Genomic DNA, 72,089 nt, shown 5'->3' with positions numbered 1-72,089 from the left:
TTTACAAAATATTCATAAGACGTACGTTAACATAATCTTTTGGTCTTTGTATTGGAAACTATTGTGATGCTAACCTCAGCATGCTAACGTCCTCACAGCGACAATGCAAACACCAGGCTGAAACCTCCGGATCTGAAATGTAAAGCCAACTAGGAAGTGCCTTAAACCTGCATTCTGTCTAATGACCAGCAGGGGGCGACTCCTCTTGTTGCAAAAAGAAGTCAGATTGTATAGAAGTCTATGAGAAAATGACTCTACTTCTCTCTTGATTTATTACCTCAGTAAACATTGTAAACATGAGTTTATGATCTCAATCTCTAGTTTTCAGTCTTCTTCAATACAGCATGATGTTCATTTAGTAAATTATGATCCATTTCGAGTCAAATAAATGATAAAGCAGGGTATGTTTTAGGGCGTGGCTACCTTGTGATTGACAGGTCACTAACTTAACCCTTTCACAGTGTGTTTTCAGTCCATGAAAATAATTTGTAACATTTTGGTAGCCTAAAAATGTCTTATTTAGTGTTTGGTTGTTCTCAACGGTAATGTTTACAACAGCAAAGTCACAATATAAAATGAATATCTCACTGGACACATATCTAAAATGTCAACAACAACAAAAAATGTCCCAGATCACAATGCTGAGTGAATTTATAAAGAATGAAGACCACAGACATCGTTCAGTATCATTCATTCGTCCTGTCCTCTTGTTATCCCCCCTCTGCCTATTTGAGTCAGTGCTCATTCCAGACTAAATAACACTGGATTGTTGTGCAGTGTAAAACATGAATGCACCTTTTAAAAATGTACACTATGCGATTGCTTTATATTTTCATTCCTCTTAATAGATGATTGGATAACATGCATTCAGTCACTCAGTACATTAACAGCAAATAGCAATAAGCAAACAAACCAGTGATTACCAAAAATGATGAAGGTGAATTACTATAATATTGATTCCTGAGCTTTATTTATTGCATGTTACTGTGATGATGCGATGTTAGCGATGCATTTCAACTTAATGAGCTGAGACAATGGTAAATTAGCAGCTAGGAAATTCATACATTGCTGCTGTTTTCACTGATTCTCCCTATGGGAGGCTGCTGCAGACGGGCCACACAGAGAGTTTACGACCTTTCTTTCTGCCCCTTAGGCTGTTGTGTTACAAATGGAGCCGTTATTTTTCTAATGTGGACTTGCTTGTGTTGCATTATAATATTACGATTTATATAATATTAAGAACCTTGTAATGAAGCAATGTCACCCACCGTCACTGGTTCCAGAAGTGAATGGATTACGACCAGGTCAACCAACGAGGGATTTTTTTGTTTTTGTTTTGGTAAAACTTGATTTCGTACAAATTGCAGGTGAAATCAAAATTCTATTTTAGATTGTGTCAAATTTAAAAGCAGTTGATTTCTAGAGAAATGTCTGGAAGAATTTTTGCACTTCATTCATTTCAAAATAACTCATAATTGGAAACATTACTCTCCATATTAAGTGTATGCTTGCCTACAGACATTTTGACAGTTTTGGGATGTTCAGCTAGGTTATGTTAGCATTTCATTGGAATTAAGTAAATTGTTACCTACAAAATTGAAGCCAAGTTATGTTATTATTTCCATAAAACTTCCTTGGAAGTCATTAAAGTATTAGGAGCGTCCAGACCTGTAAAATATATATTTTCAGAGGCCTGATGTGGTAAGATTAACAACAAATTCACGAGAGTTAAAGTGAAACATCTAATAAGTAAATAAATTGTGTGTAGCGAAGCATGTTTTTGTTCTCCTCTCCTATCCCTATAATTACCTTGCCACCCTTCTGATTTACTTTGCAACCCTCTAAAGGGGTCGGGACCCCCATGTTGAGAAGTGCATACTATACTTTATGTCTAATTATCAATGTGTCAGTGAGCAGTCATTGACATTCTAAAAAATATAAGTCTATAAGTCTGATAATATGAATGCAACTCGAACTGAAATTCGGAACAAAGCATCTAATTGTTGGAATCATTTTTAAATGGAAGGTGTAGTTCAACATGGGATACATTTATGAATTAGTCAGAGCAGCTGTCACTCAAGTCCTCTTCATCTGTGGCGAATACCCTAGCCCTCAGTCATCTTAAGGTGTTCATTCTACCGTGTGACAGCCCCTGTGGGTGAGTGGGCCCCACTCTAAAAGCTCATCCAGACACAGATGCGTAGCACTAGTGACCTTTAATTTCATTCAGGCTGTGTACAAATGACTTCAGCATAGCCCACTTAGGGGAAAAAAGCCTGTAAAAGAAAGTCTTTGCAAGATTGTAGCTTCTCTGGGTTTCGGCACACTGGCATTATCTACTCCCTAGCTTTAATGACTTCCCGCCGAGAGGAGCCACGGTGAGAGCCTTGGCAGTCAGACTAAGAATAGCATTAGACACAAGGTTATCTGGGCATTACACTCACTGTAACATGCAATTAACTCTACTCCTCCATTTTCATTACACAATTATTCATTAATGTCAATTTAATTTTATGCATTGTTCTACATGACCAAAGCCTGATTACGGGGCCCTTGCACTCCAATATCCCAAGTTAACTGGTGCCAGCCTCACTTGCAGGCCGACTAATTGCAATTTAGCCCTAGACAGCACCTCCCTCTTTAGGCTGTCCTTAATGGAGCAACTGATTCACAGACAGGTAACGATTGGAAAGACAAAGTGCTTCTCTCTCTGAATGGAAAACAAATGCACTGCTGCTAAGCTGTTTTCTTTGTGATAGCACTATGGTCTGCCCTTTGTATTCAGAGAGGGACAAGAGGTAATATGTTTCCTTAAATCCTATTTGTCTTCAAATTCCATCTCCATATAGAAATAAGGAGAACCTATTAAATCACACAGGAATGTCTTTACGTGGGAGAAATGGAATTCAGTTTAGAGACAGATAGCAATTTGCATTTGCCATGTCAAGATTAAGGTACCTATGCAAGTTCTTCATTATAAACTAGCCAAAAGTATTCTCAAATGGTCTAAAGAAATGGGGAAGAACAAACTTTAATACATTTATTCTCATTTTGGCTGTTACTGTCTCATGTATTTAGTTCAGAGAGGTTTTTTTTGGAGTCAGACAGAAAATCCTCCCCTATAGCTGGAGCATCTCCTACTTCTTATAAAGGTTCAGGCTTCTCCAGCTTGATGTACCAATGGTGATGTATTGTAAAATATGTCAGAAAAATGGTAAGAAAAAACTGTGACATGGAATCGACTTTCATTCATCGCGTCTCTGTTACTCAGGACGAGTCATAGTAATGCTTATGTTTCCAAGAATACAAAGAGAGCTAATGTTATGTCTGTTTCTATGCTGGAAGCTGCTTTTGTTTGTGGCTCTGTGAGTAGCTATACCGTTTATACAGAGTAGCAGCAGTGGCTTTTTTCTCCAAATCCAAACGGAGGCAACAAGTACAAAGTAACCATGACCTTTATTCAGAACGGCCGCAATTATGAGAAACTGACCTAAATGAAAAATACCTTTAACTCTACTTCCTGATCTCGGCCTGGTGTTGATATTCAGCATGTGCAGATCAAGCTAAGCGTTAACTGGCCACCAGAGTATCCCCGGAGAGCACCATTCTCTGTGAGACGTTCTCTTAGACCTAGTTCAACCAGTCTTAAAGGTCTTTACTGATGGAGCGATGTATAGACCCGACCAGTGTCAAGTAGTTGCACTGCTACTCTAGCCATGGATTGCCCATAACAATAACCATACTTCCCATAACAATAACCATACTTCAACACGAAGGGGGGCAACTGTACACGGTACCAGTAAAACAAGTTTGGTTTGTTGATTACGCTGGGCAACAGGAACGGCTGCTGATGACGCATGGTACCCAAAAGCCTCACTGGTCTTTGCTTGAGTTTCAGTACAGAACGATCTTTTTCATTTGGTGGGCAAAATGGTGTTTGGAGCTGGAATGGACGGTATCAAGAATGAGGCAAAAGGAGGTTTTCCAGGCCTGGTTAGACCAAGCCCCAAGGCAAAGCACCAGGCTTTGAAGCAAATTCATCATCGTGGTCATGTGATGCCAATGGGGCCCAAAGATACTTTTTTCCCGTAGACATACATTGGAAAAAATTGTAAATCTGTAAATCAGTGGATACTTTTTATTTGTAAGGTAAATCAACTTCCCAGTAAGAACACTTTCATTTCCTTGTTTTAACCATTAGATCCAAAACGTTGTAAAATGTATTAATAGCCAAATCCAGAGGTATTTACCTTCCTCCGTTCATGTGAATGAGCGCGAGAATGAGGCTGGAGGACCAAGAGCTGGGAGCAACTTTCATCGGACTGAATGGGGCCCCACCTCCGTCCGTGTCCAGTTCTCTTTATACATCCACTGGGTGACTGACTCAGCAGTGAGCTACCTTGAGGCCAGAAAAGGCTTTGTCAGGCTATAAGGTCAATATTTAGCCTCAGCTGCACTTTGTGAACTTTAGCTGTACTTTCTTCCAAGTGTCAATATTTCTGCAGTTGCTGATGTTTAGCATAAAATGTCACACCTCACTTTCATCTTCTTTTATTGATGTCTACCTGCAAGACAGCACCTTGCTGGTCTAACCTCACCAGGTCTAGCATGTAATGTCTACCTGAAGCACGTTAAGCTGCTTACAGTTACTACCGTATGCTTACATGCTAATATTTACTATGTTAAAATGTTTCCATTGCAATTCAACGCATGGCCTCCGGCGAAAATTGGCAGCATGATTGAGTGGTGGTGCCTTATCCAGCTTTCTTAATACATCCATAGACACTAAGTTATGAAAGCATTAAACTCGAAATACATTCGTGTATGATGGGATATTGTTCATTACTTTTTGCGGTGCCTTCTCAAATACATTGTTGTAGAAGTGTAAATCACAACCTGCTGGTAGCGCGAGACGGGAGATAGAAATCCATCCACTCCACTCACGTGTGTGAGATATTTCACTCTTGGCCAATATATTGGACCGAGGGACGGATTAACATCGAAATCCCTGGAGCCACATTGGAAGCATGGCTAAAAAAGGCTATGACTGACCTTTCAGTTCCCTCCATCTGATGGTAATTAGGTGCTGCAATCCCAGTGTTTATGAAGGTATTAACACAACAACTGTTTGGGCTTTTCCTTCCATCCTGTCTCTGTCCTCTGCAATATCATACGCAGCAAGCAATACTGTTTTGTGCAATAAATAAAAGGGTGGCAAATTGTTTCACACACTTATGTCAGGAAAATTGCCTTATAATGGTAAAAAAAAATTATAAACCACGAGGGACCTTTTTTTTTTTAATACACCTGACATGGAACACATGATTAAAGAGTGCAAATTTGAGGGTCACCCCAGGCCAATTGGACCTGTGTTTCATGCACTGATTCACATCAAAGACTCTCAGGCAAGACTCCTCAAGGCATACAGTGTGTGATCAAAGCACTCTCCTCTTTGTGAATTCTATTTTATCCTTGTTGCTCATATTATGTTTCAGGGTAACCATACAAATCGCAAGCATAATTGGGAGGGTAAAATACACCTTAATTCTTCCAGAACCATGTTTCATGCACAAAACAAGAAATTGTAATGTGAGATAATGATTAATGTACTTCTTTGTTGATTGACCATTGAAAGGACTGCTCTTTTATTCTTCTGTTCAGCAGACTCTGTAAGCAGTGGGACAGCAATTATTATTCATTTTCAGACTGGGAATAATCAAGGCCTTCAAAAGAAAATTAGATAATAAGCATATAAAATATGAAAGGAAAGGAACAGCCAACAGGAGTCTTCACTCCGAATAAAAGAAGATGTGATTAGCATGGCCAAAGGTTTACAACATTTTGTTTGAATATAATAGATATAATTACGTTCCTGTTGAATTGAATTCACTTCGTAACAATATATCAGAATGAGGTGAAATATGTCTGGATTAAAAGTGTGATATTTCCATTTACCATCATGAGGGTCATGAGGGTGGATCATGTTGCAGTCTGTTGTTATTGTTATTATTTTTACAACCATGGAAAAGTCTTTTAAAAAGCGTGATAATTAGATAAAACGTTTTTTTTGCTGCTCTTACTGACTTAGATGTTGGATCCTTGACATATTCCACACGGAGGAATGATGAGAGGAGATGATCCGACAGGTTCCCTGGGACACACAGCTGAATTTGGGTCAAAGTCCGACCGTACACGAAGTAAAAGTCGAGGTAGGCTGAAAAAGTTACGTTCTAACTTCTCCCTGCTTTCTACTAGCCGGTGTCAGACGCCATACTGAATTCTGTGTCTCATCATAAATGGACGTAGCGGGGTTGGACTTCCCCGATCGCAGGCAAAGCAGAGCCATAACACTGGTCGACAAGACTGGTGGTTGTGTAATATAATATTTCTTGCTATTTACAACGAGAATGTTTTGGGGCGATCGCCACACAACATACATAGTTAAATTGTTAGAGGAAAAAAGACTTGGCTCCTGCTAAATTATTCAACATATGATGTGTATGACGGCTTTCACTGACCTCACAAGAGCTTCTCAGCTAATCAACAGGAGTGCTCTTCAAGGCTGGACAAATTTGCTGCAAATTTTCATATTTCTCATTATGCTGAATTCCTCTCATACTGACACGTTTTATTTAAAGGTGTAATAAAAAGGAATTCAGACTTCAGACTGGTGATGCAGAGCAGAAGAGCTACAAGAAAGGAAGAAACGCTGCTAGCTGCTGGGCTGATTTATTCAGTGTTAGATGCCATAGGCTTAAGCTATTAGTGACATTGCAGCACATTCAACATAAGAAATTTTTTTTTTTGATATCTGCGCAAATCAGAGCATATGCACCGATGCTAATACATCTGCAATAAGATAATATCACGGGTAGATCTTTATTCACTGTTACAATCATTAAAAAGCAAAGGCAGCATGTGTATACATTCAGTATGCCTTCAGTAGCTAGCGTAGCATAGAAGTGCTAATGCTAGTTAAGGATGTGCTAATATACTCTGCTGAGCACCACAGGTTTTTATGTAGAAATGTAACGTTTTAGAAAATGACATCTCCTTCCAACTTCTTGGATATCACTATTGCACAAGGTTTAATCGACTAGCTCCAAATCCACAAGACCAGTCAGAAAATGAGGAACATCTGAAACGATTGCCTGAGAGTCTCTGGAGCACAGACGGTTAGCAGTCGGACCCTGGTCGAAGCTGGCCGATGCTACGCTATGATTGGCCAGTCTGTGTTGGAGGGGCGTGGCTTAGCGAAGGGTCAATCAACCTTTCACAATAGATGTTTCTCCCAACATTCTGGTTGGTCACAGCAGAAAAAGGCAGAGGTGTAACGAAAACAACAATAACGATGGCTCTGTTCTATTGAAGTGCCTCAGTAAGACATGACACGCAAGGAAAAGACACAAGTGAGGGAAACATGGACGCGATTTAAGAGAATTGGAACGCTCCAAGTGTGACTGTGAGCCAGCATGCACTGGACCCGGGACCTTAATACCAAAGCAGCTAAATAGAATTGAGCCACCATTACTCTTATTATTCACACGTACTCTGTATACTCGGACATGTAAAACAAAGCCTATATGTAATAAACTGTGACCACCAAGATATTGAAAACCATGTGATGAATTGAGTAAATAACAAATATAGACACAAGTAATGAAATCACAGACACATTTAAACAGTTGCCAGATGTTAATAAACATTACATTCCATATTTATCATTTGTTTTCTTGCATTCATATAAGTTACAAAGAGAACAAATATGTGGTACTATATCTGGTGCATGGGGGTTAAGTTTGTGTGGGATAACCTACAAAATAGGGAGAATTTAGCAGACATTAAAGCTTTCATCATTACTGCAAATGTTTATTTAGATCTGTGAGAGAGAAAAAACCACACACACATACAGTATCAATCTGTCTGCTCTCTATTCACTCCATTCTGTTGACGGTCGTTGTGCCATCAACATCCTGGCTGATTGGTGGGGATTGATTAACAGCTCTGTGCATCCCCCGATTTCTAATTTCTTTGTGTCTTTTAATTAAAACCCAGTGCACTTCACCTCTGGCTGTATTGTGCAGCAGTAGAACGAAAATGAATGAGGTGCGAGCCCAGGGGGTAAGAGCTCTCCTCATAGGATTATAATTGTCAAGATGAAACTCTTCTAAACAAGCTTCAGCTAAACACATTCTCAAACATGAATTAGATTAGACTTTACAGTGAGTGCATGCGCCCAATATTTTGTTATTCTTATGTTATTAATCCACACCACTAAATAATAAATGCCGCTGTAAGTATTTTGGAGAGTGAGACATTTGTTCTTTTCCCCTCCTTCTTTCATAATTTCAAAGTGTTTGGACGAGGCAAAAACAAACCACAAAAAAAGAATCTTGCCCAACCAAAAATCTGCGAAGATTTGTTGATTTTTTAAGTATATAACATTTCAGAGATGCAACGTTCTCGCGCTGCACAGCACAGTGATTTTCTGAGTAATCAAGACGACGCGATAATTACATCGAGATTACAACATGCAGCGTTTCACATGCAATGCGAGACGGCTCATATGCTGCATATCAGTGTGTCTGTACAATTAAAGGACATATGGGAAAACATCGGCATGAGCGCAGGAGGCCCTGGATGCTAATGGGAGACTGAACTCTTTGTGCTCAGTCCTCCAGTTGGAGTGTTGAGATTGGCTCCTCTGATTGTCCACCGAGAGTTGTTTACATTTCTTCAAAAGCTCCATTTAGTTTCCCCTGACAAGGTGGAATAAGTGACTTGGCCATGATGGATGGAGGCACCTGTCCTAATGGTGGCTCAAACTGTGCCCACTAGTGCACGGTACATTGATAAATTGACAACAGTTGGGACATGCTCTGCTAGCAGGGAGAATGAGGCTACTAGGACATCCGACTGCTCCCCATGTTTCCCTGTCAGCGTTGTGGAACCTCACAATGTGGAAGTCCCCAAACAGCTGCAGTAGCTGGAATGAGCGCTCAGAGGGGTATTTGACGATTAATGTTTGATCTTCGTCACTGACAAAGAATGGAGCAGAGGCATGCGACTGTAAAAGTTTAGGTGGAAAAATCTGCCGTGTAGGTTAAAAATGTTTTCGTGTTCTTGAACCATTTATGTGTAGAAGAAAACCCGATTTAAATGTAATATAACAAAATTAGAGTTGAGAAAATGAGACCAGCTATTTCAATACCGTATTTAACTTTTTCAAATGTGTCATTGTGGTAACTTTAAAATGTCTTACGGTATAACAACAATATTAGAGTGTTCGATCAAATTTAGGCTTTAAAGCTGCACCAGTCTATATTTGTACATTAACAATGGATCAAATAACTAGCAGATAACTTTCAGCTCATTGTGTTAGTTTCACGGACCACACCTTTACTTTTTACTGAGCAGGAAGTTGATTTTTTTAAAGGAAAAAGCTTTGTAGGCTTTGTGCCTAGCCCCAAGACGGCTTAATTTAAGCTTACACAAATGTTTGGTTGAGGTTTTGAGGACAGATTGTGGTCATGGTAGGAGACGGCATGTGAACCATGGTATGTATCATATGACTTTGTGTAATGTTAAAGGGTTTGCTTGTAGAGTCCACAGTGAAGGATTATCCATTCCACGCATGCTCTCCAGAGCATTTTGGTGTCTTTCAGCTCATTGCTTGGGTTTTCCTTTCCTCAACGGTTTGTCTCACTCTCACACCTCTAATAAAACTTATTACCCGCTGCAGCAAGTTGCTGTTCACTGTGAAACAGCTCTGATAAACCCACAGTACACTGACTGCCCAGCACCAAACTACAGACAAAGTTAGCAGCCAGTTGGTGAAAGGCAGATAAATCCCAGAGGAGGTGGTGGAGACCAAAACAGAGCTACAAGGAGAGGGAATATTACATGTGTTGGGGTGCCTTGCAACAAGACAAAAAAATCCACCATTGACGTTGCTCCATTTCAACTGAATGTGTATATGCAACTACTAATATGTTAACACTGCTGCTTTTAAGCATTTGAACAAATAAACAATGGTGTGAGTTTTTGGGTGAGGACAGTCTCTTGGCTCTGGATTCAGGCCTCCACATGGCTTGAGACTCCATCATGCATAAAATAAAAGTGTTTCCATACAGAAATGTAATTCAACTAATAATGACTCTACAAACTGCGGTCGGTTGTTTTAAAGGCTCCAGATAATTATGTAATCTGTATTGCTAACTATCTCTCACACAACTCATACAGTTTATAATGAGTTCAGTTTACTTCAAATGAGACTCATAAAGCTTCCCTTGGCATCCTCCCTGCTGTCTGTTTTGCCTTAGTGTGATATGGGGTCCATAACAATCAGCACCGCCCTAATTATTTTTGGCACTCACAACTTGCTCTGAAGGAGAAAAGACCAATTTGAGGCCTTTACAATGCCTTAACCTTCTTTTAAAGAGCCAATTAGTCAGCATATCTACCCATGAAGCCCAGCGTTACACCATTTCTGTCAGTTCTTTGGGGAGAAACCTATTTTACACAATTAATGAGGATGCTTTGCAGCCTGCATTTCAAAGTCCAAACTCTATTGTCAATGAACATTTGTCTTTCAAAATACCCTGCGTGTGTGTCAGCGCATATTCTCCACCTTACAACACAGACCTAGTTTCAAAGTGTGTTGAATTAAATCTAAACATAAACGTGGAACTTTAAACGTGCATTCGTGCCATTTGATGAGTTTCTCATAACATCTCTCCACACAGGTTGTGGCTGATCACGTTGCACTGAGGAGAGGTAGGGAAATGAGATCACCAATCACCCATCACCCTTCATATCGACAGAGTATTTTCTTCTAATTCAAATGAAGTTATTTGGAGAGCCAGTCCATGTCATTTTCTCACATCTGCAATAGTTTACTCTGCTGATTAGTGAGACTCCTCAGGCCTTATGAGATCAAATCCAGATGTTGCTGTTTGTTCACAGCTTTGAGAGCTTAATAGCAAAAAAAAAAACACCTATGTGTAACAAACTCTAAAAAAGATGAATAAGTCTACATAACAAATTGCCTCCTGAAATTGATCTGTGTAGTGGTAACTGATCTTCTATATGTAATATCAGACATAGGCTATAATGTTTATACTGTATCACAGTAACATCGCACTTAGAGGGTAAAGGCCACCTACACGACAAGTGACTCATGCTTGTTAGATATTTGTCTCATGGACATAAATGTTATACATGTTCACCTTCCATTTGAAGCTGTTGTGTATTGGTTCTGTGCAGGCATGCATTCAGGTTTGTCACACTGCAACCTGCTGCGTCTTGGAATACCACAGCTGAGACATGACCAGCTTTTTGAGCTAGCTAGCTTGCTAACGGTCAGCTGACAGGAAACACACTTCTCAGACATCCGGAGAGAACTCACAGAAAAGCCACTGCTCCTGTGAGACGAGTGGGGCCAGCCAAGGGAATTCGAGCTTCTGATAAGGATGCCTCCTGGACGCCTCCCCTTCGAGGTTTTCAGGGCACGTCTAACTGGTAAGAGGCATCTTACCTTACCTTAGACCAAGTGGATGGATAGATATTTGTATCACTGTATTGAGTTGAGTTTGACTTTCCTCAATTTCCATTTCTCACTCGTTTAAAAAAAAATGTATGTTAATACAAGTCGTTTTCTCGTTTCTGCCACTTTAGATTTAATCCAATAGTCAAACTACCAACACAAAGATGGCTAACGTAAACTTTAGGCTCAAAGCCACATGTAAAGGTTATAAGAAAGGTGTTATTTTGATTGGCTCTCAGACATTCAGGAGTTTGGTTGAATTTGGGGTATTCTTGCTCTGCTGTTAGTTAGTAGTTTTATCTGGAAGTGATGACTGGGAATTTAGATTGTATGAGTGTGTGAGCAGTGGAGGTCAAATGTATCCCCCTATTGGTTTTGGAGCATGCGTTCAGATCTTACACATTGCACCTTCAAACTATTTTTCTTTTCTTTGACTCGTAGTGTTATTTGGGCAAAGATTTTCATCGTTAACTAATGGCTCAGATCAGGGGCGTCGTTAGGCTGTTAGCCTATTTTAGGGGGGCTTTGTCGTAACAAAGTCAATTTTTAAAAGCTTTCACACAGCGAATAAAGGCATCAATCAATCACATTGTGTGGAAGGTACGTATTCAAAACATACACTATAGAACATGGAGGCTCTGTAGTCCGAACCAAGACAGCAACATTTATTACACCTGTCAACCTTGACAAAAGCGCAGACCAGGTCCACTCCTTCTATTCTTACCTTTCACAATAAAAGCCCTAGACATATTCACTGCGTAACGGCTTACCAGAGGCAAATTCACTTAGAGCTAAAAACTAAAATTGCTTACGGTAGCTTAGACAATATGGCAATTTTCCTCAGTCAGACTGCCTGATGCTGATCTGGGTAAACAGGAATCTGGTAATTGGTCCCCTGCGTCCAAAATATCTATTCTAACCTTTCATTGAAAAAGTGTTGCAACTTGTCCCAAATTCGCACTGCTGCCGGTATGAATAGTTTTAACGTGAAATATTAAACAGGTGAGTATTTCGCAATCCCATGTCATTTATTCGTCACGCCCCCCGGTGTTTAAAAACCCTTCAAGCTTAAAATAACTGAGAATTGTCATCCAATGGAAAGTTGTGTTTATTTCAGGTGTGAAATCAAGACAAAGAGGACTGCCAGAGAGAGTGTGTGTTGGTGCATTTTGAGGGGGAGGTGTGTGTTCAATGTGAATGTCACACATTTCAGGATTCACCCCCTGTGAGCCTAAAATCATTTATAGGCCTGTGAGCAGTTTGCTTTGCTTCCACTTGACTTTTGTGATTTTTGTGATGCTGTCATCAGCTTAGCCTAAATTTTTGGGAATTATTGGAAATGTTGAAAACATGTGGCAAGCTTTAAAGTAGCACTAATTCATCCTCTGAGCTTATCACACCTTTCACTTTTGAGAAACCACATAACCTACACGATTATTCAGTGTGTCAAACTCTTTAAGCTTTTGCAATCAAACAGCAAATGCGGAAAGTATCTGACTTTAAAACTAAAAAAATAAAAAAGCAGAAATGACAAACAGCCTATGCATGAGCGAGGTGTCCCCCGCTTGGTAAACCTGCATTGAATCAATCAAACCAAGAGTAGAGGTGATTGTCTATCTCGCTGATAGCTGCAGGCCAAAAGTTGCCTAGCACAGGGCCAGACAAAAACAACACCTAAAGGCTGATCTATTTTCTTGTTTGGAAGTAATATGAGTTCCTACATACATTCCTGTGATTTAAATCAAGGTCATTAACTGTGATGTGTTGGAGGATGCAGAAACTGGGACATTAATCCTGAGGAAATAGTTATCTGCCTGAAGAGGTGTGATCAGAATGCAATGGGACTTGGATAGAGGTGGATGAAAAATGTGACAACAAGTCTATGTCACCAGACATTATCTTCCACAACTTTTGCACATAACTCCTGAACTATTCAACATGTCACTGAGGGAGGAAAATCTAGGGCTGTACCTCTTGTTCCCATGAGACTCATTTTCTCAGCTATTTATTGCGCATTGCCGAAATCCTCCCTCGGTCCTGGGCCTACTTCTCAAGAGGGAAGACAAATTAATAACGGGTTTTACTTGCGTTTTAGATAAGATTAATGGTGGAACCACAGAAGTATGAAAGCCCTGAAACAGGCTTATATAAGAGAGGCCATTATTTCAAATTTGCTTAGTATTATTATATCATATATCTGTACGAAACCTGCTCCTGTTTTAATTTGTTGATGTTGTTTTCTGTTAATGCAGACTTCCTCTATGTTTATCGACTGAATAACTTCCAAATGTCCATTTCCACAGCACTAATTCCATCCATACAACAACATTCATGTCATACTTGTGTTGTTTCTCTTCAATACAACAACAACAATAGTATGACTCTAGGGAAGGCAATGTCAGTATGTCAGTCGATGGGTCCACCACTTTAGTACAGACTTAAATATCTCAACAACTACAGAGTGGATTGACATGTTTTACAGACATTCATGGCCCCTAGAGGATACATTCTAACGACTAAGGCAATCCTTATTTTCCTCTGCCACCAGGAGGTCAAAGTTTAAAGACATAGAGAGAAATATCTCAACACCAAATTTTGAACAAATATTCATGGTTCCCAGATGATGAATCTTACTTTGGTGATCTACTGACATTTCCTCTAGCTCCACCATGTGGTTGACTTTAGGTTTTTATTGTAATATTTCAACAACTATGGAGTGGATGGTCTTGGAATTTGATACAGACATTCAGCTTCACAGAGGACAAATTGTAATCTTCCATCTAAAATTTCAGTTTCTCCAATAATTTGAACGATGACAAAATATCTGCATAAATAACGACGTCCTCATCAGCCTCATCGGTCCTTTGTGTTTAGTACTAATTAGCACATGTCTACCTGTAACATGCTAAAATATGATGGTGAACAATAAACATGCTAAACCCGCTAGCATTGCCATTGTGAACATGTTAGCATGCTGATGGGAGCACTTGGCTCAAAGCAGCGCTGTGCTTAGCTGCAGTCTAACTAAGGCGCTAGCATAGCTACAGACACGTAGTCTTGTTTTTCACTAGTTAATTTCAGTCACTTTCATTTTTGCTGCTTTTTCCTTTAAACACATTTTTCCATGTGTTGACCAACATACAGCATTTTTATTCCGTTATAAGGAGCCTTAGATATTCTGTGCATGTATTAATTAGGCCGGTGCAGCATATGGCATGTGTAAAATCCCTTTCTTGGGAATTGGCAGGTGTATAAAATGTCTGGGAGCTCCTTGTAGTTTAAGTAGCTGTCCATGTCCTAACATATTACTTTACATATTTAACGGACTATCCATTGCCATTTTTATTCTACTAGCAAATTATGTGTAGCAGGTTAGAAAACCAGATTAAATCTGTGTGTAAAAAATGGGATTTCTTTCTACATCAAACCTAAATTGTGACCAAAGGAGATTAGTTAAGCTCAACCCAATCGAATTTCAGCTTTGCTCTTTAATTTGCATATTCTGTAGCTATAAGATAGGATGATTCACCTTTTACAATTTCACAGATGGGATCATCAAGGATCAACTGATGCATCAATGTATTTTGATTTTCCTTTTTTTCCGGCATTAAGTAGCTTTTGATAAAGTCTTAATTTCCTTACTACATCATTATTAGCTTTTGATACCGACGTGCCATCTGGCAAATGTTAAAGCACAAGCAGATAAGAATGCATAATGAATATGGTTGACTCTGTGACAGATTGTAATAAAAGAGAGGGGCTGTGACAATTATCGCAGAGACAGAGCGTGAGGGCATTTGACAATGTGGCAGGCCTGCACTTGCTAATTGCAAAGCTGCTCGTACATTTCCACTATCTCATCGACCATCGCTATTCCTTTATGTGCAATCACATCTTTTTCTCTTTTTTTCCACAAAAATCGCACTCTGCCGCATAAGTCTGTGTGTCTAAATGGATTTTATTTAGCAGTTAAATTGAGTTCAGTGATATATAACAGAAGACCTATAACACTTTCCCACCTACACATGGTGAGAATGAATCCAAATTGTTCCATTTCGCAGCCGCGTCAACTCCTCCCCAGCACCACCTGTCATCAGGATATTTTGCAGCAATATCAGAGGAAACACTTTGTGCGAGCTGTGTGCTTTCATCAATGTCCCTTAATTAAATCTACCTTTCCCCAGGCTCTTCCATGATCTCTGCAAATAAAATACAGAGTAAACACACCTAATTAAAGAAGTTAAAACACAACCCAACCAGGTTCTGCCTCGATGTCAGCGGCTGGCGTATATCTGCGGAGGCTCTGCAGTGCACTGTAATTCCTCCCCGGCTCGCAGTCAGTGCAGGCAAAAATCATGTGTCATTAGTAAATTACACAGGTGCCAGAATGAGTTATCATCTTGAGTATGAAAAGCTTCATAATAACCTAAGGAGGTGCTTCTAAAACGGTCCTATCTTTTAAGCTAAATGAACACGCCACACTGATATGAGATTATCCAGCTTTAGAGCAGACACTGTTGCCCCGAGGCCTGCAGCCAGTTTATGATGCACTATTTTCCCCTAATCTTTTTCAACCTCAACAAGCCCAAGTGCGGGGCAAAAGGGAAGAAGAGAAGAAAGATAAATGTGTTGTATAGGTACAAAAAATGTGGAGGGTTTTTCTTTCTTTTTAAATGCTTTTATAACAGTGTTATTTCCAGAAAACTCCTGGGACGCTGGCTGACAGTGGCAGGAGGGTTTACCTCTTTTATGAAATTACAGTGCAGCTAAAACAGCTGCGTAGTGCCTCTCACTTGGACGCCTAATGGATGAGTGGATGTGTAGTGTTCCATTATAGCAATTAAAGAATTTGTAACATTCTTAATTTACAACAGCTAATTTTGGGATACATATTTCAAAATCTCTCATATGAAATATCCAAAACAGTTCGAACTTTGTGAAAGTAGCATCTTCATATTCATCACTCAGCGAAAAGCTGATTGGAAATACAATTAGGTCCAATAAACATGAACGGTTAAAGTCACTTAACAGTCCATATATATATATATATATATATATATATATAACAGAGTTCTTTAATGCAGCAGAAACAAGGAACAAGTCTTTGTACTTTTAAATGAATTAATGTATATATGAGAGTCAGCCGTGGGGTGAATAAATGGATGAGTAGATTAACAAAGTGACTGCCTCTATCTGAGACTATGTCTTGTGAAAACACGTTGGCTTAGCGGCCTATAATTTACTCTACAGCTCTTTAGGCCTGGGTGCATATTTTACCGAGCGACGATGGTCCAGCAGCTCAAACATTGTCAAACAAAGAGATCGCCATATTTAATCAAGATTAAAGGAGAAAGTGTGTAACAGGTGACTGTGAGAGTACCCAGGACATTCACAGGTCTGATGTAGAATTCACAACTAATGATACTGCGGCAGAGTGACGGTTTTAGAGACAGATATGTATTTCCAAAAAAGTTGCTGCAAATTTTTTTAATACAACTGTAGTCTTTTCAGTTCGTGTCTATGTGCAGAGTACAAGTAGACCATACAATGTGTCAGCAACATACACCAAACTTCATAAAGGCTGTCGTTCATGTGAAAATTCCCGCAAATGTGTGTCTCTTGCACAATCTGCCCTGTGATATGGAAAACATGAGCGATTAAGCTGTGAGACTGTTTGCATTCCGCATGTTTCCACCCCCGTTTTATGACACATTTTTCGATTCAAAATGCTAAATTTGAAAACAAGGCTGAACGAAAGCCCTTATGCTCAACTGAGGTGTAAAGTTTGTGTATTAATATCTAAAAAAGAAAAGAAAAAAGAAAAAGGATTTTTGGGAATCCAACTTAATGTCACAGTACTTGCTTCTATTATATTTGTGCGGACATTTTAGAAATTCAGGTATTGTACTAAAGTACAACTTTGAGGTACTCCACTACAATTCAGAGGAATCTTTGTACTACGCTACATTTATCTGACTCCATATTTACTTCAAAGATTAAGATTGTACATATAAAACATGATCAGTTTATAAAATATGACCCAACAGTATAAAGCAGTTGGAGTCCTATCCACTTGATGTTCAACTATAGTGCCTCAATAATAACTTAATAGATTTATTATAATAAAGCACTTTGGAAAAGGCCATTTTGGACAAGTACTTTTAAGTATATATTTAGGTGATACTTTGCTTCTTTACACTGCTGTATTGCTGCTTTTACTTCCTTAATTAAAGGAGTGTGAAAAATTCAAAACACATCACTAATTCACAATCAACAACTGCATATTATATAAGGTAAAGAAACACTACAATAATGTGTAAAAAGTTGTTTCTAACTTAAAAACAAAAAACATAATTTGACTGTGTACTTCTACCTGTAACCTGTTTGTCAGTCCATTGCACTTCCAGGTGTAAGGCCTCCAGTGTGTGGCTGCCTGACGCTCATCTCTCCAGGAGTTATAGGAGTTAATGAGAGCAGCTTGACAATGGGACACTACCCGGAGCCCGAGGGGCTGTCGGGGAGTGAGTAAACCATTAGCCCTAGCCCCGGGGCTAACGGCTCCTGAAAAGTGAGGAGTTCCACAACACCATTTTATGACTTAGTCTTCACGCAGAGCCTGGCTCTGTGCTGGTGTACACTGGAGACAGAGGCGAGGCGCTTTGTCCCGTTACTGCCATTGCAGATATCGAATGCCGTGTACTGTCAGAAACCTGAGGCCCTGAGCTGGTCAAAACAAGCCAGAGATATAACACTGACATACAGTAAATCCCTGCAGCCGACACACATGCACTGGCAGTGAGAGTTGATTCAGACCAGAGTAATGGGTCTCTCACCTGTAACATGATTCTGTCTTCAGAGGGCGGGGGGGGGGGGGGGGGCCTGAGGATGACTGGGTGCGCCCACCCTCAGTCCTCCCAGTTGGACACCACCATTCTGCAGCTCATTGTCTTTGTGTGATGGGTAAAGCAGATAAATCCTCCGAGCTCTCCGCTTTTGCAAACAGCCACAGGAAAATGATAGCCCTGGGAGCATATTTTTGGCATCATATAAATAAGAAATGGACAAAAAAGAACAAGAAATTATACCCCTAAAAGAATTTTCTGGTTTGCAAGCCTTGTAGGGATCCACAATCACAGGCATGTGACATACGTTTAGATGTCAAACCATAAGACCTTGTTGCAATGCCCCTATTTAGCATTTATAAGCAGTGTATAAGCAATTAATAAATGGTAACACACTACAACACTCTTAGTTGTGAACAATAAAGCAAAACTATCTATGATTTATGAACCTTAATAATGTTTAAAAATATAAGCATTGGGACATTTAAATCAAACAAAGAAGCTGGTAAATGTATGACAACATACATATAACAACGATGGACTCTGCCATCGTATTCTTCAACCATGGATTAGCCTGAAAATGGGTCCAAAAGTAAACTGAAGCTGTCTATATAATGTTGGGATCTGACTATATGGCTTCGACATGTGCTGTGGAACAAAGAGAGTCAGGCCTTCCCTTTTGCAAGCAAAGGTTTCATCCTGATTGTAGTTTGAGCACCAAACCCCCAGCTCTGAAGAAATTCACATTTGGGTGTGAGTTTCCTCCCCCCAAATGCAACACTGCTCTCATTGGACGAGAGCAGGGATGCTGAGGCGGGACGACCCTGCTCCCCCAAAAAACTATGCTTCCCTGAAGTCACCTGAAAGCAGCGCTGCAATCTAATTGGCCAAGGGCCAAGACACCCCAGGACCCATGTGGTTCAGCCACTGTTCTACAAAACTACCTGCAACCCCCACCTCAATGCTTTTTCCATCGATCCCTCTGGGGTAGCAGGAGGCACACATGCAACGTTGTTCTTCTTTTTAATCAAATCCTAGGTCTAACAGTTTATATTCGCTGGCCGAATTCACCAAACTGTCTATTTTATCTTTGTTCGTATTCACGAAGCGAACCCCTTTTTAGTCCTGCAGAAGTGAAGAAGCAAGACTTCTTCAGGGAGAGAGAGAGAGAACTTCCACTCTCCACCAAGCGCCTCGTTTTCTCTGGCCATAAGAACGCGAAAAGCCCTTATCCAGACGACAGCGATTCTCTCCTACCGAGAGAACACCTCCCGCGGCCCGCAGCCGCCTGCCCGAGCCCACGGAAGCTCAGAAGAATCCCCCCCTCAACCAACACGATTGCATCGTACCGTAAGGCGAAATAGATTCTGGGCAGAGTTAGAGAGAGTTAATTTGTGTTTATTTTATCTTGTTTGTGTGCTTAAAGTACTGTTCATTTTTATAACGTGGTGTATGCTTTATGATCACCGACACTGGCGATCCCTGAAATTGCTAGTGTTGTGTAGAAGTTACCGTGTATTCCATGCTACCGTGATTCGTGTTGAGACAGCCGCAGTGAGGTCGAAGTTGCTTCTCATCAGTTCAGGAGGTCAGAACCACCGGCTGAGACAAAGAGTCGCGGTTCTTGCTCCCCTGGCTGAGAGAGCAATCTTCCGTACTCCAGCGCGGCGCGAAGGATCTTAATCTTTTGTTTTATTTCATTTTGTTTTGTTCCTTTCCCTTCTCTTTTACTAATACACACACACACACACACACACACACACACACACACACACACACACATATAGCTTTGAGCTAATGTAGCTACGTGCTAAACGGCTACCGGCACGTATAGACGCCAGGTCTCCTGTTGGCTATCCGCCATTTTTGAGTCTCACGCATGAGAGACGTCACTACGTCCCAACTACGTCATACGTCGCTGAGCTGTTCCCTCGCTCCTCCCCCTTACGCACACATACACACACACACTCCCCCCCCCCCCTCTTTTCAATCGTCTGTTGATTTTAGATAGCGTGCTCATGAATGTTAGTTTAGATATTAGTTGACTAGATCATTAGTATTAGAAGGTAATAAACTCTGTTATATTTTAAAGAGCAGCTGTCTGTGATTACTTTGTGCACGTGTATTGTGATAATAGCTGTATATGTGGTCTGTGCTCGAACTTAAACCTTCACTTTCACTCTGAATGTGTAATAGTACTCAGACTATTGACATTGTGAGTGAACACTAATTATGAGACTTAGTTTTATCGTTTGGTTATTGGTCCCTGTTCGCAGGGTGGTGCCCCGTTATTATTAATAATCATTAATAATTGTTACTGACATTAATAATTATATTGATGTCAAGAATTTAGTTTCTTAGATGCTGATAGCCCAAACACGCTCCTTTACGTTCCCAACATATTGGTGCCCCCTTTTTGAGGCTATGTTATTCCCAACAATAACAACACTCACAGAACGTCAATATCTAACAAGGTCTTTATTAACCAAAGCAGGGATGATCAATCCTATGATAGTGAGTTGTGTTTATGTCACTACCACATAATATCTGCAGTATAAAAATGAATGAGTAAAGCTGCCATAAAAAATAACTTAAATAGGAAGATTTGTTTATGTTATAATAAAGAAAAGATGAATAAATAACAAAAATGAGGATTCCTCTTATTAAATTGTCGGGACATTTATGAATAATGCAAACGTAAACAAATACATTATTTGGATATGAACAGATATGACCAGAAGTGTTGGTTGTATTATTCTTGACAGTAGATGAGCTGAAGTTAGGGGCTGTCTCAAAAGTATGTACTAAAAGGCCAAAAAAGAGATTTTCAATTTTCCAGCAACAGCTTCTCTTTTTTTACACAAACACTTCAAACTACCTTAACTTTCATCAGTATCTCCTCCCATTATATGCACAGCCTCCAGTTTTTGAAGAAGAATCATGCAATATGGCCCAATGCAATTCTGACTTACATTTTCTGTTGTTACTACTGATCAGGTATATGGTTTAAACATTATGTCATTTTATGTGTACATTCAAAAGCTACACTTAAAGATATATGTAGGAGGAGTAAAAATGGAAGTAAAAAAAAAAGGAATTTGCAGCAAATGTAGCAGACTAGACCATTCTTAACAACTTCCTGTATAAAGCATTACCACTTTTGGTACAAACCTAAATACAGAAATGTTTGTGACATTAGCTTTAAGTTAGACCCTTAATAAACACTTAAAAAATGTCCTGATATCTGCTTACAACATTATTACATTACATAACAGCATTGAAAGAGAAAGTGCCATTCTAATGTTAACTTGGCAGAAGTTTGATGTGGGTGGAAGTTTGAGTTAAACTTTCCAAATCTTGAATCTACAAAGGTTAAGAACACCCGCTGATCACCACACTTGGGCTCTTTTGAGTATATTGCAATTACCCTAAAACACATGAAACAATTCCAAACATGGAGGTGATTTATTACATTAGCGGTGAGCCATAGAGACCAGCACAAAGGGAGATTGTATGAAGATTACAGTGATGAAATAGTCAAATTTATTATCTTGACAGATGGATATTCCAATTTCTTTGCCGCTGAGCCATGTAGATTTTCCAGAGTGCAAACACGTTTAAGTACTTCTTCAGAGTCAATTAAATCAGATACTAGTTAAATTACCATTTTTATTAACCTACAGGTTCACATTTTTGTAATTTTAATCACTATTGGAAAAGACTATTAGAACAGCTTTCCTATGAAGACAGAACTGAGGGTCATTTAGAGAGCGGCAGAATTAATCACACAATGTCACTTCGAATCTACCTTTCAATTCACTGTAAAGCGCGCTCTATGATTTACATGTGCATGGAGAATTATCTGTGGTTAGTTAAAGGAGAGATTAGGAGCGGTGATGGGCTGCACCTGCCTAAAGCTCCAGGAAACTTGAGCATCACACCTGAGCCCAAAGTAAGATTATTAAAATGAAGGTTGTACAGTATTTCAGAAGGTTTAAAGTTAAACATCCAAAGTTCAATATTACGCTACAAATCATTTTCCACCCCCACCCCTATACCTGTGGAATCTCCTTTCCCTCCTCCGCTGTGTGCGGTGTGAGCCAGCCGCTGGAGTGTGGACGGTAAATAATATACCAAGAGACCATTAACCTTTAGTTGTGGTGTTAAGATGGAACCTCAATTAGCAAGAGTAAATAATCCTTGTGATTACTTTTGGCTGGCCTTTATCTGGTACATAACCTAATTAAATGGACCATCCAGACATAAAACCGCAGCTAATCAAGAGCTTTGCTGAGGCGATGCAATATGACTGGGTGGGATTTTAAAAGCACACCCACGCATGTGCGAGCGTTCATGCGTCCCTTACACACACACACACACACACACACACACACACACACACACACACACAAGCACACATATTTAGTTTTAAAAGAATGAATGGATAATAATGAGTTTTTCTTTTGGAATACCTCCCCATAAATCAGATACTTACATACTTACAAGGCATGTCATTTTAACGTAAAATGTTTTTTAATCAGATAAAAAACAGATTAGAGATTGAGCAGAGTCAACCTTTGTGATTCCCATCTAAATTAATCAATTACTCAATTATTAAGATAACTTATAGCCAACGTGCATCCTCTCCATCACGCTCCATGGCCGTGGGTGATCAGTGGGTGATTGTTCACAGTACAACCAATGACTTTGGCCTTCAAAATACATTGGAAAATCCATTAGAGGTACACAATATAAACTAATTCAAACATACAAGTATTTGCAGCTGCAATCTCATGCCAGATGGTATTATAATGTGTAATATACCAACAATTGAACCATAATGGCTTTAGGAGTCACAGACCAACCTATATTTTGAAACCCCTAGCTTCCAGAATGTTTCTTTCATTAGTGTATGGATGTTGCTATATACATTCACAGAAGAATGGGCCATTGTACATCCTTGAACTGTGACTATTTCATTTACATGTTTACTGTATAATGACATTGTCCCAATTTTTTTTCATGTCCTTCCCTCTGGACTTTTTTTTTTTAGTGCAATGGATTTAATATGTTTGATAACAGGATATATCAGTATGCTTGCTGTTAAATTCTCTAAATCTTTTTCAGTTTTTGACCTTTGGAGAGTTCTGAGATTATATGAATGTTGCTTAAGATTGTATTGAGTCGTTTTTTTATCTTTGTGATGCTTTTTCTTACTGGTGACGCGTGTGCTTTGGGTGCGTTCAAGGTGACCAGTCAAGCCAATCTCTGCAGCTGACCGATAATTTAGCTGATTCAGCTCCTGTGTATTTGTTTATATATATATATATATAAATATAAAATAGTGTTGTGATGCAGCCCATATCCAGTACCCGGTGAGGGCGGGACAGACCGTAACGCTGTGATCAAAAAAACATTTGAGCAGCAGGCTGAGACTTACATTGCTCTCATTATTACACACTCTGGAAAAAGAGTGCTGGTTAATAATGAATACAACGTAACTGTAAACTACACTTCATGTGCAGCCTGTTAACACTTCCAGACTGTGTGTGTAGGATAATGATGTGCGAATAATGATGTAAGGAAAGTGACAAAATGACATTATGCCGTGTCTACAGCAAAGTTAATTACTGTGGTAAAGCACAGAAGTTGGTGCTAAATGACCAGAGACGTCAGAGTGAAATGGCCGTGGTATTCCCTTTCTCTCAAAAGGTAGAAAACCTACAACAACCAGAATGCACTGGGCTTGTTACGGCCACTGAGTAGACAAAGTATGATACTTTTTTTTGGTGCATTTTCAGGGTGAGAAAAACTGTCGCTATTGCATTAGCTCGATACTCAGAAGTCTGTTGTGCCGGCTTTTTATTTTTTTCAGTTTCCTCTTCGGAACACTGAAATATTGTTCATTTGAATATTATACCCACATTGTAATGATACAAAGCCGGGTGAAAATTGGCCAAATATCACTTTTAGGAAGACATAGTACCTTCTCTCGATACATTATTTTAATTTGAGTGAAAATCAAGTAAACACAAACATTTTCACTTGGGCTTGCAGCTAAACAAGTGTCACATTACTTAACTGCACCAGTGTTTAAACACTGGAAAAAAACATCACACATCTTCAACCTCCAAAACTGTTTCCAAACAGTGAGTATCAGATTGGGCTCCCTTGTGTCTGCAGGTTGGAATTGGTTTAAATAGGCCACAGAAAATTGACTCCACTCAATCTGAGCATTGAAATGTAGACCGTGTAATCAGTTCTCGTTCACATGTGGGCCAAGATAAGAATGGTTTTATTTGTGTGTAAATCTATCCTGAGAGGCCTCATTCTTGGCTGTGGCAATAGTAAGCCATGCCTCCGAGCTATAGCAGTGTGTGTGTGTGTGTGTGTGTGTGTGTGTGTGAACTGGCCCTTCACTTGGGTCCCCACCCTCTGCCTTGGGATCCTTGTGTAATTACGAGATGATCTGGGCATCGCACACAAAGCATGGTCACACTGCCTCAGGAAGTGAGCACAATCATCTTTGTAACAATGGCAAGGAAGCCTCTTCCTCTCTCGTGGTGGAAATAAGGAAATGTAACTCGAGGGAGGATAATATCATTCCTTAAGTGTATTGTTAAAAGAGAAGTTCAACACCTTTAAACAAACTAAAATCTGAGAAATATAGCATTTCCTTTTAACGCCTCGGATCAGCAGCCATGCCCTTGTATGGACGCTGCACTCCTTGTTTCAGCAGAAGTTGCGGCGTAACACAATACGTCTGTGCATCCTCAATCATTCGCATCCGTATCTGTTACTTTAGCTCGGCGGTGGCCCGACGCATTATGAAGAAAAACTTGATTGCGAGTTGTCACCTGAGCCTCATTCCCCTTTAATTACATCCGGCGCGTGGACACGTATGCATGCAAATGGCTTATTTGAAGAGTGGATGAAAAGGAGTTCATTTGAAAAGCTACAACAAAACCATTTGTCCCCACCAAAACAGCACTCGTTGTATGACAAATGATGCTTTAGTCTTATGAATAATTCTCAAATTCTAAGCAATCAAGTTTTAAAGATATCGTAAATCCTGTTTAAATGGCCTCATTCATTACGCCGTGGATGTGGGGGGGTACTAATAAAGTATTGCGTCTGAAATTGTCACTGACTTCATGTGTAGCTGGGAGATGTTCGGTGTGGAGCTGATGTATGGCGCGACTGACTGTATGGTGATGGAAACGTCGCCGTGGCCTCGTTAGCATTCTGCTGTAACCCTCGGGCAGGGGTGTCAGATTCTCTCAAAATTTACAGCTCACTTTAGGACTGAAAGATTCTGCGCATAATGGCTTCGAGGAGCCTTATAGTGAAAATACTGATCCGCACACTGAGCAAGGTTCTGCTGTGAGGATGACGTGGATTCATGAACAACGACATGGCCATTCAAACCCTGCGTGGGTTCGAATGGGTCCACGCCAGCAACAACATGAAGCTGAAATAGTTTATGTCACTTTTCTTTCTAACTACTCACTATTATTGAATCACTTTAGATGCTAAGACAACTGTCCAACATTCAATGGGCTTTGCGCCTACTGGCTTAGTATCAAACTCAGGTAGTTATCAAGAGATTTTATGTGCAGGTTTGGTATTTTTACGCCAACAAATCATTATAATGAGGCCACCACCATATTGGCTCACTATAGGCAGGAAAAGAAAGTGCATTTAAGAGAACTAGGGTGAATGATCATGCTATCAAACATTATTATAATACTAATGGTGAGAAATGAATATGCTTTAATTCAATTCATGATGAATCCCAAAATGCTATCCTCTTAACCACCACTGACCTGCCAGTTGGTCCGTCACTACAAACTGTGTCCTTACAAACAAATGCTGTGCACCAAACATTGTACAAACCCATGAAACAAAATAACAAATGAAGTGAAAAAGACAAAAAAAACAACTTGAGACCCACTGAAGTTTTGTGCCGGTTGCGATGCTACGGCATTGACAAAATCTGTTGACAGACAGACATAAAAACACCTGGCAAAGTAGTGTGAACCGCTTCAGTGCTAGTTCCCGCTACAGTCGGTGTGTCCAGGACCACATTCTGACACAATGACTCACACATGGGCTCGACGTGAAAACGGTACCAGCGACATACCAGCGTCGCTGTCGCTTGCTGGTAAAGAAGTATTCTATTCCTCTGACAGCTCCGTTGTTTTCCAAGAATTATTGAGAAAACACAATGAGCTGCGCGTGGGCACTGTAATGAAAGAGGCCCCTTGCAAGTTTCCAGAGTGTAAGTTGATATTTACAAATGTTTCATTTTGTCAGGCCAAAATCCCAAAGATATTCGGTTCACGATCAAAGAAGACAAAAAAAACAAAGAGTAGTTGAATTTGAGAAGCTGGAACCTGTGGCTATTTTTGTTTTTAAAAAAACAACAATGATTAATTATCCATATAATCTCTTCCATGAGACAGTGCAGAAGTATATACGTATATATAAAAATTGCCTGTGCTATAGATGTGCTGCTTCTTGCCCTGTGTGTACCTATATATGAAGGTTCTCTATACAATATTCAGACTGTATTAATGTAGCAGGAAACAACTACTTACTCATAGCTCATAGCTCTGCACAGTGATCATACGGCCGATACAGGTCTGTCAGCACCGTCGTTTCTACTGTGAGTGCTGTGAGCACAGTTAGCTGAGAGCTGCCGGCTCAGCCGTCCCAATGTTGAGAGCCGTCTGCAGGCAATAGCTCTGAATTTTTAATTTAGCACCTTTTAAGAAGTTGGATATAAATGTAAAAAAACTCATTACCAAAAATTCAATACCAATGTGAGAGAAAAGACTACAGTAAACTCTGAACGCTACGCAGGCCTCGACAGCATTGAAATGAATGTTCCTCAATGCGGTGCTTTCTTGTCCTTCAGACGTCTCCTTCCTTGAGCACTCTGCTAAGAAGGGTAGAAAATGTGAGTTACAACTAAGCTACTTAACCGCAATGAATAAGGCCTAACATTTGAAAATTTGATACTGAAATTACTGTCATTATGGTGCATTATGTCTGAGCATAATGATTGCTTTGGCACTGTTTGAAGACAAAGACAGAGTCTGGGGGGGAAGTAGAGTCAGAGGAAAAGTTGATTCCATGGCTGTTAACGATACGTGAACTTCAAACCGTCATTTCAGCAGCCATCATTCGCTGCCATCTCACAACCCGTCTTTTGATAGCTACATGTAGTGATGCATCTGCAAATGATTTCTCTTCCTCTGGACACAGAGTGAGCCATACCCACAGAAAAATAGTTGTTTTTTGTAGGCTGAAGTTTGCTTTGTACGGCATGTGCTTTAGTGAAGAACAAATAAGAGAGAACAAGCTGTAAGGGCTTAACGGCACGACATAGTGTTTTATTCTTTTATCTCTAATTGATGGTTTTGGAGAACGGTACACATTTCCATGGGCATCCTTTAGCAAAAGTAGGAATAGTTAGATACACTGTACTTATGCAGAGTTTTCTTTGTCCTCTGCTGTGTTTTTGTGGGCACAGAGTTTGCGCCGCACTTCTAGGGTGTTGAGAAGGAGATGAATTGCATTCCAAGATCGGGGACCACACAGTAACAGCGACCACATTTCCCCCTCAGCTGTGTTATCAAACTACCAAAGTGGGCCCGTCTAAGCTTCCATTTCTCAGGATGTTTCCAAGGTTGCGAGCAGCGAGGAGACCAACTGGAGCTGTTATTAATTCTCCATCAGTTTCAGTTTGGATGCCTGAAAGCCAATTAAAGGAAACTTAATTGAATCAGCCTCAGGACCCTCCCGAAACAGGAACTTAAAATGAATTGTGCTTGGGGACGGATGGCAGGAAAGAGAGGGAGGGCATGAAGGTTAAATAAAAAGGGTGAAATTACCAAGAGTCCAAGTCTCTGCTTAGGGTGATGGCTTCAGACTGACCCTGCTACGATGTCAATTACATTTTGTTTGCAACCTTATCCAACCAAACCAGATGCTGTAGTGTTTGTTTGTTCTTGTTTTTTTGTCAGTCTAAGCCTGACACAAGTTTCAGCCAAAATTGAGTGTGGGAATTGCACCAAATACAGATGCTATTTACATTTACATTTGTGGAGACCACGGGTCAGCTGCATAAAACTATTTCTACGAACAAAGACAGACATTCGCATTCTTTTTTGCAAAAAGCATAAATGATGTTTCTTACCATATATATTTTAGACCCACCCCTTTCTATAATGTGGGATGAATGCAGCACTGAGTGAATGCGAGCTGTCAATAACTCCCAAATGGAGGCTACTTAGCCTAGCTTGCTAGTTTTCATTTTTCAAGAAATAACAACATCATAGCTTGATCGATCCTCCCAAATGCTGAATGTTGTAAAGGGACAAACTGCTTCAATGCTAATGGTTAATGGTTAACACTATGTGGGCTTGCAGGAAAAGGGGGGAAATACTCTTGTATCAACTTTAGTAGGATACAGGATGACATTCTCCACTCAGTTGAAAGCACTTCTCCTTGCCATGCCTTCAAATGTCAGTCAAACATTGTCAAAAACTATTTCATCCTTTTTTTTGACAATAAGATAAACAAAAAAATATATTGCAGAAAGATACATTAGCATTTTAGTAGCTATATTTCCTCACAAAAAATTCCAGTTCAATTTTAAGAAAATGACTTACATAACAAAGAAAGTCTGTTTAAAGAGCTATACAGAGCAAACACCTCTCTGCTGTTGTGTGTCCATTGTTGTGCCAAAGTGGTTCACTACTCAGCAACACATACACACACACACGCACACTCACACACACACACTACCTCAAGGCCATGTCCCCATTGTCCTGTGAAAGCCATGAGGAGGAATTCCTTTCATGTGTCGTCTCCTGTCACAGTACTGTCCTGACAGAGGCTTAGTGACATATGAGAGGCCTCGGCAGAATGTCCTGCTTTTAGTCAAATGAAGAGTCTGGCAGCTGCTGCATTCATCAAAATCAAAGGATAATCTGCTTTCCATATAAAATCAAGTGATGATTAACATTTTTTTTTGTTCAAAGAGGGGGATGGGAGTGTAGATGCTAGCACCTTTTAAGGAGACACTTGAGAGACACGGGGCGGGAAAGGTTCAGAAACCGTGCAGAATTGTGTCAGAAGATTTGAAGTTCCATGAACGTAGTAGTGCATAAACTAAGCTCTCCTGTTCGACTGTCTCTCTGTCTGCACTGATTTCTATATTATCACTTTAATTGGCCACTGCCAAAGCCAGTTCATTCAGCGAGACATAAATCCCAGAATGGGCACTCAAGCTGTAAAATGGTAACACTATACAATATCTAGTGTCATAAATTCTATTTTGGAGTCTGCAAAAGAATGTCTCAAAAATTTTCCATTTTTAGTGAATCATCTTAATTTACCTTTGTACTTTATTTATTTTGTCCGAGCCAACGAAGGAATGAGGTACCGTCCAAGCCACAGTAGATCAACAATAAATATATCGATGTGTGTGTGATGGAGAAAACTAGCTTTTATCATGGCTGGAGATGCTCTGTATGATCTGCTACTGAGAAAAGTAAACGGTCATGGTTTCCCAGGTTGCAGATGCTCTGCAGGGATGAGTCCTAAAGGCCGGAAATAAGTTAGCATTTTTGCACTTCAGGTTCCCTCGTCTCGAGGGTTTTTGTTTAGATGCCTGAACGAAGGTCCGTAGTTAACAAAAGCCTAAGATATTTTAACAATTTGTTCTCCGATATTAAATACATCCATAGATACCGGTCTTGTCAATATTTAATCTTTTCAAAAAGGCGATTGCTGACAAGTGGATAAATGAGACTACAAAACGTCATCACGTCGACTAGTCCACCTTTAAAGTCGCTTTATGTGTCAGGTGACTGTGTTGTAGGTTGTTAACATTATTGCCTTCACCCTTCAAACATTTTAAAAGTGGTGTTCATTTGTGAAGATTATCTTGCTGAGCAAAACACGTAAGTATCACAAACTTTTGTTTGCCACAGTTTATTTTTCTAAAACAATCCCAATGGCTTTTTGTTGATGGAACCAGTGGGATGCTAACTTTTGGGGCTGACCTATACAACTACATCATCCCTGCAGCGCTCTATAAAGTCTGCTCAAAACACTGGGAAAGACTGATTTCACAACATGTTTAAAGACATATTTTTAGGTGGGTGTTCCCAGGAAATTAAAGTCTGAAAATATGAGAGAGCATCTGGATTTCCCAAAAAACTTCATAAACAGCTAATGCGTGTCAACATGTATTTTGTGGTGGTTGCCATGGAAAACTACAAAACAAACAAGAAATCATTACAGATATGAAGCAAGATTTAAAATAGTTGGCATGTCCTGCATCTTTTTCGTTGTTATTGTTGTCGTTGTTCTTTTTATTCAACCACATATATTGTTTGCATGCTAATAAATCAAAATATTTTCTGACTTGCAACATTGTTGACCATTATAAAGCCTGTGTTCTGTCACGAAAATCAAAACTGAATTTATTACCAGACAAGAGCTGTAAAAGTGAAGCAGCTGGTGAAATTAAGTTCCCTGAAAAGACATAAAAAGCCACCCAGTTCTCCATTATACCAACATGGTTCTGACAGTTACCAGGTGAGGAACCCCTCACGGTACTAAAAAGAATCATAATTTTTTTTTAAGAGTGCATCATTAGACACACAGTCTGTCCTCAGACAAAGGCTAATCAGGGCCGACGAAGGGGGCTGTGAATGTGCTTCCTCTGTCACAGCTCCCAAAGCAGCCTCTCCTCCACCGGACTCCACTCAAAGGGAGTAGAGGCCATTAGGCGGCTCTGGACCTCCTTTTCTTTATAATTACACCCTCCTGGATTGACCGAGCACCAGCCAGCCCTTTGCTATTTGCGGTAATTAGTCCAGAATGTGAGCTGTCAGCATGCAAAAATCGTGCCAGTAGGCCCACAATGCCACGGCCACCCCCACTGTGTTCAACAACAAGCACCTTGCCTCGGCGACTGGAACACATTAACTTTCTCCTCTCTTTTTTTTCCCTCGGCGACTTGTGTCAAATTCAGGTCCCTCCGAACAAAATCTTAATAATTAACTGGCAAATGTGAACATGATTGCTTGTGACACACCTACTCTGGTAATTATTGCTTTGAGGCCATGTGCTAATGAAATTAATGCATTCATTGCCCCAAGAAATTAGCATAACTCATATAAATGGCCCACATTTGAGAGTGCGTTGCAAAAGGGGAAAACAACATACAAGAAAAAAAGCAGCATTGGCAAGAAAAGAATGCCAGAAAATGAAATGGCAATGGAGCACTGCTCGCTCAAAGTCTTAATGGCTAAAGCTTCTTAATGTTAACCAAGGGTGATTGCAGTAATGCATTTCAGAGTGAAAGCAGCGCAGGACCAAATGATTATCACTACCATCATTACAGTCATTGCTGATGTACACATACATCTCTCTGAGGACAAATATTAAATGGCCGTGCCACTGCAGACATTAAAATGTTATTATACTGATGCATTAACTTACTGGAGCAGAGTTCGTATCAATATACAGTGGAGGCTTCCCAACAATCGTTCTCTAAATGGCACCGCTGCCACTCGTGGCCTTCAACAGTCCTGCTGCTAACCCCTGTTCATGGCTGCTTGGACTCCCCGTGGGATGTCTCTGCCCGGCATCAATAATTGATGACGATGCCATCGGTACAATGGACTAAGACAAGTGCAACGGTCAGTTAGAGATGCTGCACAAGTGCAAGAAATGTCCCCTCTTAGGTAAGAGACGACCAGAAACGGTTGTAACACCTTAAAAAAAATGTGTTTGCCTGCAGCCAAAAACTGTCAGACAGTTACAGTCAGGTGAGAGTCTGCTAGTTAACATGACAACTCATGGTAGCATTACCAAAACGTCTCTTGATATATCGGGGAGACCTTATTTTGTACAGCAAATCAGTAAACTACAGCAGAGAATCATCTCAGGCAGGGCCCGACATTAATGCTTCCCTGGGGCAAGTAAACTCTGTGTTCGAGCAAGTGGAATGCCTCATGCAGTTGTCCGATCGGGCAAGTGACAAATAAATGTGATCTTTATCAGGGGCCGATATTCTGTAAAAAATGTGCAACAGCGAGATCGGCATTAATGCTTACTAATCGCCGGTCCCTGATAATGCATAGCAACATTTGGAACAACGGACTTAATTTGACACATAGGCCTGTTATATTGTACTCCATTCCCATGCACGCTGCTCAGAGCAATCGCAGCAACCGGCTTGCAAGGAGCCTCTCCCGAACACAATCCTGCTTATAACAGAGCTATCAGCTGTTAACAGATTGCATTGAGTTACATTATGGTGTGTTCAAGCTCAGTGACTAAATGGCTTTGGGGGCCATGGTCAACTTACAAGGTTATCATGATGTGTTTAATTGTAATCTTGTAAAAACAATTTTTTTGGATATGTATTCACAGCAATATGAAATAGACTTTTGATTTTTTTACTTTCTTTTGGTCCAATTATCCAAATCTCTGTAGATTTTTATTTATTTTCTTAATAGGCCTACATTTTCCATTGAAGCTAGTTAGCCTGGCTTGCTAGCTTCCACTTTTCAAGTGGAATTCTTTGTGAGTTTTGACAGTGTGATCATTTGCCATCACCACAACTGGACCAATGAAAGAGAGACAACTACAGCTAGCTACACCATCTCCTTTATGGAACGCAGGACAGACACTGTGTGGGAGCTGCCAATTACTCAGAAGGTGTAAAAATAATATGAACGGAAATGGGCACCTTATTGGAATCAGTGCTGAAGTTGGAAAACTATGCTAACTAGTGTGCATCTTCCATGTGGAAGCTAATAAGCCTAGCTAGGCTAACTAGTGTGCACCTTCCACGTGGAAGCTAACAAGCCTAGCTAGGCTAACTAGTGTACACCTTCCACGTGAAAGCTAACAAGCCTAGCTAGGCTAACTAGTGGCAGAAACATAAGTGGGGGCTAGCAAGCTAATAAGCCCAGCTAACTAGCCTCCAATTTCTGAGTGAAATACTAACTTAACAGCACGATGGGTCCTCCCAAATAAAAGAGTGTAAAGGAACAGGCATCTTAAATCACTAATGGTTGATAACCAACGCTAGGGTTAATATCAAAGTTTGTAGGATATATGATTATGACGTTCTTCAGTCAGTAGCACAACACAAAAGTTAGCAGCATTTCTCCTAGCAACCCTAGCTCTCAAATGTCAGTCAACCACTGCCAAGGCAAACACCCACCTTGGGACTTCAAGTTTAAATGGTGTTTCTACAAATGTGTCCAAAAGCTATTTTATCCGCTTAAGAAAAATACGTATACTAACCACAGGATCAGTAAGTTTAAACTGACGAAGAAGTCAAAGATCACAAACATACTCATCACCCTAACAAACTTGAGTAACAAACTCAAGCTGTATGTAATAGAGACACTCGGGAACAATTAGTCTTTGACCCCCCCAAATGGAGACAAAGACATAGACAAATTCCTAGATGAATAACAACGATCAGTGGAGACTTCCCCACGGACTAAATGTTTCATTTAACTTTCGTCAGTGTGTGAATCTGTGTGCGCGCATGATTTCATGTTTAAAATATCTTAAAATCCTGAAAGGTCGTTGTCAGAGTAACTGTGACATTTTCTTCTGCAGAGCGGATCCCTCCCATACATAGACACGAGAACAGACAGCAAACCCACCGCTGTAGAGCCAACAATGAATAAAACACGCTGTGGCCAGCTTTTGATGCTTTGACCTGCGGCACAAGCATGAATACATACAACACATCAACAGCACATACTTCCTAATCTGAGATGGTTAGTGATGTGGCCCACCTTATCCAGCATGCAACCCCATCTGTGATGACAGATCAGCTCCGCCGTGTCATGCGAACAAAACTCACAAACACAAGACACAACATGTTGACGGGAAATTTGCATTAGGAACGTACCACAGCGAGGCGTGATTAATTTCTGCTCATGAAATGAATACAGATTTGGTCATTACATGGCCTGTATCCTTTGCCAAATATTGTAATGTCTCTCCCTCCTTTTCCGCAGCGAATGCTCTGCTGCAATAATAAGGAATATAAGACAGCTTACAGCTCATAAGCAACACAATGGCTCGAAAATCAGCTAAATTACGGAGCAAAACAAAGACCTGATTGCTCATTAGTATTATGGATCTGCTCTGCTTAAATTTGTTTTGTGAGATGCAGCCACTGTTTAATGACTTAAACGGTGTTTGTTTAAATGCTTGCTACCTACATTTCACACAATTGAGATTAAAAGAATGAGACATCATCAGATCTCTCATTGAATTTTTTAAATACACTCCCTCTCAAAACACGCGCGCATCAATAGATTTACCTTGGCTTTGCGGATAATGCAGCGCAGCCTGTCTTCACTCCCACATCCCTGTGGGGAAACAATATTCGAAAGTCATTTTAGTGACGGCGAACCATCAAAACAACAGTTCTAAAGAAGGACTTGCTGTAAAATGACATGCATCAGTGACAAATCCAATGTTTGTGTTTCGATCAATAAACTAATTATGATTGTTTGGAAATGGTGATTGCATTTTTAACCCAAAATGCGTAAAAAAAAACGCAAACACAATTTCAAAATAGGAAACACAACCACATTTTAGAAGTATGTCAGAAAAAAAAAATATTTCCATTGTTAGTGTTTTTTTGTCAGTGTGTTTTGTCCAACGTTGTTGTGTTTGGCCCTCCCAGACCACCGTAGATATAGTAATGAATAGATAGACAAGCATAACACCCGGTAGATGTTGTTTTGATGCACACACACTTCCATGTACCACTTTGCAGGACAGAACTGCACATGAGGCAGAAATAACGTGAGCAACAATCTTTAAGCTGGTGCTCACTCTCTGAGGATGCTAATAATAACGACAAGCATTTTATACAAACACAAACTGCCAAATCCACCGCTAATATGCGTGGCATGTAGGAGCACGTTTTGATAGATGTTAATGGGATGTAATTATAGAACACTGCTATTAGGCAATGTGATTTTATAGAGAGGGCCACTGCCCCTGGCACTGTGGCCTGATTGCTGAGTATTGGGCTAATGAATGTAAACCAAGTCTGTTTGCAGTGATGAGAATTATCAACCCATGAGAGACGACGTAAGTGTGTGTGTGTGTGTGTGTGTGTGTATGTGTTTGTGTGTGGTGGTGGGGGGGAACTCACTATTCACACTACTAATTAAAGGGAACTACAGGCATGTACACTTACAGGCAAGTGCATTCTTGCTGACATAAACACACAGTTCTGTCACAGATGAAACACATATCTAATACACGTCAGCATGTAAACTCATCTTCTCACTGTGTTTATCGTGTGTTCACACTTTGGTCAATCCTTCACTCTCCACTAAATCAATTCTATATCGAGCAAGCTAGTGGTTAGCCTTTCCAAAAAACCCTCCTCTCACTTCTTCCCCCACTATGCATTTTATTCCAGACGGATGGGGTTACAAATTCTGAAGAGCAATTTATTTTAGTTTTTGAAGGATACCATTCCCATTAACTTCAATAGTGAAACCAGATGCATATGAAAAACATATTTCTCCGTCGGGATGGCAAGTGCATACCATTACTTTCCCAAAAGCCTGCATCCTCGCTCTGTATTTTGTCAAGCCCGTCGTTGATCTGGGCAGTGAGACACACCAGGCCACGCTCGGCTGGTGTGGTGCGGGCCATACAGTCCTCCCATGCCCTTGTACGTTTGTGCTGCGAGGGGTTTCACCCCTCTAGGAATGCACTCCCTGTAATGAGGGTCAGGGGTCAAAGTGCTGCCGCGCCTGGAGGCCGGGATCTCCTAGGCACACTCAGTCACTGACTCTGTCCCTATATTTAAATCCTGCCTCAGGACATGTTTTTCAAAGGGCATCTCCTAACTAGTTCCTGGTTACTAATTAGTTTTTGCGCCATGCTATTTGTCTTTGGGAACCTAAAATGGGATGGGAAAGAGAGGGGGGCGGGGGGAACGGGGGGGGGCACAAATGAGGCAGTCTAAAAAAAGACAGCGTATGGTTTGCCTCAGTGCCGATGATGATCATTCAGACGGTCCCCGGCTGCAAACATGCTGAAGTGTGTATCAACAGTTGAGGAAGTGAATGCCAGCGCTGTTTTGTTGTGTTTGAACTCAACCCGCCCGCTGTTTAGTGACAACATCTGCGTGATACTGTTGTGGGTGAAATTAAATAAGGACGTGGAATTTGCCATTTTTTCTTTTTGTTCAAGCTGCTTTTAGGAGTGGTAACAGTGCTTGCTATCACTCCCAGCTGGCTAGCTCTCTCTCTCTTTCTCTCTCTCTCCTTTTCTATCTCTCTTTTTCTCTCTCTCTCTCTCACAAATCAAATCATTATTGGATTACATTTTCTGGCTTCATAAAATGCGGTTAAGAGGCACTTTAGACATATGTGCATGACCTGCTTTCCAGAGATGGCTATCAGAGCAAAAGTGACAGGTCAATTGCTGATTTCTGTTCTGTAAAACGGAAAGGGGCTCCCTACCCTGAGCACTCTAAAAGGTTGCACGCTCTTTCTCGCTCCCTCTCCGTTTCTCTCTGTCTGCCTCTCTTACACACACACACACACAAAAAAAAAAAAAACTAAAGTAGCCTTGTAGCATTGACGCACACTCTCGGCAGAGATCGGTGTTCTGTGCGGGTGTGTGCGCCCGCTTCATGAGCCTGAGCGTGCATGTCTGTATATAATTGTATAGTGGGAAGACACACACTTAATGGAAGTGGCTCTTCACTCTTGACAGCTGGGTGGTGCAGATGAAAGGGCTGCTGCAGCATGTTGTCCACCACTTGTGGAGCATCCAAAGAGACCCAAAGCACATGGGAGTTGACGGCACGACAGCAAACCGTTCGACAGCAGACGTGCGTTTAGATTAATATACAATTATTGTATGTGATAATAGCTAATTTATATATTATAATCAGTGCAGAAAGTTACAGTTACAGTATACTCTGGTGCAGAATTAGATCTGGGTGTTATTATTTAGTGCTGCACTATGTGTGCCCCATATGGAAGCAGGCGTTCGGTAAAGATGTATACAGTCCAAAAGGGCATGAGATACACAGATTGAATATATTTCACTTGATCTGCTGTTTGGCTCTCTAGTCAAAGCAACACTCGAGCCACTTTGTATTTCAGTTAGTAGATTTAGTTTTGCTGGGGGACTTGTGAGATAGAGAAGTAAAACATATAGGTCAATATTAGTACAGCAGATTCCGAGATATCCTGACTTTAACCATAAATACTGGATACTACACTTCCCATCAGCCCACCCAATAGCGTCTCTTCATCAGATACACCCTGCTCGTTAAATGCCCACAGAACTCCACAGTATGTGACACAGTCTTTTGTGTCAAAGCCCAAGCCAATACCTCTGATGACCTCATCAGGCTCTACCACATTTATGTAAGATACAACTGTTTTCACAGCCGGAGTAGTAACTACCCATGATCAGTAATGTAATCCTGACTTGTGAAATTGGTGGACCTCCTTCTTAACTGTCTCACTATTTTATATTAACAGCTAAACCAAAGGGGATTTTTTTTTTTGCAACTTGGTCTGCAGAATTCCACAGCAATGTTAAAAATCACAGATGTTTGACCCTTTATGCCTTTGTAAAGCTGCTTTGGCGAATATGTTCGGAAACCGATGCCTGTTCACCCAGACAAATTCAATTCAATGTAATGCCCAAAATCACAAATCACAAATTTGCCTCAGAGGGCTAACAATCCCTTTTAGCATTCTTGTGGAGTGATGTTGCTTGTAAATGTCATATTTGCTCACCTATTAGCTCTGTTTTGGTCTGAAAAAAAAACCTGGCTCTTTAGCTGCTATGCTTTGTCAGTATGCTGTGTAGTGTTCATACTTTAAACTTTACTGTGTGTTTATCAAAGCTTTTTCGTTGACAACAGCTGCCTGCTGCTACTGAAACAGAATTGATAAAAGTTGCGGGGCGTAAAACCAAAATGATGAGCTAAAAAAGGCTAAAAAGCTCAGTAGAGCTGAGGGGAAAAGCAGGCTTGGGTGATAATTACTGTGGCTTCATGACTACGAGTGACCCTTTTCATATCATACATATTCAATTCATCTATTGTTGATACAAACAATGGATTAGTGCAGCTTTAACTCACAGAATATTGTATGCTGTTATGCTCACTGCTTAGCCAGCGCTAGTAGTACCATAATGTGATTATTATGATGCCCTTTAAGGCAGTTGAACAGTGATTACATTATGTATAAATAAACGTCTGTCCATGCAAACTAACAAGCTCCTAAAGCGTATTTTCATATCATATGATATAAAAACTCATTTGCATGCAGAGGAGGTATATTAGTCATGTGAAAAATTGCAGCTGAAAAGTAAAAATCTGCAGACGAATTTACATTCTCACATCAACACACTTCTCCGCTTACTTTTTAATTTAAACTTTTTTATTTCCGGGAAAATACTTATACAGAGGTAATTATGCATTCTCACTGGCAGCGGCAGTGGCGGTTCGCAGAGAATTAATGGAGGACGAGTAATTAGCATGAGCAGCAATAAGCACCGTGACTGAACAGAAAGAGAAATGTATGCCACCTACAGAAACGCACATTTCATTAACTGAGAAAAGAGGAGCACGGCAGGATCTTTTGGGAGGTGCAGTGCAAAAGCACCACATCAGTGGCCGCCGTATCCACACAACTATAGTGGTTCAAGGAGTGCTACAGTTGCTAATGAGCCATTTTGCGGTAGGTGACAGGTGTCGGGTGGATGATAGCTTGCTGGATTCCTGCCAGTCCATTATGAGGCCCTCCTCGCCGTTTCAGCATGTGCTTCAGCTGCATAATGATGACGTGTTATCATTGTTAGCAACCCTCATTAAAACTAATTGGTATTGCTATTTGAAAGGTAGCCCATTACCTTGAGGCAAACGGATATGTTTTGTCTCAATAAGGAATACTAACATGGCAAACACATTTATTCCCTGCTAGAAGTGCAACAAAGACATCCCCCCCCCCCTGTTCACATTCTGACAAATGGCTGATGACAGAAATATCAAGGCTCCCTATGTGGAAAGTCTCTCTTACCTTCTGGATCCACGTGGACAGACACACATGATGGGAAAGTAAATGCTTGCAGTCACAGAAATGCCTCAGCGGGTCACTGGCTTGAAGTTCAACCTCCCTGCATGTAAAGCACTCTGACGTCTCTGTAGGAGAGGAGGGGAAGATGAAGGTCATGAATGGTTTTGCACTGATATCACGTCGCATCAAAGGCTTATACTAGATCCATGATCAGAGTCATTGCTGGTCAGGGAATTGTTAATTGACAAAGGATGTATCATAGCTGTGGATCAGGGTATTTTCTTCACAGGGTTTTGCAAATATTCCCACTCATACTGGAACGTTTTTTTCCATTACAGCGTTCAACACATGCTGCACAGCTCCCTCGAGCATTAGACCTTTATTCTGTGCCCAGTGGGAGTGTGGCAAAGTGAATCTGGGAGTTAAAGGTAATTGTAGCTGGTTGACATTCCTGACAAGACGAGGAACACAACGGCGCAGACAATTTAGTTTTTCTATCTTACGATTATTTGTTTGTTTTCTTTGTTTTGCTCTTTTGTGATATTATTTGATTTACGTGCAGAATTGTGTTACTAAAGACCAAAATGATCAGTATAACAATCTAATTTATTATATTTGTATTTTATACTGCAGAGAAAACACTTTTATGCAGAAAAAAACATACCCTCTACCCAAAATATTATCTTGTTTCAAAGTTGGCTCCTCTAGATCTCAAGAGTAATATCAAAGATTTTAGTGGCTATTTCATCATTGCTCAACATTAGCTCATGAAATGTGAACAGGATTCACATGTGTTGAGGCCTGCTCTGACATAACCTTGTGTTTCGCAACAGGGTGAAAAGAAGGATCAGGAGTTGATAATTGCTAATGACGACATGTTGTGCGCTGCCTTCACAACTTACAACAACAAGCTTTGAACTCGCGGCTGAGACGATGCCCAATATCTCGCAGCAAAATGAGCGGTCCCGGTTCAATTAGGAGTGGACATAAAAGGTGAGCAGCGGCATACATCATGTGCTCGCTGCCAGGCGTGTACTCCTATAGCCTCGGGCTCGGGGGGGGTTAGCCACAGCAACCTGCATCTCTATGATTTAACGGAAAACTTTGCCAATGTCTCCGTTACTGATGATTCTCAAACAGGAGCTTTGAAGCTAAATTATTGGACAGTAGCTGGAAGCTAGATTTGTTGGTTTCATCCCATAAAAAACATTGGGAGAGACAGCAGTGAGGGCTAGCTGTCATCTGTGCGCTCGCCTGAATGTGGGGATAAACTGCTGCCTCAGAAGCTCCTGTCTCTTTAGGTCCTCCGGTTGAACAGGACCGCTTCAGGTGAAAATCTATCTTCGGGTGAAATATCTTTTAATCAAAGGGTGGGTTTTTAATGTAGCCCCATCAGATTCTGTGTAAGCAGATTTTATCACTGACCAGGCATATATCTCCCCTCGCATTAATATCTCAGAGATAAGCTCTGAAATAGAAAAAAAAACAAGTCCTCCCCAACACCCATTTGGGTTAAAAGTCAAAAATCTGGCACATGTGTGGTGTCTGGGTGCCACTACCTTTCCCTCCCTGTTACTGACACCAGCCACCTGGCATACTAATGGAAATCATTCCAAAGGGGCACTTTGCAAATACAACTGTGTGTCAAAATTCATACTATATGTTTGCTTCCTTTTCGTTTGCCTGTCTGACAATACATCAAGTTTAGTTGGTTTTCACTCAGTCAAAATAACGTTGTATGTGTCGAGGCCTTTGCAGGAAATAATGGAGCCATGCAGAGACATACATATAGAGTATGACAGTCAGGCAGTGTTTGTGCTTCAACAGCCTGACCAAAAATATTTCCAAAGTTACTGTGATGGCAGGTTCACCAATTATACCCACAAGTCCTTTAAAAAAAAAAAAATGTCATTCCCTCGAATTGCTGCTGCTTTTACGATCATTATGGCAAGCCCTGAGGCACTTCTGGAGCTAAATATCGGATGCACTTGCTGTGAAAATAACTAGAAAACAACATTACAACAGAGATGTAAACATGCGTCGCGTCAATCGCAGCCGAGCTGACACGTCTGCGTGATCTGTGACACCCATAATTAACTGTCAGGGGTGTCAGTGTTCGGCAGCGTTTCACATGAAGGTGAGCGCTTGACTCACTGGCTGAAGTCACCCTCAACGCACGGTTTAGCAGCTAACAAAACTTCCTGCAGCAGCAGCAGCAGCTCCGGGCTGTGTTGTTACCATACGGGGCGGTGAAGTACTGAAACAAAGTTTGTCAGTGGAAGACGCTGATCTTTACTATCACAGAGGAGAACATCCAGACAAGACCTCTATCGAGAGCTCTGTTTGTACTACTTGACTGTGTGAAAATGGCTTTAGTGGTGGGCGTCCGTCAGCGACGGTTGAATTCCCCGCTGCAAAGTGTCACGGACGTGAATCATCAGGAAGAGAATGATAGAGGCCATGTCAAACTGAGCAGTGTCATATGATGGGCTTCAAAAAAGCTGTACAGTGCACTATACAGTAAACAAATGGGGGAAAATGCCAGATTGAGAACATTTAATTGTCCGTCGCGTTGCTAACGACCTCATTAACAAAAGAATGATGGGAAATCAGCATGGTCTGGGCGAGGAACCGCCTGTGTGACAGCCATCTGGCTACACTGGGGGGTGGGGTTTAGTGGGGGTTGGGGGACTGGTAAGTTAACACCGCGGCCGTCACGACTTCCAAACGCAGGCCTAGAGCACCTCTAGATGGAGGCAGTTATTAGTGTTTTACTAAACAATGAGGATTCAGGGTTTATTCAAGATATTTCTGTTCTTGCATTTGAACTGTGATGGGATCCAAGTCACAAATGAGATTTAAAGCTACCCGCTGAATATCTCTTGACATCTTAACTAATATGAAAGCAATAAAGGAAAAACAGGGAAAGGATAATGGCTTACATTTATGGCAGGTTACTTCACATGACAAACCTACAGTACGTGAATAATCTGTGTATGAAGATATTTGTCATATTAGGTGTGTTTTTCAAGCATCTTCAAGTAGGGACTCGGTCCTAATTGGTCAAAAACTCTCAGTTTAAAATGGACAACCCGTTAAAATGGGAAAAAAAAGGGAAAATGCGACTTTGCACAAGTGATGATTTAGGTCTGCAGTGACCACAATTTCAGCAGCCGTGAATTCAACTTTGACAGCACATAAAGGGCACCAGATAATGATTCATTCATTTCCACATACTACATTCGAGTAAAACGGTGGATTAATAATCTATTCACTTTTTTTAAATGATCGACAAAGGGCTTTTGATGTTTGAGAAAAATGTTTACATTGTTACATTGTATTTCCCAAGACAGTACAAAAACTAACTAATATTTCTCCCATTTGCAAGGCCTCATACGTTTAAGGGGCACATATGCTAATCAAAACCCATCTTTAATTAGATCCTCCCTGTCTGGTAATTGCCACGCCTCCAGTGTGTAACACAGGCTCTCCGATGTAAATATGTGTGTTATTATATAATATATAATATGTATATTATTGTTATAAAAAAGCCCTGATGACATCATCAGGGTTATTTTTCAGTCCTCGCAAAGCTCTGAACCGAACTGAACTGAACTTGATGTGCAAAATAAGTGGAGTGCCTCTTTAACAAGGAGTGTTGGGTGATTATTGCTGCACGTGCAATACGGCTCATTTATAGTCACTATTATTAGCCATGTAAAACAATGTGAGTCAAGTAGTTTTTAATCGCGTGTACATTTATTTCTTTAAGCCACGCAACCGGCTTGTTTGCTTATGTACAAACTCGTATGTAAATAGTTTAAATGTAAATATTGTTAATTAAGCTATTTAAGATAATTACTTATTCATTTTGACACAATATTTGCACATACACTAATTCACTTAGCAGCAAATACTATTTGATCATAAACATATTGTCTACATGTTAAAAAAAAAACAATGGTTTCTGCATTTCTAATTTCACCCTTTGGAAAATTCTAAACCACAACCTCCTGAAAACTACAATACATCATTATGATTGAAACTCTTTAATGCTTTGTACGTGAAAGTAAGAGCAGGAAGAATCGAATGGCCCTCGAGTAAATGCTCTGACGTAGGAGTGGTTTTAGTCCTATAGCTCAACTCTCAACACAACTCCTTGGAGGGATTCTGACGTGCTTGACGGATACATACCCTGGCCTCAGTGTAGTAATATTACCAGATTTAAAATGAAAAATATTCAGATTCCTACTATCAAAATATGAAAGTGGAATATATGTTCCTCGTGAAATGGTAAGTGAAACCGATGAATAAACTTCTGCATGACGACTTCTTCCACTCACTTCGAAGTTCTTCTAGAAAGCATCAGTTTCTTCCACTTCCTGTTAATATTCCTCTGTTTTTACTGCACTCACTGTCAGCTGATCGCTCTTTGTTTTTGTTTTTTAAGGACGTTATGAATATGGGCAGCCAATCCCAGCTGTGCACTGGAGCATGTCAGGACAGGAAGTCAATAGGGGGGGGAATAGAAGAAAAGCTTTAACTGGTGAACTCCAGTGCATTCTCTGTCTAAAAACAGATGTTGTGAGTGAGAACGTGATGACTGTAAAACATTCTTTTCCAGCGGCATGCTTTGTTTTGTTCAGGGGAAAAGAGTAGGAGGTTGGCATGATCCGATAATGAAGGAGGAGTATGTAGTGGAAGAGGTCGCTTTCTTAAAACAACACTTGTGCAACAAACCATCACCTATGCTCTCTGCTTGGAAGTGACTGATACATCTTGGAATTTTCCCACACACTCTTTCTGCAAATTGACTGAGTACAAATATCAATGGAAAGTTCCAAAGTAACAGTTGTGGCATTTATTTGTAGAACTCTGGCTTGAAAAAAATAAACAAAGATTGTATTAGTCCGTTAAAATGATCTTGTAGTAGGTTCAGTTTCTGAACTCACTTAAAATTGCAAGAGCTGCAGAAAGGAAATTGATTTAATTGCAAATAATACAAAAACATGTTTTTTATTATTAAAAAATGCATTAAAAGGGGGAAAGCCAACAGTAACGATTCTCTCCGTGGCTAGCGGCTTAAGAGTAATGATGATAATACCTTTTTTTTTTAGCACTATGGCACTTATAGCACAAAAAAAGGATATCAAATCCAAAATGTAAAAGACAAAACTACATACAATATTTGAAAATAGTTAAAAGAAATATCTACTATCCAGATCTAGGAGTTCAGGGGAGTTCAAGGGTGGTATCTTTTTTTAACCTTCCCAAACCCCAAAAAAACAGAGCAGAATTGTTAGCAAAGGATAAAACAGTGTGTTCACCTTTGCACAGATCGAATATAAGCTGTGAGCGTTAGCAAGTCCTTCATTAACCAAAATGCTGTTATGAATTTAGAGCAACGTTAGCAGCTCTCTCTTGCCCAAACAAACAGCTATGTTTGTTTATAAATGATATCTCTATCTATTATGCTGTACTATAATCGTGGGGCAGACTGGCTCTACAATGGAAAGCTATAACAATGCCATTTCTTTGTGTCTTCTACGTGAACCATCATGGTTCCATCAACTGGTGAGAATGCTGACTTTCTCTTGGGGACATGCAGATTTTGAGCAATATATCAATATATCATGTGCATATTTCAGACCCTTTTTCACAAGGTTCTTTGTGTGGAAAATGATCGCACAGTTTTTTACTTCATGCAAAATGTGAAGGTTTCCACACCGCTACCAAAGCACTCAGCTCCAAAAACACCTCGGAGAAGTAGTTGGTATGAGATAGGTCTACTAATTAAATGGCACGTCTCCTACTATTCACGAAGAGCACTTATTATAAAACAAGCATTCGCATCCAATCCGCTAGATAAATGACATAACACCAAGAGCCTCGAAGCCCATTACATTGCTTCTTTAGAGATGGATCGCGTCCAAACACACAATCAAAGGATTTGACTGGGATTATCTCAGATTAGAAACACTCAGGGACAAATGAGGAGATGACAGGATATCATACATTGAAAGGATAAATTAGCAGTCACATACCAGACCAAATTTGTGATGGGTGTTAGGGAATAAAGAGCAGGGGGGGGGGATTGAGTGCTAAAAAGCGAGGAACAGCTCTTCAGTTTTTAGTAAGCCCAATGATACATGGCCAATGTAAACCACAGTAAAAGCTTTTCCCTCTCCCTCTAAAACCTCCTGCCATCTAAATAAAGTCCACATCAGGGAAAGAATCAACCGGTAAAGACAGAGAAATGGACACAAAGTAGCTGGTGAGAGATTCATCTGTTAGTTTATGACCCCGTGGTGTTATTGGGGGGAAACACTGTCACACCGTGTTTTTAGTACATTTCTAAGTTCACTCTAGAGTCTCACAAACATGTTGAAGTGAATTTGAAGTCATTGCTCGAAGAGGAACTAAATTCATGAAATAGAATCCTCGCATCACATAGTAGTCGTGGAAAGATATTTCATTATAACAGTGTGGCTGACCAGACTGTTTTGGTATCATTGTGATGTTAAAAATTTACATTGAAGGTATTTTATTTTGCCACTGAAATTAGCTCGAGCTTTCCTTCCGTCGAAATTAAAAGCACTTCGAAAAAAAATATTGATTACTGTGGGATTACAGTTAGGCCTCGGCAATTCCCTTAAAAATGCAGCTCCACAGAATTTACAATAAACTAAACCATTTTTAACCAAACATGAGAATTGTGAGCTTAATTTAAAAATCAAATGTAAAAGAGCCCGGTTTCTTGCATAGCAGAAATGTTAGTTCCACTCTAATTTGAATATTTAAAAGTAAAGTAAAGCGAGCCCGGTGCTGATAAAACACTTTTCAGGAGGATAAATAATGTAGGCAGTGCTTAATGCTAGCATGTACTTCTTTGCATATTTTAAAACCAATGAGGACCTCCATTCAATCGCATTAAAATAAGGCTTTCGCTTTCTCACAGACACCAATATAAAAGATATTTTGGAGGGTTTTGCGCATTAAAGAAAAGTGACCTTTGAACTCATAATCTTCTCTGTCACATGCTGACTTGTCAGGCTCTTTTCCCTTTGTGCTACGACTAGGTGGCATGGACACTAGGAAGCAATACCTGACCTGCAGCGCCTGTTGAAAGCTGAAAAGCTCAATTCACCTACTCTTTGATCCGTTTCATCGTCTTTAATGATGAATGATGTGACTTACAGGTTGTCTTTGTGTAGGAATTTGTTTGAGTTTCTCCACTGCAGACTGAAGGTTCATAAGTTCACTCATCTGTTAGATTGCGGCTCTATTTCTGGATATTGTATCTTTCATGAATAATGATTAGTGACTGCAGGATGATTGGTTCTGCGGATACAGAAAAACGCATATCTTTTTTTAAAAACAAACATCTTAATGTTTCCAACTAAACGAAATAGACTAGAATTAATTGCTCTAAAGGTATTACACCAAAAGCTAAATTCATAACAAAATATACCTTAAAATAAATGTGATTATTTTAGATCGGTTTCCTCACTCTTTGGATAAGGAAATATAAAATGTAACGATTCGTTAACTACAGTGAACATTTTTCCATTTTCCAAAAGATGATTAACCATATTTGGTTTTTCATACGGCAGCAGCTGAGAGACATTTTAGGGCCAGCGTTGCTAGGGGATACATTTTCAACTTCCATGGTGCGTTTTTACTGGAGAATGCCGTACTGTTTATTCTATGAACATTAGCTATGTTTCCATTCAGTTGTCAAGAAAATTGTCTGCTAACTTTTGAAAAAATTGGAACGAGAATTTGGTGCATTTCCATCATCTGCTTGAAGCAGTTAAACTAGGCTGAGTAAGGTTGCTGACCAGGAACAAAAGAAGTCGCCTTGGCTGAACTACTTGAGAAAATGAATGGAGGTCCTTAGAAATTTGTTTCAATTGGACACGTTTTTTGTTATTTTTTGTCAGCTAATATTAGCTATCTGGAGACGTAGACAACATATATATGTAAATATATATACCAACAAAGCATTGGTTATCAAAAGCTGATTTAAGCTACTTTTCTTTTACAACATTTAACATTTGGGAGGACCCATGCTGCTGTTAGGTCTGTATCATGTAAGGAGCGTGGAAGCTAGCAAGGTAAGCTAACTAAATGACCAGACTGTCAAAACTCAAAAAGCTAAAAGTAGTCCTGTAACATCCGCACTTTGTAGATTACACAGTGACTCAAATAACAACACTGAGTAAAGTAAAGGTGTTCAAAATCACAGATAACTGATAAACTTCCTGTGTAGCCTTTGGAACGGAGGTGATATTACAACCATTCCTAACGCCTGCCCACACAGATATTGAACCAGTACAATTCAATTGCTGATGTTCTTAGTGTGTACCAAATTTGTCCACCCCTTGGAGAACACAAAAGCTAGAGGGTGCTACTGAAAACCGAATAAAAATTACATTTTTTACTTTGGTAAAATAAACTAAAATAAATATTTCAACTAAATTGAAATAAAACACAGCGGATATCCGTATATACTGATTTCTCATCAAAAATGAAATGAAATTTCAGTTAAAGTAAACCTCCTGACACTATCATCCCCCCATACACACACACACACACACACACTGTATTCTCAGTGGAGCACTGAATGCCTTTGATCATTTCACTTGATCACAGCTTTAAGATGTCAGCTGCGTTTGAGATAGGGAGAATTTGTCATTGGCTGCTGCCAACTTTCTCTCTGTCATCCAATTTTACTGCCTTGATTTACAGCAGAAGCTGACAATTTGAGTGTGAACGAGGGCGTTTCACAGACACATAACTCCATATCTAATACCTTCCCATAAACAATAAACTGCTGAAGTTATTTTGTTCTTGTCTCTTTCTGCACTATTAACAAGGCTCTATTAACAAGCACCGCAGGGAACGAATTCTGATCTTTTGGATTATTCACAGAAGCTCTGCTTGCCACCGAAAAATAATAACAGTCATTGTCACAGAGTTCTAAAGCAAGGTCAGATGTTCAAGGTTGCAACACAGTTTAAATATTCAGACTTGACCGTGCAAAGCTTCAGGAGGCAGAGCATTTTCACTCCGTTAGATAAGGGACAAGCATAATTATGAAAATGAGATAAGGGAGAATCAAAATGACCTGATTGAAAAAAAGAGAGAAAAAGTCCTCCAGTGCAGAACTTAGTTTGATTGATTCGGAGCAGATGAGCCCAGGGCTCCACTGTTGGCAGCCCAGGGTTCATGCTGTAATGATAGCTTTATAATTAAGATTAAAGACCACAGAGCACAGACAAGACACTCGAGTGGTGTTGCGGGCTTCTCCGATGACACTGGGAATAATTGAAGAGAAGTATCTACAATCCCTACCTCCCCAAAGAGTAGAAGACTGCGGGTATCACTATATGCAAACACTGGATGAGACTGACAATTGGAATGAGGTTGAAACATCAACATCTCTGAATTCTTTCAGACTGCGAGATATCTCACAATCCCCATGTCGCTTGCAGATCTAAAAAGCAAAGAGCTCGATTTATGTATAACTGTAGTGTGTTATCTTAAAGATTTGAAGCAAAAGGCATGCGTTAAACAACAGATTATGTGTGATTATGATGATTCACTCTTTACACGGGGCAGATTGGAGAGCCATCTGGGCAGCAGTTATGACTGAGACAGACTGACTTCTGTTACTAATGAGTTGGACAGCATGAAAAGAACAACCACATTCTCAACAACTTTCTACTTTCATATCTGAGGAGACGGTGAGACTTTGTGCCCAGCATTGTTGGTTTTTTAAACGTTCTACGAGGAAATCATCTGAGTGTAAGTCAAAGTAAGAAAAATCTCCCCACGTAGACATCCTTTGTTCAATAACATTTGCAGTCAGTCGTCTGCTTTTCGGGTGTCTCGCCGCAGCTTGTCAAGGTTCATGTTCAAAGTGGCCATCATTTCTCACCTTCGCTGACATCTCCTATCTGATGAGGGTGACGCTGAGTCGCTTAGATGGCTAATAATCATATCAAAGGTGCCATGTCATGCAGCAGATTTAAATAAGAGGGTTTTTGGGGGGAGCATTTGCATGCGTTTGTGTGCCTGGGCTAAGAGGCTAATGTCATAAAGTACGGCGCAGACGTGACTTAATGTAATCTGTCATGTCATATGCTAATCTCCGGTCCTCTCAGTAACATACAGCATGTTAGCACAGGGAGATTTCAAAGAGCACTACAGTAAGTCAGGGGGTGGAGTGCTGAACAGTGCCAGATGAACTACAGTTTGTGTTTGTGCTGAACCTGATTAGAAGCACAAACTACTGTAGTTCATGATCATTGAGTTAATATAGTATATATATCATTAGTTAGGCTACTGTCATTTTTGTTGCTGTAAAAATGGATATAGATGACACTGAATTTAGCAGCCAGTACTACTTGAATTTGCATTAGTAAGCTTTTATTTCGAAGCTTACTAAGAGAAGTAGTTCTCACCTACTGCCACTAAGAACTCTTGCCACTCTCTACCAGCGGTAGAGAGTGGCAAGAGTAGTCTGTCGGCCTATTACATGCAGCAACCCACGGTTTCACCCACAATCTATGATGTCGAAATTTATAGTGAGAGCGGTCTTGGTTCAAAATATGCATTTTGTAGCAGTACTTCCAGCTTAATCATCCATTCCAATAAAACACAATAAGGAGCGTTTGCCGGTGGGAAGCCTGCAGGGGGTCTGGTCAGGGCTTCAGCAAAGGGGAGGGTGGAACTGAGGGGGAAGCCTGAGCACTGTCTGTCACGCCCTCATGCCAGAGCTCATTACTGGCAGGCCAAAAGAAGCAGTTAGAGAAATGCGTATTTCTACTGGTCTAAAACTAGTGTTGGTAGCATAGACTGGATATTGTGATGACCCCTCCCTTCCACCAGGGGTCTGTGTCCTGTTTCCTCTCAGGTGGTCTTTCAGGATGTTAATCGGCCACTGATGGGCGACACCTGAGCCTGGTTTGGTCCCAGCTATAAAGGCTGCCCCTCTTTTTTGGCTTGGCCCCCTCTCCTCTCTGACTCGTGTTTGGCTGACAAGGCTGCTGCTTTCTTTTGTTTGTTTAGTTTAGTTATTGGTTCATTAAATAAATGTGTATTTATTACTTTTAACTCGTTTTGTCTCCCTTCATGTTACGGCCTTTTGAGCCGGATCGTGACAATATAAAAAGTGGACGTAGTCCTCATGACGTCACACATTGGTTTGTGGACTGACGTTTTGAACCCTTGCGTTCGGCTTTTTGGCCGTCGCCATCTTGGATTTTGACCGTAGCAGTCTTGGTTTGTTACAACCAGTGAAAGGAAGTGACTATATTTGGACTTAAGTCCTAAAGTAACTGCCAACTAGGCGGCAACCTCTGAACCTCTGAAAAGTGAAGCCAATGCGGAAGTGCCGTAAACTTGCATTCATTCTAATAGCCAGCAGGGGGCGACTCCTTTGGTTGCAAAAAAGAAGTCTGATTGTATATATTTTGTCTTTGGTCTCAATCACTAGTTTCAAGTCTTCTTCTAAACAGCTTGATATTCATAAAGTAAATGATGGCCCCATTTAAAGTAAAATAGACCATAAAGTATGCTTTGAGGCGTGGCTACCTTGTGATTGACAGGACACGTGTTGGGTGTTGTCCGTGTTTTTGTCTCATAACTTTAACCTTTTCAATGTGTTTTCAGATCATGAAAGTTAACTGCAACTGTTTTGGCTGTAAATAAATGTCGTATTTTCAATGTCAGTTGTACTGAGCTCCACCCTCTCGTAAAACACATCTGGTTGCAAAAAGCCAAAATGACGGCCAAAATGCCAAACTAGAGGCTTCAAACCAGCTGTACATAAACCAATGGGTGATGTCACAGTGACTAAGCTTCTTATATACAGTCTAAGTGCTCCCAACCTACATCCCGCCAGCTCTGCCTCAGCCTCTTACTGATTGACTTTTATTTTTGTTATTTTCCTTCAGATCCCTCTCAGTTTTTAATTGTCTGCGTACATTCATTCAGATTTGAATAATAAAGCCCTGGGAAACACATTTCTGCTCCAATTAAAATTTTGTGAAAGTGTCTGAGCCTCAATTTGGGCTGTCCTTGACAATATCCATTGGCAATTAATGTCCATTCACATTTTGCCATTAACTATAAATACAATGTTCTCTCTAAACGTACCTTCACAGGATTCAGGGTTATTTGCTCTAGGATTTTTTGGTAAAGCCTAATGCCTGGTTCAGACTTTATAATATATTGGGGATTAAAAATTCATAAACTATTGCCGTGACTCGGCCGAGAGACATGAAAGACGTTGTTGGTCCCGGACCAATCAAAGCTCGACTCACGTGATGTCATTCATGACAGCTTCTTCCTGGACCAACTTCCAGGAAGAAAAATGTAAACAAACAATGGCGGTATGTATGATGCTGGCTTTCTTGTGTTTAGTCTAAAAAAAAATAAGCAATGAAAACAACTGTGACCCATCCTCTGTTACACAGTTCCAACTAGCATCAACAACATCATTCCTCTTTTGCTTCACCATGTTTATAGTTGTGTGTATTAATAGTCATCATCATGAATGTGGCGGGACATATCGGAGAAAGCAAAAACAATTCTCCATTTCTCTGTTGGGACGTCGCGAGGCACCCCATATTCAACAGCTGTTGTCGTCCCCTTTGACACAACACACCGGATAAAACAATTAGATTGTCGCGCCCAACCCCCGTTGTCGGTCCTGATCCGAGCAGACACCCTACATCTGCCGGGTCGTGTTATAATCGGCTGAAGTTGTGTCGTCTGAACCTGGCATTACTCAAAGCCCAAAGATGACTTTGGGAAATGTTTCCATGTCCATCTTAAGGACTGCAATAGTGATTAGTAATTTGCATGGTGTGCATTGTTTCTTTATCATACCAAAAATACAATCGCAATTCAATGGCACAGTATTTATGGCAAACAGACAGTGCCTTCCTACTGCATGAACAGCAACAGCTTTTTGATGTGTCGAGGCCTAAATTCTGGAGAAAAACCTATTTAAATGAATCCACTCCAAAGACATTTGAGGTATGTCTTGGTGAGATGTATTAAAACCAAAAACAGTGAGTCTTATACATCATAGTGTTCTGTGCCTCTCAAAAATGAACTGGAAAACTGATAACGCATTATGGTGGTTAAAGCTCAGAGTCTTTGTTGTTGAGAAAAGCCTTTCATTTTATAACAGTGTCATATTTCATGCAATTTCATGCAATTGCTGTGAGCAGTGGTGATTTTTACTGTACAATTTGCTGTGCTTTTGGTTGATCTCACACATTACTTTTTGGTATGTTAGATCCTGGATCACTGATATTTTTCTTTTTTCTTGTATACTGAAGTGCTCAGAATTCAGTGGCAATTTCAATTCTTGCAAAATGTTGTACAGCGAGGCGCATACAAGCCAATGAATCATAAACTGATAAATCACTGGCGCCTGTTCATCAGTTGCTTCATGTGACCTTTCCTTGATGGGGGTAACGCTCTCTTTTCATACAAAGTGCAATTTCCACACACTTTTGTCATTGGATCGCCGCGCACACGGTGGGAGAAAATAGCTAAATTTGGTCCCAAGTGGCGCCGCTGCCAAAATACCAAAGAATGAAAAATAAATTTGTTGGAGGAAAATGTCAGGTATGAAGCTGTGAGAGGGACTTTGGAGGTCTGACAAGACACAATTACAGACGGGCCCCCCGCTGAGGACTGGGATGTGGTATTTTCACGTTGGTAGTCTCTCAAGTGAGCCCACAGCAGCGTGGCCCACCCCTCTTTGATCTGTGTAGAGGGGGCGCCCGGCGCATCCCTCCTTCCCTGCTGTATATTGTAGTGTACTGTGGGAATGAATGTCAGGACAAAGTCAGCAAAGGAGCGGCCATATCATATATTTATACATATATCCCGATGTATACAGTTTTTCCTCTCATCTAATAATCTTTGCAATTATTCATACCCTGAAGACAGCCTGATAAATTGCCTGTGGTAATTAAAATGATTAAGTGAGAAGTGCAAAACGGTAATTCATCCTCGCATGACAGAGTTAAGTAAACCTGGTTATAAAACCTGCCTAATTAGCTGTCGTAAAATAGAGCATGATGGTAAACCTGGGAACAGGTAGTTACAGAGAAAGAGGTATTTGATTTCAGACTTGCCAGAAAGTCATCTTGATTATTTTTCATCCTTATAGCGAAAGCACTTGATGTCATACCTTTGTTTGCTATAACGTTTAACATTGTCACAAAAAGATCATGTATTTTTGTAAACTGCCGGCATAATAGAGTTACAAAAGCAATTAATTTTAAGCAACTCACTACCTTTATGTGGAATTAAATTACTTAATACACTTAATGCTGAAATTTAACTGCCACTGAATTTATAGCGCTTAGACATTTTACATAAAAATAACATCCACCTACATTTTTGTGGTCTGAATTCTTCTATTAGTCATTTTCAATATTCAGTAGGGGTAAATACGGTTTGCAAATTCAGGTACAAAATTTAGAAGTACTCCATTTTCAAAAACTACATTCAAATCACGCAAAATACAATCAGCAGCAATCAAGCCTGAACAGAATCGCTTAGACCTCTGGCCTATCAGATTACATTCTGAACGTCATCTGATCCAAGCTTCTACGACCTAAACCAAAACAAAAATATAGGAGCAAAAGTGTAAGAAATGGATTAAAGTTCGTCACAGTTAGATGAATAATACATTTTCAATGTTCCGATCCTTTGTCCCTGTGTTAATTCACTCATCTCTTATTACAGTCTAAAAATGTGGTTTAAAAAATCAAATCAATCATTTTTGGATCACAATCGATATCTTTTCTCTACTTGTAAAACATAAATATTTGAATACCTCTCATCATTTAGGTCTCAATTTGCTGTGCCTCTCCTGAGTCAAGCAGAAGCTCTCTTATCCTGTCCTGTCTTTGATACGAAGTAACACATGTCATGCCTAATGCACAGCCCACAGAGACATGCACAGTAACCTTTCCCAACATTGCCCATCTCAGCACGAGTCTGTCACATGCTCGATAGCATTGCATGTGACACTACACCCGGGGGCAAATTTCTCCCAAACATGATTTGAGATGATTGAAAGCTTTTTGATTTAAAAGTGTATTCTCTTTAGCTAAGTGCTCCGAGAGACCATCAAGGAAATTTAATTGCCTCACTTAGAGAAAAAAAGCAGGTTTTCTGACCCAAACGATATCAGATCTTAACATCTCAATAGAAACACATGGAATTGGATGGTCAACTGGGCGCCTAATGTCATTGGGAAATGCAATTTTCTGATGGCATTTCCTAAGTCTGTCTCACCGAAAGAACAAGATTGATCAAAATCTTAATGAGCCATTTTCCGAAGTGGACTTTGGCTTTGGCTTTATGGTAGATTATAGAGCCAAACAACCATGAATGTTGACCTTATAGAAGGAAAGTCTATCTATTTGAAAAACAGCCTGACGTGACTGCGCACGAGTACAAAGGCCAAGGATTACTAAATCTGGTTTATAAAGTAAGAGTGGAAGGAAAAAAACGAAGTAGAATGTGTACTATACATGTATTCCCCCCCCAACATGCCCATCTATCTAAACAGAGCACACAAATTTCCCACATGCCTCCCAGCATGGTGTGAAGTCCAGACTGGCCAGCAGCCTGCTGCTGGATACTCATGGTCGTAGCTAATGCCAAGCTAAGGTGGACCATCCCCAACCTCTTCAAACAAGATGGAGAAACTGTCGGAGTTGAGAGTCCGACACATTTCTGCAATAAAACCGGTGAGAAGCAAAAAAGATTCTTGTATAAACAAGGAAAATAAATGTTCGAGCAGACAAGTTATGCTACATTTAGGGCAAGGGCAGAGCTCTTTCCATCAGGCCATACATTTATGTTGTTGATATTCTACTAAAAGCAAAGAATGCAGTCCATTCCAACAAACCACTCAACCCTTTCAGTGCCATTACACTATCTTCAACTTGGCCTGGCTCCAGACAGAAAAAGGGAATAATACCAGTACGGCAATGTTAGCTAATGCTGTCATCAAGGACGCGCTCATTACAAAAGCCTCTGTCGCATTGATTGTTGATCGTACTCATTTCGTGTTTTGCAGATGTCACTATCCTTTTAAGATTAGTTGATGGTGAAAAGGTGAATTGTGCTAGATGCTTGCACCTCTGCTTGTTCCACCGCCTTTAATGTGTGCTGTGAAATAGATTTTCTGAACAGTAAAAAGCTGTAGTCTACCTTTATGCACACATTTTATGTCCTTTCCATTTTCTCTTAGATGGCCATTCTACCATGACTACCATGAAATGTCAAGGCCCTGCGGTTCAGACCACTTCTCCTTCATACTGGTTTCTTGTTGTTCATGGTTGAGAAGATCTTTTGTTTCTTTAAATCAAGGTAACAGCTAAACACCTGCGTGTGAAATGCAAATCTAAGACAAAGCCCAAATATTGCAACTGTGAAAGAGATGCTTGAAGTTAGACTTGGCACACAAATACATTATGCAAGGGATTGTTATGGCTAATTGTACAGCCACTAGTAAAGGTAAACAGTGAGGTGGAGGAAAAAGCAGGCTTTTAGCTGGATATCATGAGAATCTGTAGGAGTGCTTATCCACTCTGCACTCAGTCCAGTGGCTTTGCATTTCATGCCCGACATCAAGTGAACATTGTTATACCTTAAGGGGACAATTAAACCGGCCAACGCAAACAACACTTTGGCGATTTTAAACCTGGCTGATGAAGGTCAAAGGTTACATGCAGCCATGTGGTCAGCTTTTGCTCTAAACCGCTGTGTGCTGGCGCAAATCTTTCGTGCAGCGCAGAATCTGCCCCCTGCCAAGATACGGCATGATCCAGCGGTGTTAGCCCACAACAGCAACACTTTAAAGGTGCTCAGTATGGAATTCAGAGCATTTTCCCTCCAACACGCCAACGGCTGAGCCGGAGACGCGCAGCTAACTGTGCTAACAGTGCAAGTGGTGCAAACAACGGCTACAGAGCCGACAGTGTTTACCTGCAGGGTAACAGGAGGAGGGTGGGCACTACTCTTGCGTGACGACACCATCGGTCAGGACGGCGTTATCAGCTGAACACGCCGTACGAGTGCAGTGCAGAGAGGTGACCATTAGCTAGCCAGTGGGGCACAACAGAGAGACTCACGTGCACACGCGACCGGCCCGGCAATGTGAAGAAAGCACTGGGAAGGTCGGATCACAACCCACATAAGAGTCTCTTCAGTCTCTGCTCGGGTAGACATTACTTCACGATATCTTTACATTACAAATAGTTGTTTGCTGCTATATTAATGCTCTGAATATTGTTTAGAGAACCTTTATTATCACTGTCAGAGATTACTACATGAAGCTAATCCCTTTTTCTGGTCCCTATTTGACCAACTCAATAGTAACAGCACAGGTCTGTGACTAGGGTTGTAACAGTATGAGATTTTCATGGCACGCCAAGCATCTCCAAAAATATCCCGGTTTTACTGTATTACTGTATTACACTATGATCATCAATTACAATGACCCTTAAAGGAATGAGAACAAAATTTAAAAAACACAGAATGATAAAGCTAATTAAAAATAAGCATGAAACGGTAATATGTTACATAAATAAAGCATGTTAGTTTACATGTTAGCAGCACTATAGCATGTTAAATTAACTGCTTTATGAAAAATAACATCAGCTACGAGCTTTTAAAGTTATGTCCTATGATTATGAATGATGAAAATACACTGTGGGTGTGGGACAGCGCAGCCAGACTACTCCTGTCTGTACCTTTTATCTAACACACACACACACACACTTGTGTCAGTTTTCAATACTGTGTATAAGCAAATGAACATGGTATGATAACAGTCAAATTGAATACAGCGGCATACCGTTACAACCCTGTTGAGCCTTATTACCTGATGACCCCGAGCCTCAACCGTATTCTTAGTTTCATCCCACGTTTTCATTCAATGTTAATAAAGATAAATGTCATTATTTGTCAGATTCACGGCCTTTAGACATAAATGCCCCGTCGCTACAACCTCCCTGCACCCTTTAAAATAACAGGATCCAGCAGTATTCTCAGTATGTCAGCTGTATCAACATTCATTTTGGGAGTTAGCCCAGCTCTAAAATCAGACCGTTATCTGGAAACCCTGCACTGTGGGCCGGTGTCGGTATATGCTGAGCTAACGGTGGATTCTTCGAGAAAGAAACGCCACTCTCTGCTGTTTTGTTACTTCAAAAGTTTTTCTGGCCCCATCAGTTCTATCGAGGTAGCGGTCGAATAGTGTATTGGGAGTCCCACAGTTATACATATCCATTTTTAATAGACTTAATCAGAATCTCCAGTGCATTCACAGCAGCTTTGTTCTGTCAGTCTGTCAAATAATTTTAGCTAACGTTAGCTTAGCAACCAAAATGAGACGGAGTGATTCCATACCAGGGATAGTTCTACCAGCAGATGGAAAGTATGTGGAGTAGCTCAGAGAAAAATTGTAATTCGTTATATTTAACACAATAAGCAGCTCTAATAGGCCTACTGCACAGCAGGACTTGCTTGTTGTAACAACTGAACGCCATGTGCTGCAAATTGAGAGTGTATGAAAACTCATTTGCATTCAAGCAGAGAAGTCAAAACTAGCAAGGCTGCTCTCAACTACTGTGTACCAGTGACGCGACTACACATAAGACTGACTTTTTACGATTGAATGTCTCCTGCACTGGCTTTGAGGAGGTTTGACATTGAATTGGAAGAATGGTTTGTAATATTTAAAAAACTCTTTGGTATGAGGCTTTATTAGCAACACAATATTATATTGATCTGTGCATTATTATGTTTACGGACATCTTTGTAGATGGAGATAAGTAGGAGAGTGCAATCTAGTCAAGCTCATCACAGACTGTCCTTGAGGCTTTGAAAGAAGATCCATTTAGATTGTATGGCAGAGTAAAAGGAATATGGCCTATAATATCTACCACGGCTTTGTAGATAATGATCAAATGAAGAGGTCTTAGGAAAATAGCTTGAACCCCAATGCTGATTAGGATCCAATTATAGGGTGAGAAAAAACACTAATTAACTTTAGGATGATGTATTTCAGACTCAATCCAATTTACCATTATTTTGTGATTTCCTTTGATTCTGACGAGAAACGCTGTTTTCCTCGGATATTTAAGTTTATTTAAATATTGATAAGTTACTTCAAAATGATGACTGATGTGTTCACTGTATGCCAAATTAGTCAGACGCAGTGCTAACTCCACGTAAAACGCACCGGAGCTATATTACATCACTTACAGCTAACTTCACAGAGAACAGCATCACCAACGCAACATTGAATCCGTCAGTGTGTGAGTTGGCTACCGACAACTTGTACATACTTCTGGATTTTATATTATTATTTATTTACAGAGCCTAAGAATCAAGTATGCGACTGTTGCTTTTGTCTAGAATTATGATTTTAGGAGAAAAAAGGTCAAAGAAAAAAATATAAATATGAAACTGAAGGAGATGATAAAAAGATATTTATAAACTTTGATTTTTAAAAGTAATGTATTATTGAACATTTTCATACTGGTATTATGTCGATTGTGGGTTTTAGTAATCAATATTTCTTTCACAATGTCTTATTTATTTTTATTTATTCATTCATTGACCACCGTGTGCTTCCATTCCCACAGGGGCACAACTTCAAACTACAACAAATGTGACGCTGCTTCTTGTATATATAAAAAGAAATACTCACATTTAGACAAATGTAGGGTTAAAATGTCTCTGAAAAGCAGCCTAAGATTACTGATTATGCCAACAACCAACAGCAAAATCACACAAAAACAGATTCCACATGGATAATATAATAATATATTGAGGTTTTAACAAAGAGGACTGCGTTAACACCCTCGTGTTCCTTTAGAGTCATCCCAGGACTGTACAGCCTACCATGGTGTTTGTTTGCCGTGCAGTAATGAACTTGCTTGACTCGCTAAAACCGAGCTGCCGCCGTCACACTGTGACAGCGGCGCTCACAGCTGCCTGGGAAATAAGATCAACTATTAGCAGATGAAACAGAGCTATTGGTTCCATCTCGCTTGAATCAGGAACTTGTTTGCCTCCGCACAACCTTCAGGAAATGCACAGGGCCTCGGCTGGTACCACGAAATGACGCCCAGACGCCGAGCACAATTAGGCCCCGTGTGGCATGGGCAGCCATTACGTAGGAAATCAAATTACCTTCATTAACCTGCCAAGTTGGCTGAAGGCGTCGCTACCCACTGGTTCTTTCCCCGCCCTTGCGGAGGAAGATGAATGACAAACCAAAAGAGGTGTAGCATGCTGATGTCCCCGTGGAGTCCTAATACAACATCCCCTCCCAAAATTTTCTAATGCATTCATGCTCATGGAAACCATTTCTGCTGCTTCCACCGCGTATATTTTAATGTTGCAAAATGAAATGCGTGGCTTGAAAACAATATCGCACGGTATGAGATAATTAGCTCTCCTGGCCTGACAAATGGGCCGATACCTATGTGCATACATGCTCTTGAGCGCTGCAAATGTTGCCTTCATGAATAGGCATTGTGCTACACCCCCCCCCCCCCCCCCCCCCCCCCCCCACCCCCTATTGTAACGCATTTATTTATTGCCATAACTCGTGGCGTCTGAACAATGGCAGCACGGAATAAAACAGCTAAATTGCACCACACTGACAAATATGGAACAGTGAATGAAGATGTGGGATCACGGAGGAGGCTTAGAGCCACATCACAGTCATGGAACAATGAGGAGGCCTTTCTTTCTTCCACCGGTTTTAAACAGTGCTCCGACTTTCTACCACTGACCTTGTTTTCCACCATGAAGGACGTCAAACAGTGTTGAATCTACACTCTTAAAGGGAAAGAAATCCCCCTACAAAAGTGGATATTTCTCATAGGAAAACGTGGATCAAGTTAACAACAAAATGCAATCCTGTCTGGTTGCATGCATAATCATTTGGCCTTATGTAAAATTGCTGGCAGAGGCACCAGGGGGAACTGATATTTGTGGTGACTGGCTATCAGAGCGGGCATCAGAGGTAAGTGATTCTATTTAGATAGATAATAAATATGCGGTCATGGGGAAGCTATATCCAAAACCCACATAATGACTTTTCTGCTGTGGCTGGAGGAGGAGGCTGTCGATCAGTCCTTTCAATATTTACAGCAATTTGCTCCCCTTCATCCTTCTTAGTGCTAATTCTATTTCCTCTTCATTATGAACACCATATTTTTAATGAGAGAGCCTCTTCCCCGGTCTGAATGTCTCCTCAATTCTCATATTTATCAATCACACAGAGGCTCATAGGCTGCAGGCACACGGTATCACATGGTGAAATCAGTCTTGAATTCCACTTAGCCGATGCACTGGCTGATTGGGGAATTAGCTTGAATGCTGTTTTGAGTGATGTTCATGTAACAGTTCTGAGACAACTATCCAACAAAAGCATTAAATTCCCAAAAACTTTAATATATATTTTTTTATTTATATACATATATTTTTTTGTGGACTTCCATTGCGTATTCATGCAAATTCCCTCCAACATTTTGGACCCATGATAACTAATACATTATGTATGAAAGCCGATGATGCTTTGTCTGAGTTGATTTATTGCTACTCACAAAGTTTATGCCCATGCCACCTGGAGCTGGACGATGTATCAATATAATATAATATCCTCAAATGAGAGTAGATATTATCTGGGATTTTGGCTGTGGTAATATTGTGATGTAGCCTAAATGTTCTCTTTTTCTGGTCCTAAAGGCTGCGTTACAGTCAATGGAACAATTTTCCTTATTAGACTCTTGTGTGCTGAGCAAAATGAAACACGATTCCCTTCACCTGCCTGGTCTTTATTCCTCATGATGATTTAAAAAAAACATTAATATCTTACAAAAGCACCAATATCCATTCCATAAATATCGACACATTACTTGATATCAAGATAGTAATCTTTGTTGTTTTTCCAGTATTATTTCAGTGGTGAAATGTATGATCATGACAACTTGATGATGAAAACATGATTCTACCGGCATGAATGTAAAACCAAAACAATGAGCTGAAAGACACTAGACCTTTTCTGTAGAGCTGAGGGGAGCCACAGAGAAGTGTTTGTCACTAGGAGCAGCCCCCTGCACATTTGATCACATTACACATGGACATTTGATCCATGGTGAATATGAAGATACAATACAGCAGCTTTAAGTTAAGCCTGGTATATACATATTCATACATACATATATTGCTTTCAATCTGAGGAAAATTTACACAGAAAAATAAAAAGTCGCCCAAAATACTTGAAAAGGAAGGAAGAAGAAATATAAAAATGGAAAAGATAACTCAAGGTGCAATGGCAGCCATGGTGGGAGCATGTGGGAAGTGTAAATAAAAAAAAACAGAACAAAAGGAAGTTGTTTCAGTTAGAGGAAATACTGAATAAACTTGAAGTTATTATTCAAATGTTGTAATAATGTAGTGAATCCCACCTTTTAATCCCTAGCCCTATTTTTAGGCCTCTGCTCGAAAATTGCATACCCATACTTAAAGACTGTACATCTGAAACTACGAGGTCTATTTTAATAATTTTGATGGTATAATACAGGTAAAACTTGTGAGAGACTTGTTCAGATGTGTAAATATTGTGTATATGTTACTGGTTAATAGTGAATGAAGATGGCACACAGCTCAAATTGAAAAGTGTCAGGTTTGCCTGAAAAAAAAGCACTTTTATTGAACATTTGTTTTTAAATAATGCAGAGTGTAGCCTAAAAATACTCCACAGTCATATCACAACAGGTTTGTGGTCTCTCTAAGCTAATTTTACTTAGATTGAGTGAAGCAGGCCAGCATAATAGGAGGTCTGAGTACAGAATTTCAAGCCGAATTCTCATTTCTTTCTCATGCTCTATTCTAATTTTATATACTATATAACTATATATTTCACTTTTTTTTATCACTCATATTATTCAATGCATCCAAATACAGCCGTTTGAAATGATTTTGAGAGCAAGGGTTCTCTCAGAGCATGTTTCTGGCTCTCATCCATAGGATTTTCTCAGTTGGTCTGTGTGTATGGGGCTGTAGCTCAGCCTATCATCGGTCGATTTCAGTCAATGAGCCCGCCTTAGATGCGACAGAGTCTCAGGAAGGCGGGTGTAAAAGCGGGTGTTGATTGACAGAAGTTTCAGCCAGTAAAGTTGCAAGAAGTGCCGCGTATCCCGAGCGTAAAATTCCATTGGCCGAAAGTCTGACCGCTGGCCCGAGGTGGGTTGAACCCCCTCCCACAGGAAACAGCTCGGCTGTAAACAGGATGCAGTTGGCGGCCATGACGGTCGTTCTAAAACGGATTATTTTCGATGTTTTTGTACTAATATTTCATAAAACCTGACCCAAAACCATGGATTTTTTCCGGTGAAGACCAGTGCCATTGTACTGTTGTCCACTCACAGCGTTGTGCTGCTTCCACGGAGAGAAAAACCGAAGGTATTTATTAGCCGGCTAGCTGCTAGCTTCGTGGTGAAAATATTGATTTGAGGCAGACATAACGCCGATTTCTGCCCAGGATTTCATGATTTTATGCCACATTTTCTAGATGCTTATATTAGTAGTCTATAGTTGTGTTTGAAGTATGTAAGAAGTGACTTATATGATAGTGTTGCCCATACGTTGCAGTTTAATCCGGTAAAAAAAAAGTACACATGCAGAATTCTGGCGAAGAATAAGGGCATTTTCCGAACAATATTTTCAGGGGTTCTGAGCCCGAGCGGGCCCCCATTTGGGGGCCGCTCGTCACCAGAAGGTTGATTCAATATTGAACCATCTCTGCTTCTCAACAACCCAGGAACAGTGCTGGACTGTGAGGTGACTTTGGAGTAGTGGCCATACGGGGTACTGCAGGATCACTTGATCCACACTCACCCCAAAACATCCCAATCTTTACAAAAGAAGTTTCTGTAAAACGGTGAAAACATTTATTTTTGTATTATTGTCACAAACCTCCCAAAATGATTCTTAGTATAATCACAATTTGATCCGTTCGGTCCAATAAAATGTTGAAAGTCAAGAAGAGACGTATCGTAAATGATCTAATGCTGATCAATTGTGCGGGGAACAGGAGGTCAGTCAGCTCGCCCGGAGAGAGTCTCCATCCTGCTCTATCACGTATGTGCTCAGTGAACAACCTCCATAGGAATGAATGGGCCGCCGTCTTGGAAGGTGTTGCCATATAGTTTTCTTAGTACAGCCATGTTAATATATACCAAAGTGTACCAAAGATAAGACTTGACCCGATTTTGATTCCCTTAAAACTTTGCTTTAGTCTATGAAATATGCTAAACAAATAAACTTGCCTTGCCCTTTAAGAAGTCTTTGTAAATATAGTCAGAATCCTACTGTTACATTTAGGTTCAAATTGTTGTCGTTTTTTTATTGTGTTTGTCCCCAAGTTTATAAATGATCTGTCACTTTAAATTGAGTTTGTGAGTTGGCAGGTGCTTGTGTGTGTCAAGACATTAAATCCAGTGCTTTAACCGTCTCACATCTCATTTCACCACTCAAATGAACATCTTCAGAATGACGGCAGACATGCATTACGGTAACTAAAGGAATCCTGGGTAGTATGTCATTGATTGACTCTAATAGGTTACGGTAAATCACTTTTTTTCTCCCCTCATCAATTACTTTCATTTATTTAGTGGACCATAACTCTATTTGTGAATGAAAAACCTTATTCAAAAGACAAGAAAAATTAAGCTTGTGGGTGCTGGATTGTTGGAAAAAAGGAAGAAAATGAGGTGTCTAACCCAAAGTGACATTTACAAATTACCTGTTAATTTCAACTGGGTTGAGGGATGATAGGACTGAATTACACTGACAGGAGGGTAACCGGGTAATGAAAGTTGAGTCTGTAGTGGCTAAATGGGTAACCTGCACGTAGAGGCAGAGTGGGTTTATTCCATGTGAGCACCTGAAGTGCTTTCGGCGTCTTATCTGAACTGTATTCTGTCCACACCCACCGTAGAGGCTCGCGCGCCGCCCTACAATCTACTTTTGGTCCAATTAAGTGGAGGCCGGATGATGAATAGTTACAATCAACCTTGTTTTAGAGGCCTGTGCTCAGGAGGATACTAACCATGCAGAGGGAGTGCAAGAGGACGTCCGGGTGTCAGAGTGCAAGGTGAAGTGGCGAGACTTACAACGGTGTCACCTTGCATCCGTCCCAGCTAATGTCTGCTGGAAAAAAGTCCCTCTCGGTGCTGAGACAACAAGACGCGAAAAAACTGGTGCCCCCCCCCCCCCCTCCTCCCTCACCAATGCCCCGAGCAAACATTAGGGAAGAGAAAACAGTGCCAAGTGGAAACGGGTGACATTTTGAATTGAATACCTCAATAATGGATGCAATCGCCCCGTAACCTCCATTTAGCTGGCAGATCCGAAGCAGCACAAAATCAAGACAGGATCCCTCAGGTCAGTGGAAACAGAGGACGTTGGTTAATGATGCTTGTACTGCTCTGAGAGCATCATGCCAGATACCCCCCCACACACACACACCCGTGCCTATTAGATGTGTGTTTCCAAGAGTTTTCCAGGAATCCGGATTCAAACATAACCACGATCCTGAGTTTTGCGCTGTCGTCTTCATCAGCTTCTCTCATAGGCCGGTAGTTTCTCACACACACACACACACACACACACACACACACACACACACATGTGAGAGAAAGGAAGAAAGACAGAGAGGAGGGGAAAAAAGAGATAAGGTCAATTAGGAGTGTGTGCTGATTTGCCTTACAAAAGGTCACCCAAGTCTTCGCCACAATCTGACTATTGTAGGATACTGGCTGGAAACTCCTTAACGATCTCTGCTGTGGCTGTACAGAGCACTAGACTCCACCCTGACCTCTTTAGAAAAGGCCGGCCCCAGCTTCTCCCTCACTCTCGTCTGACCGGAGAAAACTAATGAGTGTGAGGCTGTGGGTAAAACCTAATGGGGCTCAGTAGGTTTTTGCTCCGGGCTGACTGCTGAAAATGAACATTTAACCACAGCTCCAGTAATTGAAAAAATGACAAGCAGTACATACAGGCCATCGCCCCACGCACGCACACACGCACAAACGATGGCCAAATTATTCAGATTATTTGCCACCTCCGGATTAGAAGCGCCTCTCCACAATGTCACTTACAGCACCAACCAGCAGCAGCGTCACAATACACAGGAAGAAGCGGAGATGTGGAAGTAACATCAATTAAAATGAGACCGTTAGCCTCTAGTTATGCCAGAGATGGAGTAAGTGCAGAGAGGCAGGTCTTGATGTTACATAGACTTTACTGTGTGGGAGCAGGCTGCACAGTAACGAGCAATCTATGAGGAGGAACCATCTCAGGACAAAAAGAAAGAAAGAAAGAAAGAAAGAAAGAAAAAAAAACATCGACACATGGCTCCCTCTTTGGAGAAAGAAATAGGACTGAAAATGTAATGTTACTGCGAGAGTTTCAGAGTTTAACTTTGCTCACAGCTCCACCTGCTTGTCATATATTGACACTGACACTTATGTCTTTTGAAAGTCAAACTGGAATGATGCATGGTGTCTGAATGGTGTGACCTTCGACCCCCAAAATAAATAAACACTGTGCAGTTTGTGACGAACAGATGCAGAAGAGAACTGTCTTAGTGTAAGACTTAAAACTAAAAGGTAAATGACAGATTTCCTTCTACAGCAGTGTTAGCTTTGATGCCTCAGTGGAGTGTGTGTTCCATTGCTGAACTGTGATATTTAACATATTAATCAAACATTAAAATAAAGACTGTGCTGGTCAGAGCATCAAATACACACTGAACACTATTAAGTGCAACCTGGGCATTTATATATTATATATATTATTTACCCATTATTAGGTAATTAATAGTTGTTTGCCTAAAAGCAGGCGATGGGAGACATATTCAGATTATTTACTAGTAATACCACAAAAATACTCCATTGCAAGTAAAAGCTATGCATACAAAATCACCTTAACTCATAAATTGTCACATTAGTTTTGACATCTAAAGAGGAAAAGTGTGCTCACCTTAAATCTTAGTTTAACTTGTGTTAGTACGTGATTTTGTGACGTCACAACTATAGTCTAGAGCCAATCGTGGTCCAATATGCAAGGACAAGGCGACTGTTAAAAACACGACGGCGTAGTGTAGATGCTGCAATAGCATCAGTTCTATCAGAACCAGAGAGTACGTCTTCATTGAAAGACTTTTCTCGATGGAAAAGACGTTTTCGCTCTTTTCCTGACTGGCTTTGGTCAAAGTTTGATTGTCAGATGGATCGTCGAATCACCACCTCATAGAGCAAAGTCATTTCTGAAAGCACCTGTCCTTTTTTAAACAGTTTCAAAACACCCTCGAACGCAGACTGGCCAATCATAGCGCAGCATTGGCCAGCTTCGACCAGGGTCCAACAACTACCGGTTCCACCACACAGACCGCCATGCCATCGTTTCACGTTTTCTTCATCTTCAGGCTGGCCTTGTGGATTTGGAGCTAGTCATGGTTACCGATGTGTAAAAGTGATGCTCGTTACCCGGAGAGGTTGGGAGGAGATGTACGTTACACATCATTAACTAGCCATAGCCCTTCTATGCTACGGTAGCTACTGCAGGTATACTGAATGTTTCCACATGCTGCTTTTGCTGTTTAATGATTCTATCAGTGAATAAACAGCATTGTTCCTTAATTGTATTGTCTTCTGTCTCGATCTCCAGGTGATGTGGTGGTTCACTTTAACACTGTGATCTGTAGGATTTAATCTGAGTTCACTGCTCAGGCAGTTTGACATCCTCGATGTATCCTTCAGACGCATATTGTAGACCCTTCTGTCGACTTCCCTTTCAAATTGCTTTTCCCAGCGCAGTTAGTGACAGTGTGGGCTCCATGGTAACGTAGCTCTGATAGCTTGATGGAGTAGCAGCGGAGGGCGGGACTTAGCAAAGTGCAAAGTTCCTTTTGCTTCAAGCAAATTCATAAACCCATAACGTCTTTTTGATTTTTGTGGGTTCCAGTATTATATGATGATAATATATTTGTTATATCTAGCAGTCACCGGTCCTGTTCGTGATTTTCACTGCATTCACTGGGGCGGTTTGCAGCCGAGTGTGAAGCGGCGGGGATGAGAGTTATCACCTCCAAATCTGAGGCCATGGTTCTCTGCCGGAAACTGGTGGATTGCTCCCTCCAGGTGGGGACGGAGTGCCTACCTCAAGCGAAGGAGTTCAAGTATCTCGGGGTCTTGTTCACGAGTGAGGGTAAGATGGAGCGGGAGATCGACAGGCGGATCGGTGCGGCTGCAGCAGTAAAGCAGGCGCTGCATCGGACCGTCTTCGTGAAGAGGGAGCTGAGCCGGAAGGCAAAGCTCTCAATTTACCACTCGGTCTACGTTCCTACCCTCACCTATGGTCATGAACTCTGGGTCGTGACCGAAAGGACAAGGTCGTGGTTACAAGCGGCCGAAATGAGCTTCCTCCGTAGGGTGGCCGGGCTCAGCCTTAGAGATAGGGTAAGGAGCTCGGTCATCAGGAGGGAGCTTGGAGTCGAGCCGCTACTCCTTCGCGTCGAAAGGAGTCAGCTGAGGTGGTTCGGGCATCTAATTAGGATGCCTCCTGGATGCCTCCCACTGGAGGTTTTCCAGGCACGTCCAACTGGGAAGAGACCCCGGGGAAGACCCAGAACACGTTGGAGAGATTACATCTCCCAGCTGGCCTGGGAACGCCTCGGGATCCCCCAGAATGAGCTGGAACATGTTGCCGGTGAGAGGGAGGTCTGGGTCAGCCTGCTTGGCCTGCTGCCACCGCGACCCGACCCCGGACAAGCGGTGGAAAATGGATGGATGAATGGATAGCAGTTAACATAAATAATCCAGACCTAGCAAATTTAGGACAGCCTTATGTTAAATACAATGTACCGTGAAATACTGTGTCCTATAATGAATATGTGTCATCGAATGTATTTCAGTTGTTACATTATGTGTGCTTTAAACTGTTGTCGTTGTGGACCGCAAGAACCCTCGAGTGCCTCAGGAGGTAGTGGTGATTTCAAATATATAAACTAAGACTGATTAAAGCTAGATTATTATCTCAGACATTAACCAGATTGAACACGAGCACTGAAACCATGATCCATCATAATAGTTGAGCATTATCTTAAATGTTCAATGGCTATCCCATTTATGAATGTTATGCTTGATGGATGATGGCAATTAACAAAATGCAATCTCCAAAGAGTTCTCAGAATCCGCCCTCCACCACACACACACACACACACACACACACACACATATTTAAACACATGCCCATAGAAAGAGGCTAAACCCTGTTTAGTGTGCTGCTTCAGTAGATTCATTTGAATGCAGCAGTCATAGTTAAAAGGGAATTATTCTGCTTTCCGAGTCATTTTTTAAACATTATCTGAACGAGATGCAATTACCAGCAGTTAATGGGGCAGCTTCACATTTTACACCTTGTTCCAATGAAAACAGCATTTTTTTGTATGAGGCTTGTGTCTCTTCCTGCCAGAAGGCACAACCTCAGCATACAGACGGCCTGTGTGTGCAGTCTGGGTCTCCCACTGACCGGTACACACTCCACACTCACCTTACAAAAACAGTAAATTACAATCCAGTAGATAGAATCATCTTTTCGTCATTATATTTAGGTACAATGCTAACGGTTCAGTCATCGGTCTGTAACTTATACATTGATATAACTTTAGAAGTTTAATGAGGTACACCATTGACTTGTTGAGTTTAAATATTGTCTGGGGTGTCCACTGCCAGTTCCAGAAGCCATCCTCTGACCGTCATCCTCTTACAAAGCCGGGTACGTCATCAAAGATGCCATCAGAGCAGCAGTACATGTTGTTGGAAGTCAACAATTGAAAAAAACTGTCAGGCTGCAGGAATGAAGTGAAACAAAAATGGCCGATCAGTGTGATTATCAGGCTAACGTAACAGAGATCTTAACATCTTAGATGTTGCAGAAGGTCGAAATTGAATTACAAAGATCATGTTCTCTCTCATCCCTATCTAAGATTCACATCCAAACTCCTGGTTAACAACCCAACAACCCAACAACTGGTTTGTCCAAAGCTAGCTGAACAGTACAGAGCGAACCGTTATTGCAATTAATGGTTTTAGCTGACAGACTGGATACAAATCTGCTTTCTTTCTGTCCCCCGACGACGATGATACACTATTACTTTTACTTCGTAATTCTTTTCATTCTGTGTCATGAACACCGCATGTTATTTGAGATACGACACATCGAGAAAAAGACATATATACTATATTGTTGAACAGTTGAAACTTCCCAGCGTGTGGCACATCAAGCCGCAACACTATCAGGAGGTTTTTTCCTTTTGAGAGCCGATGGAAGACGGCCTACTGTGAGGTGCCGCGTGCTTTAAAGTTTCAACACGCAGAATGTAGTTCTGTAATTCAGACACGATATGCAGAGAACATAATGGATTTGTGGGATACTTTTGGTTTCCACCCACATAAACCAGATCATTGCTTTATTCATTGCCTCTCAGAATGCAACCATCGGGCCATCACTGTGATAGGAGGCTTTCCCATTACCTTTTTCTTTTTTCTTTTTCAAACCTCCCCACACTATCAGCAAAGAAAGAAGTCTGTGAACTCGTTTTTCCAATAACATCTGGACCAAACATCAAAAAGAAAACAAAAGGCTCAAGGCTCAGATTCTGACCTTCATTCAAGCGCTGCAGCGATGAGTCAATTCATTCATATTCTTTGTTTCCAGCTTCCAGCTCATGTGAGGGTTTTCTCAGTTTTTTTGTGAGAGCAAAGTGAATATTTCTGTGTTGCACTCACAGGGGTAAGCAAAAAAACAACAAGACATTTGAAGATGTCACATTTAACAGTCTAAACGTTCATCGAGAAAATAATGAGATAAATCAATAACGAATTGTGAGTTGCAGCCCGATTTTAATCATGAATTCATTGAAACTACTGCTTTTTTGAGTTTCATTTAAATCTCTTTTTTCATTACAGTTTTGAACAGAACATCTCTTTTCAGGCGAAACAGCGATCATGAAAACAATCTCAGTGGTTACAGAAAAGGATTCTTTCCCTTGCAAGAGTGGTCCGAGTACAAGGGGTTAAAAAATCTCATCTATGAGGCGCATGATTGTTCATCCAAATTACAGCTTTCAGATGAGTCTTACTTTGAGCTACACTCATGATGTCAATGAATTGTCTATGCTTTGGTTATATCTTGGCCAATGCCTGCATCTATCTTATTCCAATCCGATGTAGACACACACACACACACACACACACACACACACACACACACTCACTCACTCAAATGCATGCAAATGGTTAAGGTACTTACAATGGACATAACAGGCATAATAACGGATTTTCTTCCTGAAATGGGATGTTGTGCTGCAGGTAGATTTTAAAATAATAACCCAGACATCTTTTTTTTCCATTATTCCACTTCCAGTATTGACCTTTTTTGTGTTGTTTTGCAGAGCACTCCACCGGTTTTTCCCTCCCCTCCCACTCCGTCGTACCCTTTTGCTTGGCCTCTGTGGGGTCTTCATTACCACAGCATATAGATGCTTCTGCCCTGACCGCCTGCTGTAATGAGGGAGTGGCTCTGCATATGGACACCGGTTCATTGCAGACTTACAACCCCCGAACATTTTAATATTTTTTTAGAGGAATGCTTCCGAGGTAATGAGGGGTCAAGTGATTGGGTGTTGGGCCTACAACGCAGTTGATAATGATGCATTCAAATGCTTGTTGAAAGCCGCGTTCGCTCCTCCTCCTGTCACTGCCTTCATAGAGTGCGCTCCTCATTCATAACTGTCAAGAACCTACTCATCTGTACCCCCAGCTTATTTGGGTCAAAATCACACATAAAATGTATTTTCCACTGCGGAGAGGAGAACTAATCTCGTTTCTTTTGACACTTCCCTATAATGACTTTTTTTGGGAGGGAGACAGTGGAGGATAATCCTCAGATTGATATGAGCCCATCCCGTGTCTGTGAGTCTGGTAGAAGCAGGAGATGCAAGTTGACTTTCAGATGTACCCTCTGGCTTCTGCAGCCGGTGAGGTTGGGGGGGGTAAAGAAGAGGTAGAAGACACTAACAAGTTCATGCAATATTAATGAGGTGTTGAGATGTGGGACATGCAAGGCAAATCGGGCCACTGTATATGCAGGAAACACAAGCATGAGGACCTGCGTTTGTGAGATGGGTAATTAATGGTTACAAAAAGAAAAAGGGCCACAACCGATTGTAAATGTTGTTTTTTTTACTGAAAATGAGCTTCTTTAAAATACATTTTGGATCACAGAGCTACATGTTATCAGACCTGGGACTGATGAGGAAATGGCTTTAGCTTATCTCCGGACTGGCCCGAGCAGTAATTGGGTCTGCACTGTCCAATCAAATAGACAGTCTTTTCTTATATTTTCAGGGAAGCAACCTTTGACTTT

Source organism: Anarrhichthys ocellatus, unplaced genomic scaffold (genome assembly GCF_004355925.1).
Source record: "Anarrhichthys ocellatus isolate YVR2014 unplaced genomic scaffold, GSC_Weel_1.0 scaffold67, whole genome shotgun sequence".
NCBI lineage: Eukaryota > Metazoa > Chordata > Actinopteri > Perciformes > Anarhichadidae > Anarrhichthys > Anarrhichthys ocellatus.
The sequence above is the reverse complement of the archived record's forward strand: the minus strand, read 5'-3'. Positions refer to the sequence as shown.